We start from the raw sequence: 72,089 nt of genomic DNA on the forward strand, positions 1-72,089 counted from the left end.
TGTAGCAGTGTAAACTACCCCGGGCCGATAGATTGTGACAATGTGAAAGAACTAGCTTTTTTCTGTAAGTAAGGGTAACTATAGCAATGAGTCTGCATGTGGTACTCGTTTTTCACACTCCAGGCAAACGTTTTCAGTTTTCTGTTAGTGACGAAGTAAGTCTACCTCCATTGTGTAGAGTTACTTGGGAATGATTTCATGCGGCTGTTCCGGATCATGATATCTGGGAGTGAAGGACATGGAAGACCCACTCACACAATAGATCTACTTTATTAGTAGTTCTCTATCCGAGGCCCCCTTCAGTCATTTAAACACGGGCAGGCAAACTTTGCTTGCTCTTGCACCTTGCAGCTTTATTTTTTTTTAAGATGCCATGTGATTTGGTCCAGCTGTTGCCAAACTGGGTTTCTGTGGCAGTATTTGAAGGAATTTCTCCACACCCAGTATAATGAGCTAACTTTCCTGGTCTGTAGAGGTTTAAAGTGCCAGTTCGTTGAACTAAAGCCACATTCGTTTAATTTTAAGCATTACTCGTTCAGATGGTGTACAGACATACTACACAAAAAGTAGGGAGTGTATGTTTGTAATGTATGTACTGTTAAAATTTTCTTTTGATGCTGAAATGTTTGCACATTGAGACCATGATTTTTACACTGATTTTAATACGTTTGCCAGTGTTCGTCAGTCATTCTGTAGCGACGTGTGAGCTTGTGTGAATGCTTGTTTTCTGTTCATGCGGATATGAGATAAAATGCTTGCCCTGGTTACCAGCTTTGTTGGTTAGGTTGGTCACATGGTCACTCACTGATGTAAAGTCTTCTTATGTTTGTGGTAAACATTGCCTCTGTTATGCTGCAACTCGTTCCTCAAACAAACACACTTGCGAAATTACCAGACGAATGATGGTTGGTTTTTGTAAGTTCAGAGTTAGAAAAAAAATAAGGAGCTGAACGTCTAAATGCTGACTGGTGCCAAAGAAACTGACTTGGACCAACATGACAGGTATCCTGGCCTGGTTTGTTGAAAAGCAAATTGAGAATCTTCCAACTGGAATATAATGCCAGATTTTTGTTTTCACCACTAGGTGGCATCATTCAACTATTTGCCTGTACATACATTTACTTTGAAATATCTCTCCGGTTTCCCAATAGAGTCCCATTGCTGCAGAATGCATTGTTTATTTCTGAAAGTAATTACAGAAAGTTCTCCCTTAATTCGGACGGGCTGGATTCAGCGAAACCCGCCATTGCTGCCACTCAAGGATCATGAATGCACTTTGTTTTTGTTTGTGAGAGTGTGTTATTGTCTGAGTGTGTTTGTCTGTTTCATAGAGACTTCTTTTCTGTGTTCCGGTTGAGTGAGATTATTTGCAGCACACTTAATGCCTTGTGCCCGGTACAACTGATGACAGAAAAGTAAAAACCAAGACAAAAACAAAAGAAGATTAGAACTCTGAAATGAAAAGTGTTTTTTTTTGTTTTGTTTTTTTAGACAATATATGGTACAGAACTTATATCTTTTGTTTGTCCTCTTTGTCTATTGTATGAGAAAAGCCATGTTTATAATTCAGTTTGGTTTGTGACCAATAAGCCTGTTTATATCAAATCTGTATATCAGTGGTATGCATATTTTTTTTTAAATATATATATATATATATATATATATTTTTATTTCTCTCTCTTTTTTTTTTTTTTACTCAATTCTAAGCATGATTGGTATCATAAAGGCCCACCGGGTCTCTGTGGTCCTCTGATGGCAGTACTGATCGGCCTTTTTGCAGGATGACATCATGAGATTGTCTATGACGGCTGGCACTTTGTAAAGTGTTGCTAATGATGATGAAAATAAATAATAAAAGATATTTATTTCACATTTCATGATGTTATATTGATTGATTGATTTCAAGATTATGCTGCAGAACATTTATCAGCAATGACAAATTTTCATGAAAAGCCTAAAATGATCAGGGAAAAGGCTAGAAAGAGTCTTGGAAATGTAGTACATCAGTCATGTATCATATGTAAGTAGAGTTAGAAATAGCTCTATATATAATGTTGCCATAGCTTGCAAAAGTTTGTGGTTGATGAGGTTTTAAAACAGAGTCTCTGATACACAGGGTTTTATTTATTTGATTTAAAAAGTACAGTAAAAACTCTAATCTTGTAAAATATAATTACAACTTAAAATAACTTTTTACTTGAATGCATTTTAAAATTTAATTTATTCCTGCAAAGTTTTAACCATCATTTCTCCAGCCTTTAGTGTCACGAGATCTTTCAGAAATCATTATAATATACTAATTTAGTGATTTAGTGCATTTTTTTATGGTTATCAATGTTGAAAACCGTAGTGCTGTTTAATATTTTTGTGGGTACTGTGATACAAGTTATTCAGGGTTCGTTGATGAATAAAGTTTAAAGGAATGACATTTGTTTGAAATGTAAATATTTTGAATCTTTTAACATTATGATTCATGTGTGACAGTTTTACTCGCACTATTTTGTAGTATTTATTCATATACATACCCATGGCCATCTATTTCTCATGTATTTTACTATAATTATGTTTTTATTTTTATTTTATGTATTTTGGGGTTCAAAGCTGTCAGGTTTCTCGCAACTTGTTATAGGACAAAAAATTCAAGTAGAAATATATATACAGCAGCATATAGAAGTACCAGTACTATATATATATATATATATATATACATACATACATAAAAAGTTGCTTTGTTACAATCTGTATTGTAAAAAGCGTTCTATAAATAAAGGTGACGCACACACACACACACACATGTATATATATATATATATATATATATATATGTATATATATTAGAATGAACATCTTTTCAAGATCACAGGACTCAGAACTTAAATATATATATATATATATATATATATATATATATATATATATATATATGTGTGTGTGTGTGTGTGTGTGTGCGTCACCTTTATTTATAGAACGCTTTTAACAATACAGATTGTAACAAAGCAGTGTATGTATGTATGTATGTGTGTGTGTGTGTGTTTGTGTTTATATACACAGTGGTGGCCAAAATTATTACAACATTAGAATTTTTCACCAGCTAAAAATTGCTTTATGTCAATTATTTATTTTGCTGTAGTGTGTCAGTAGGAAATCTCAGTATAAATTTCCAAACATTCATTTTGCCATTAATTGTAATAATCCACTGAGATTTTTGTCTGACAACAGCCAGTACTTTACACCAGTCTGGAAAAACATGATTAAACAGAACATAGTGAGACAGACTCAATCCAGAAGAACTGTGGCAACGTCTCCAAGATGCTTCAAGAAACCCACCTGCAAAGCTATATATAAAGCTATATATATATATATATATATATATATATATATATACAGTACAGACCAAAAGTTTGGACACACCTTCTTATTCAAAGAGTTTTCTTTATTTTCATGACTATGAAAATTGTAGAGTCCCACTGAAGGCATCAAGGGCTATTTGACCAAGAAGGAGAGTGATGGGGTGCTGCGCCAGATGACCTGGCCTCCACAGTCACCGGACCTGAACCCAATCGAGATGGTTTAGGGGTGAGCTGGACCGCAGACAGAAGGCAAAAGGGCCAACAAGTGCTAAGCATCTCTCGGGGAACTCCTTCAAGACTGTTGGAAGACCATTTCAGGTGACTACCTCTTGAAGCTCATCAAGAGAATGCCAAGAGTGTGCAAAGCAGTAATCAAAGCAAAAGGTGGCTACTTTGAAGAACCTAGAATATGACATATTTTCAGTTGTTTCACACTTTTTTGTTATGTATATAATTCCATATATAATTCCACATGTGTTAATTCATAGTTTTGATGCCTTCTGTGTGAATCTATAATTTTCATAGTCATGAAAATAAAGAAAACTCTTTGAATGAGAAGGTGTGTCCAAACTTTTGGTCTGTACTGTATATATATATATATATATATATATATATATATATATATATATATATATATATATATATATATATATATATATATATATATATAAAATCAATTAAATTAGAATAACTACATTAAATCAACATTTGATGTTGCCATCCCTTACATTTAAAGCAGCTTTTGCCCTCTGTGAACTTGCGCATAGTTTTGTATAACTGTCTATGTACTTACAGTAAACATTATTCCATATCATATTTTTATTTTATTTTTAAGAGTGATGGAATTCATTCATTCATGTTTTAAGTGTTATGTGCATATGTTATCATTCAATCTGTACCTGGTATTGTATGGTGTATCCTGCTTATGTGGAGAAAATCAACATAAAGTGAGCGGGGCGCTCCTATGATTTTAGCGACTCGCGGTTAAGGCTCTGTTTGTGTGTATTTATTGTTTTATTTGTTGTGTCTTGTTTTAAATTTGCATGCACTTGGTGTGCAGTCTTTCCGTATATGATGTATGCCGTTTTTAAATTATGGATACTGCTATTGTGGACTTTGTGCGCTCAACCTTTTTGTGCATGGTGGCGCATTGAAAACACACGGTCAAGCTAGCCGCATTTTTTTGGCTTGCCCGTGTAATCATGCACTTACGGTACGGGTGCTGAGAGCAGTCAAAACGCACGTAAACAAGCTGTCATACACACGTTGTATTAATACTTATTTTAACTAATTTTAAATTTTTAGTTTTTAAATACTTTATTTTTGTACATTATTATAAATCAATTATTAATTTTTGTAAATGTTAATATTAATGATTTTCATTAATTGTTTTTTATTTCATGTTTGTGTATGTGTGTGTGTATATATATATATATATATATATATATATATATATATATATATATATATATATATATATATATATATATATATATATATATACATTTTGGTAACTGCAGTGTGGCTAAAACTATTGACTAAAAGTAATGACTAAAAGTTGACAAAATGCAATTACATTTCGTCGACTAAAACCAGACTAAACCTATGAAAGACTCAAATGAGACTCAAAATGAGACTAAGATTATTAAGCATTTTCATCTCAAGATAAAGACTAAGATTAAATAAAAAATGCCTGCCAAAATTAACACTGATGTGCACCTTTGCACTATTACATCACATCTCATTTTCAAACACTCATAAAATCTTTCCTTTATAGGTTTGCTCATTCTTTCTTTCCTGTTTACAGTGACCCTATTACTGTATTAATTTTCATAGCATTTTACTTTACAGTATCGAGAAAACGCAAACTCACTTAAAAAATGTTTTTATAGAGTGTATTGTTGCACTCATATCCCATTTTCCAACATAAGGTTTCAGTTTTTGTAGGAATTATTGTGCAAATGTACCACACCTATTACCATATGAAACTGACTCTTATTTCATAAATAGTATTGGTCAAAATTGCTAGGAAATACCCTCCTGACATCATACACTCAACCTCTTCTTACATTTGAATTATTAGTTTCACATTTAATTAAGTTAAAATCTTCATTTTAACCTTAGGAATTTATTATGTTAATCACCTCTTTGAGCAGTCCTTATTTGTGTCCATGGTTTATAATTTTTAGTTAAATTTCTTATGTCTTTGTTGTGGAAGAATGACACCAAGGAGTTCTGCAGAGGTATGAGGACTATAATTGGTTACAAGCATTCTGTATAATAAAACAGAAACAAATAAAAAATAAAGGAAAGGAAACCTCAACAATTTTTCCTATCAAAACATGAACATGACTGTTTTCTACAATTCACACTGAAACAATAATAGACTAATATTAATAATAGCAAATAATGTTTTTAATCTCAAAAGATAAGGTATATGTTTCAAATTAGGGCATTTAACAGGATGCAAGAGCCAAATTAGTTTAGCCAGGTCTTATTTTAAATGTCATCAAATAGAACTTTCCTGACTTCTTTTTTGTGCTCTTAATTACTTATTATTATTTGAATTAATACAGTAATAATAGTCAGCTTGACTGTGAACAGGAATCAATTGAAAGATAGAGCAAACCTATAAAGGAATGATTTTTATGAGTGTTTGAAAATAGGACATAGTGTAAAAGTGTTTTTCCACTTAGACACTTGGGAATTGTGAATTTGCCTTTATTTTGTCCAAAATTATACAGTAAAAATATTAGAATTTTTTTTTAATTGATAATCTGAGTCTGAATTTAAAGAATGAGCTAACCTATGAAGGACCCTTTTTATGAATGTTGGAAAATGGAAAAAAGTGCAACAATGGAGTTTGATGTTTTGGGTGATTTTGCTTTTAGTTTTTTCCAAAACGATACAGTACAATGCCTTGAAAATTAATACAATGATAGTCAGGGTCACTCTGAATACATATCCTTTGACAGAATGAGCTAACCTATAAAGGAACACTTTTTATGAGTGTTGGAAATTGGGGCACAGTGCAATTGTTAGGATGCATTTTGTTGTTTCGGGTGATTTTGCTTTTAGTTTTTCCCAAACCTATACAGCAAAATGCCTTGAAAATTAATACAGTGATAGTCAGGGTCACTCTGAAAACATGGTCATTGACAGAATGAGCTAACCTATAAAGAAACACTTTTTATAAGTGTAGGAAAATGGGACACAGTGCAATTGCTAGGATGCATTTTTTATTTGGGCTGATTTTGCTTTTAGTTTTCTCAAAAACTGTACAGTAAATTGACTTGTAAATGAATAAATTGATAGTCAGGGTCACTCTGAATACAAATGATTTGAAAGAATGAGCTAACATATAAAGGAACACTTCTTATGTGTGTAGGAAAATGGGACACAAAGTGCAATTGCTAGGATGCATTTTGTTGCCAAAATATCACATAGTTGCCAAAATCACATACGATTCAAACAAAGACCATTCAGGTTTGGAAAAATGACTCTGAGGAAACTCTGAGGGGGTGTTTTGAAGCAACTGACCAGGGAGATGTTTTTCTAAAGCAGCGAGGGGAATTTGGACTTAATTAATTACTTTGTTGGCTCATATATGTCTTTTTGTGCTGGTAATGTTATCCCGACTAAGGAGGTCAAACTTTATTCAAACAATAAGCAATGGTGTAGTAAAGAAATGAAACACTGTATCAATAAAAAAGGCATGTAAATGAACTGAGCAAGGAACTGAAGATTAAAACAAGGGTAGCTAAGCTCCGATATAAAGATAGAATGGAGGAGAGATTTGGCAAAATAAAGAAAAATAAAATTGAAATCAAATTGTTTTCTGCAATCTCCACCAGACTCTTCTGCTACATGTCCCCAAGTACCACTGTGGTCATTTTCATATCATTTTACTGTATCATTCTTTAATAATCACATGCCAAAATCAAAATGTAGTATAGCATGCAATTATTAAAGAATGATACAGTAAAATGATATTAGAATGACCACAGTGTTACATAAGGTAGGGACATGTAGAACAAGAGTCTGTTGGAGATAGCAGAAAACAATTTGATTTTAATTTTAATGTTTTTTTTTAAAATTTGTTTTCATTTTGCTCTTCATTTTGTCATGCAGTTATTACATAATGAAATAGTGAAATTAAAACAGTTTGGTTTTGTCCTTTTTAATAACCCCCCCCCCCACCTTACTTTATATTGATTTTCTCCACATAAGCAGGATACACCATACAATAGCAATTTGATGTGCCAACCGCTAATAAAACATAATTATAGTATAACAAACCGTTGAAAACATAAATAGAAGGCCGTGAATATGAATACGAATATGAATAAATATGTCAACCGAAGGAGTTCCTTGAACACGCTCGCACCTTAATGTACCACGCACCGCCGAGTAGACGCGCAGTAAACTTAAAGCGCAGATAACGTGACTGCTTTACTCTACTGCGTGCTCACCGATCTGTGCTGTGGCTCAAAACCCAGAGGACTGCACGATCCCGCCCAGAGTTTGACAAAACATCATCTAGAATGTGATCTCCAGACTCCAGAGTATCAGATATTCGTGCGACTGACGCCAAAGCATCATGTTGTCTTCTGCTCTAGTGAAAGTTGATCGTGTCGCAGTTCATGTTGGTAAAACATATGCACCATTTTATGAATTCATAGCGCGAACCCTGAAATCTCAAACAGGTGGTGTAGATTTTCACAAAATTATACAGTAAAAATATTAGAATTTTTTTTTAAATTGATAATCTGGGTCTGAATTTAAAGAATGAGCTAACCTATGAAGGACCCTTTTTATGAATGTTGGAAAATGGAAAAAAGTGCAACAATGGAGTTTGATGTTTTGGGTGATTTTGCTTTTAGTTTTTTCCAAAACAATACAGTACAATGCCTTGAAAATTAATACAATGATAGTCAGGGTCACTCTGAATACATATCCTTTGACAGAATGAGCTAACCTATAAAGGAACACTTTTTATGAGTGTTGGAAATTGGGGCACAGTGCAATTGTTAGGATGCATTTTGTTGTTTCGGGTGATTTTGCTTTTAGTTTTTCCCAAACCTATACAGCAAAATGCCTTGAAAATTAATACAGTGATAGTCAGGGTCACTCTGAAAACATGGTCATTGACAGAATGAGCTAACCTATAAAGAAACACTTTTTATAAGTGTAGGAAAATGGGACACAGTGCAATTGCTAGGATGCATTTTTTATTTGGGCTGATTTTGCTTTTAGTTTTCTCAAAAACTGTACAGTAAATTGACTTGTAAATGAATAAATTGATAGTCAGGGTCACTCTGAATACAAATGATTTGAAAGAATGAGCTAACATATAAAGGAACACTTCTTATGTGTGTAGGAAAATGGGACACAAAGTGCAATTGCTAGGATGCATTTTGTTGCCAAAATATCACATAGTTGCCAAAATCACATACGATTCAAACAAAGACCATTCAGGTTTGGAAAAATGACTCTGAGGAAACTCTGAGGGGGTGTTTTGAAGCAACTGACCAGGGAGATGTTTTTCTAGAGCAGCGAGGGGAATTTGGACTTAATTAATTACTTTGTTGGCTCATATATGTCTTTTTGTGCTGGTAATGTTATCCCGACTAAGGAGGTCAAACTTTATTCAAACAATAAGCAATGGTGTAGTAAAGAAATGAAACACTGTATCAATAAAAAAGGCATTTATTGAAGGTGACAAAAGGCATGTAAATGAACTGAGCAAGGAACTGAAGATTAAAACAAGGGTAGCTAAGCTCCGATATAAAGATAGAATGGAGGAGAGATTTGGCAAAATAAAGAAAAATAAAATTGAAATTAAATTGTTTTCTGCAATCTCCACCAGACTCTTCTGCTACATGTCCCCAAGTACCACTGTGGTCATTTTCATATCATTTTACTGTATCATTCTTTAATAATCACATGCCAAAATCAAAATGTAGTATAGCATGCAATTATTAAAGAATGATACAGTAAAATGATATTAGAATGACCACAGCGTTACATAAGGTAGGGACATGTAGAACAAGAGTCTGGTGGAGATAGCAGAAAACAATTTGATTTTAATTTTAATGTTTTTTTTAAAAATTTGTTTTCATTTTGCTCTTCATTTTGTCATGCAGTTATTACATAATAATATAGTGAAATAAAAACAGTTTGGTTTTGTCCTTTTTAATAACCCCAACCCCCCCCCCCCCCCACCTTACTTTATATTGATTTTCTCCACATAAGCAGGATACACCATACAATAGCAATTTGATGTGCCAACCGCTAATAAAACATAATTATAGTATAACAAACCGTTGAAAACATAAATAGAAGGCCGTGAATATGAATACGAATATGAATAAATATGTCAACCGAAGGAGTTCCTTGAACACGCTCGCACCTTAATGTACCACGCACCGCCGAGTAGACGCGCAGTAAACTTAAAGCGCAGATAACGTGACTGCTTTACTCTACTGCGTGCTCACCGATCTGTGCTGTGGCTCAAAACCCAGAGGACTGCACGATCCCGCCCAGAGTTTGACAAAACATCATCTAGAATGTGATCTCCAGACTCCAGAGTATCAGATATTCGTGCGACTGACACCAAAGCATCATGTTGTCTTCTGCTCTAGTGAAAGTTGATCGTGTCGCAGTTCATGTTGGTAAAACATATGCACCATTTTATGAATTCATAGCGCGAACCCTGAAGTCTCAAACAGGTGGTGTAGATTTTCACAGCGCTTCATCAATCACTGGAAAATACAAAACCATAGATGATCTACCGGGACCCAGTCTGGCCACAACTGTCTACTGGCTTTTCGTCAAAGGATACGCGGATAAAAGTCATGCAATGCAGGTAAAACTTATTATTATTATAGGCTAATTATTATTTATTTATTTTTTAAATGCTTTTTCAAGTGGTCTGTATGCTCATACTGCTGCGTAACATGAATAAATGTTTCTTTCGGAGTGTTTTAAGATGCAAACAATAATTAATACATCAAATCATAATGTTGTAATATAAATAGCATATATGAAACTATATAAATTGCTGAGACTTTGCTAACTACTCGTACAGGAGCGAATGATTTGTTAAGGAACATTGTTATGATTCTTCTAATCAACAAGCATAATATAGGCCTATGTAAAGACTCAGGAAATCCTGTCTGATGCCGGTATCTGATAACTGTGAAATGTGAACGCAATGGAAAGCCATTTTAATATGCATTCCTTAAATCTGACTAATATCGAAATACTAATCCAGTTATGACTTGTACTGTATCTTTTCCAGTTTCTCTAGCAACTAGCTTATCTGTCAGATGCAAGTATTTATTCCAACAGTCCTAGTACTTTAGAATTGTATGGCCTTCTGTGGTTTAGATATCAGCTAGGCCTATTAATTTAGACAGAAGTGCATTCCAGATGTTTCTGTAAACTTTTCTAGTTTTGCTAGTAAATAATTATTTGGTACTAGTATTTATTTCTTAGTTAATTGTAACTATTCCAATATTTACCATAATTTATTCACGACATACTAGAAATTAGATGTTAAATATTAATTACCTAATTTTGAGACATTTTCATTTACCCAAATGTTACTTATAGCATGACTGCATATATATATATATATATATATATATATATATATATACACTAAAATAGATTTATTACTATGGCTACTGTACAGTTTTTGCTAAAAACCTTACTAGTAATTTATAAAACGTTAATAAAATTTATGATGCAAACCGGTGTCTAATAAATTCATACTAATGTGTATTACTTCTAGGAAAGCAGGGATATATACTAAAAACTATAGTTAATGTCAGGTATAAAGGCATTACTTTGTAGGAAATAAAAAGGGTAGTAACTAGTAACATAAAATTGGTAGTTAGCTTTTGGTAATAAAGGTTAAAACGTCTTGCCATATTTATGTTTGTTTATGTAGATCTATGTAGGTCAGATGTCTGAGCACATTTACTAGAGGGGTGACATTTTTTCTCTCTCTGTGTCACTCTGTTAACAACAAAAGGAATTTGAATATGGCCCACACAATTTGGCCAGTCAGAAAACTTGGAGGCTGTTCTGTCATAATAGCACTTTTTTTTGTTTAAAGGACTTGACATGCCAAGTTCTGGTTTGACTAATGGTGTTATTTACGGCAGTTTGTCCACCCATAAGAAGATGGGGTGTGTTTGTGAAACTAATTTCCATTTGGTGCTGCTAATGATTTATAAATCACTTTTTTAAAGGGTTAATTCTCCCAGTAATTTTAATTCTGTAGTCATTTACTTAGCCTTATGTCGTTCCAAAGTCTTATAAGAGTTTAGGCAATCTTTGAAAGACAAACTGAGATTGATTTAATGAAAATTGAGAGGTTCATTCTAAATTAGGAGTTGATATTCAAACATTTAACACAATCACACAACTCATATTTAACTGTAGGTTACTCCAGGGAGGAGAGTCCCTTTATTTTCTTTATTGTAATTGGCAATACACACACAATGACTTTTTTTCATCTCATCTCTATTGTGCAGGTGGAGCATAAGCGCCTGTATGGTCCGATCTGGCGGTCCCGCTTTGGGCCGTTTGATGTGGTAAATGTGGCGACGGCTGAACTGATTGCACAGGTGATCCGACAGGAGGGCCGTTATCCAGTGCGGACTGATCTGCCTCACTGGAAAGAATACAGAGACATGAGAGGACAGGCGTATGGTCTTCATGTAGAGTAAGCACTTCCCTCCTTCACAAGGTCTGTCATGCCAAACCTGTATGACTTTTTTTTGTCAGTGTTACACAGAAAGAGACCAGAGCTTTCAATCTTCAAGAGTATGCAAAATAAATAAATCAATCAATAACAACATCATAAAAGTATGATAAAAGCAGCCTCAGTGAATCTTTACACCACATTAACAAAGCAATATAACAGCTCTGTGTGCCAAACAGTACAAACGTAAGATTATTCCCTGAAAATCTTTCTTTTTGAATGGTGGATCTCAAGGTTAACAGAATTTTAGTTTGATTGAATGATTGTCATTTTGTAGTATAATATACTGATATGTTTTTTTACCTTTAGTGTAACTGACTGGACTGGACTGGCATCTTACCTTACACCTGTTTCACACATACTCCGTCTGCAGTGCGTATGCAGTCCGTGTGCGTTACGTTTGTGGAGCAGAAGCAGCACAGACTCATTGTGCTTTCACACAGGACGCGTTTGCAGTCCGCTACTGATCCGCGGCTGTTTAGGCCAAAAACACACAATTTTGTTCATTATTTGGATTTCAAATCATGTGAAAATAAAAATAAAAATTAAGAATTGTGATACTATTTTATCACAGTACAGTAACACCCTTTCATAGACATTAGTTTAAACTCAAATATAAACAACGTATTATTTATGCATTTGACATCTAGGCTTGTATAATAAGTTGCCCAAGCAAGCGGCAAAACATTTAAATATAACATTTAGCCTACTTTTCTCATTAGGCTATCACAAACATTTAAACTTAAAACGCACCACTGACAGAAACACTTGACTCTTGTGCCTTTTGCTTTTAAGCAGTATTTTAAGTTGAATTCCCAATCCAAAATTGGGAATAAAGCACTGCTTCTGTCCCATGTGTTCAAAAGAAGAAAATCATCACTTTTCGGGAATAATAAAAGATAGAGTTTTGCAACCGTGCAAGGTCTTTTTTACTACGCATCACTGACAGAAACAGTCAACTTTTGTGCCTTTTGCTTTTAAATCATTATTACAAGCAATCCCGTGGGTCTTAAAGAACTTTATTTTCTGCCTCCGTAAAAGTGCATATATTATGTTGCCTTGTTTACCTAAAGGTGCTATTTTTCTTGTTTTAAACCTAGCTAAAAAGCCATGTGTAAGGGAAACAGGTCAATTTAGCTCAAAGGGAATCATTTAAGATTTTGAACAGAAAGGGAATTTGAACAGAATCACTGTTTCACGGCTGATCACTTAGACGCCCTGCGATTCAGTGAACGAGCCGTTTAACATCAAATCTGCGCTGGATATTAATATCCAAACTATAGTGAAAACACTATCAATTAGCACAGTAACAAGATCGGCAGTTTAAGACATTAACTTGTAAGCACAAAACACAAGATACTTTTCTTTTCAATATGAATAAGGCTTTATTAGATAAATCTAAGACATATAAACTAATCTAACACACAAACGCACGCACGCACACATTCACACAAGTTGCAGGAAGATCGAAAGTTAGGGAAAGATGAGTTTAAGAGAATGGAAATGTGGAATCCCAAGTTTACAGCAATACGTTAAATTGCATAAACATGAACAACCATCAATCACTTAATTAACCCTCGCATTGAGTTCCTCAATGAGGTTAAAATTATATTAGATACACCAGCACAAATGTCTGAAGGTACATTGCCTGTGTAAAGTTGTCGCTGATTGGCTGGAAGTTCAGTAGTCGTTGAAGTGATGTCTTGGGAAGCCCTTGGTTGGACGTTGGCTGAAGATGGAGTTGTGTGGCTGGTTGAAGTTGAATGGGCACCCGAGGTCAGGCGTTGTTACAAAACTTAACTCAGAATACGAAACTCTCAAACGGAAAAGAAAAGAAGTAAAGTTTGACGAGACTATAGGTGGTGTTTCTTCTCATCGTGGCTAAGTAGCAACAGGCGTGCAGGCTGAAGCACGCTGGAACCGCGCTCAAAGAACAGTGATGACAAACAGCATGGCTAAAAGCTAAAGCTAAGAAGCAAAGCTAAAAGCAGGCATGACTGATAGCAGAAGCTAAACGCTAGAGACTAAAAAAAACAGACATGACTAATAGCAGAAGCATAGCTAGAGACTAAAAGCAGACATGACTAATAGCAGAAGCATAGCTAGAGACTAAAAACAGACATGACTAATAGCAGAAGCATAGCTAGAGACTAAAAGCAAGATTTTATGGTGTCCTGAGTATTTAAACTGGCCTGTTGGCCACACCTCAAATGTTGTCTTGACCAATCAGATATTGTCTTGGCTCGGGGGTATCATAAATCATATGTTGTCTTACCAAGCATGTGGTCCGAATTTTCCCGCTCTTGCAGGGTCTAATTTTGGACATGATTCCTATAACCAGATTATGATATATTTGACAAATAATTGATTGTCTGGACTAATTCAAGCAAGCAGATTCGATTACGTAGATACTAGACATGACTATGTATCCTTAAGCTATCCCATAGTTATTAAAAGACATACACAATAAGTGATTATAACATGATAGTCAAATGTGTGGGTTACACATAAATGAATATGGAGTGAAGCGATGGACTGATTCATTTATAAGTCTTTTTGAGTTCATTCTGGTCCATATATATGTACAAAAGACAGTTTCTTTGCCATTCTCTTGACAAAGACTTCTGTGGAGACCAGTGGTTCAAAGCCCCCCCCCCCAGGAATTTCAGTCTGGTTCTGCTAGATGGGGGGGAAGTCAATGGAAGTGTTTAACTCTCATGGGTTTACATGTGATGTCCAGCGTTGCATTTCCATTACGAACAACAAATTTGACACCAAATTTCTTCTCCGAATTGAAATTGTCAATAATTGTTCTAGTGGTGTTAATGTTAAAAGCTGTTCCGTGAAAGCGTTGGTTGGTTGGTTGGTTATCTTGCTTGGGACTTGTGGCACAGAATGTTTTATGACTTCCTGTTGCCTTACTGAGGAATTCAGCTCGTGTTTCAGCCACAGCCCTGATCGACTCTTTAATTTGTCTGGTTCGAGTCATTTCTGCTACATATGTGTTGACTGTGAAACACAGTAGGTTTAATTGTATACATTTATTGTGAAATGACTGCATTTCCGTGTCGATCCATGTTAATTTTTACCGTGAACAATGCGCTGTCACTTTAATTCAGCACATGCAGCACAGCAAAAATAGACTCGGTACGTAAACGATCGCTGCACTGGAATGCAACTGCGTGCATTGTGAACGCTGGAATCCGTTAACATGGGTGCGCAAAAAAATACACAACGCATACACACTGCAGACGGAGTATGTGTGAAACAGGCGTTAGACCCACCCTGAGTGACTTTTATCAGTCCACCATTGTTTCACCACCTGAGCAGATGTAGACAAGAATGAATCTTAAGTGATTGAGGTGTTCTGTTGATGAAGTAATAATGAACATAGCAGTCGTCATTTACTCCCGACATCTAAACCACTGTAGACACAGTGGATTACGTTTGTTTTTGAAGGGAATGCGTCCCCAATCTACCTAAATGCATCTATATTCGCACAAGTTATTCGTGATCCAGCTTCCTCAACAGAAGAAAGTTTAAGGTTTTTTAATGAATCTTTCCAAACCGCCTTTCCTAATAATGTGCTAATTTGCAAGTTTCACGATAAATGTGGCTAAAGTAAACAGTCCCTCAGAGAGCAGCTCTGAAGAGAGGGGCAGAGTCAAAAGAGCTCATTTACATTTAAAGGAAAATGCTACAAAACGGCATGCTCTGAAAAGAGCTGTTTTTGACAGGGTAAAAAAGGTGTTTTTTACGCTACCATTGAGAGATTTTAACCAAACTATGTTACAGAATTTTCATTAAGACCCTAAAGAATCATATCAACTTGTGGAAAAATGGGAATCTGTTGACCCATTTAAAGTGTAACTAAATCCCTGGTCAGAGCCTGACTCCACCCACTGGAAATATTTGAAAAATGCTGAAAAGTGGGCAGAGCAAAGTGGAGATAGTGGGGATGAACCGAGGGCGGGGCTGAGCGGGTGGGACGTGAACCTGAGATCCGCAGTGAAGGATTAATTGACAGCTGCTGTCAGAGTCGATAAAATGGAGAGTGACTATAGTGACACAAGTAGCTTTGCAACAGAGCGTTTCATTTGAAGTAGAGGACTTTTCTTCCCCACCTTCACCTGAAGTGGAGGATGTCAGGATGTCTGTGGACACAGGGCCAGGGCCAGAGCCTTATTCGAGCCACTGGCTCAAACTGCGGTCTTCCCGCATCGAGATCGGCATCCAACGATGCTAGCAAAGCAGACGTGCAAGAGAGAATGGGGCCAGTCTCTAAGTAAGGCATTGAATCGCTTTTCAGCGCGAGTTGTGTTGAGAAGCCCATTTCCACCTCCATTGAGTTGGAGAAGCAATCCTGCGTAAAATGCAGTTTGCACTCACTAGCTCTAGGCGGGAACTCGCGGTCTTCCAGGCCAAGTGCATGCAACCACTGTTGCCTAATTTTCAAGTCTGCAGGAAAACCATGCAGTCCAGCAGTGCTGTTGCAACCAGCAACACTACACCTACATACCATCCTGACCACTGTACTAAATACAGATAAATCTACGCTAACTTGAAGCTATCCTAACTGATGCAATTCTATGCTACTAACTAACTATGCTAACAATACTAACGTTACACTAACAACTATGCTAATTAACTACATAGGCTACACAAAATAATCTAAATAACTATATGAATGCTATGCTAAATAGATGCTATAATAGTCTATCCTGGTCGTTTTCAATACTCGCAATTCCAACTCCTAACTCACTACAAAGTTGCTTTGTAACGATTTGTATTGTAAAAAGCGCTATACAAATAAACTTGAATACAGTGATTTTGACGGAACCAGGTGGTTTTCAACTGCAGTAGCCACCGTTCAACCTGAAGAGGGCAGCACTCAGACGTTTTTACACCATATATTGTAGAATTAAAACACTTTGGGCCCTATTTTAACGATCTGAAACGCAAGTGTCAAAGCGCAAAGCGCAAGTAACTTTGTGGGCGGGTCTCGGCGCTGTTGCTATTTTCCCGGTGGGATAAACGGCTCTTGCGCCAGGCGCAAATCTAAAATGGGTTGGTCTGAAGTAGCTTCATTATTCATAGGTGTGGTTTGGGCGTTACGTGAAATAAACCAATCAGAGCATCATCTCACATTCCCTTTAAGAGCAGGCGCGCTTGTTCTAAAGCGGATTCCTATTATAACGGCGGATTTGCCAGACGCCCGCCAGGAGCGGTTCACAGCCAAGGAGAGCAACGCCCTCGTCAGGGACGTTGGGGATGGAGAAACCCACCCAAAATAACTTCGGTTAAAAAGGCGTATTATAATTTGGGTAAATGTGTAAGCTAGATGTATGCTTTTATAATAAATTGTCTATCTATCTATCTATCTATCTATCTATCTATCTATCTATCTATCTATCGTAATAATGTATGATTTGCAAAAATGATAACTGCTGCTTCTGTGTAGATGAGAGAATCGTGCGCGTTGTGCACACGCTACATTGATTATGGCCAAGCATGCGCCCTTAAAATAGAATATGAATAACATGCGCAACGCGCCACTGACTTTAAACTATTTTTTCTTGGTTAGTGGCGCAATTGTTTTCTAAACCTGCAAAATAGCATGAAGGAACGTTTGCACCGGAACACGCCTCCTTTCTTGCGCTGAACCGCCCAGGGAGCGCAAGTTCATTCCCTAGTTTAGCGACGTGCTTCTGTGAAGGGAAAAGCGCGCTTTGCCCGGGTGCAAAATAGGAATGACACATGCGTCGGTGTACAAAGTCAATTGCGCTGGGTGCAAGATAGGGCCCTTTATATTAAAATGTCAAAAAAGTTACTTGAATCAATGAACAGCACTAATAAAGACCCATTCTTACAGATCATTAACTAAAAAAAGTTGGTTTAGGGTTTAGTTACCCTTTGAGGTTCCATTAGTTGATGTATTAACTGTTGTCTCTCAGCTCATCGAAAACTCAAGCATACTGAAGCACTCAGAAAGAGTCTAAAGAACATTCTTTAGTACAGTGAAGCAAATTATACTAATAATAATATTAATATTTCAGATAAAAATAACATTTCCTCCACACGTTCAGGTAAATACAGCCTTGGTGAGAGTAAGAGACTTCATTTGAAAACTTAAAAAAATCATACCGACACCAAACATTTGGATGCTAATGCCTATTTTTGATAAAATCACCAATTTAGTCTCTTTTTTTCTGCGGTTTTCAGTACAGGCCCTGAGTGGTATCGCATCCGCAGTGCTCTGAACCCTAAAATGCTTAAACTGAAGGAAGCAGCAGCATATGCACCTATCATTCACGAAGTTGTGTCTGATCTCCTGCAGCGTGTGGAACGCCTGCGTCTGCGCAGTCAAGACCAGGCCACCGTCAATGACCTCACCTCTGAGCTCTACAAATTTGGCTTTGAGGGTGTGTATGGATGCAGAATGGTTACAATATCTTGGAGCTATTCACAGTGATGTTTGAACAGATACATACTCTTTTGTAGATTGTCTGGTAGATTTATTTTGACTGTGGTTTTGCTTTCCCACTGTTCAGGAATCTCCTCGATCCTGTTTGAAACAAGGTTAGGCTGTTTACAGGAGGAAATTACCACAGACACCCTGCGGTTCATATCTGCCGTTAATGATATGTTAGCGCTGTCAGAGACGGTTCTTTTTTTTCCACGCTGGACTCGTCACATCTTCCCGTTCTGGAAACGGTTTGTCCAGGCGTGGGATGACTTGTATGACGTAGGTATGCCAAAGTTCAGTGTTTTCTTTAAGGGCGCACAATATATCATTACCATATTGGATATTAGTGATTTTTTGATTGTTTGTCGTTATCGTATTTATATTGGCCAATATTTAATTGTGCACACTCATTTAATTATTTTTGAATAATTACTATTATGCTTCCTAAAGCAACATTTATTTGATAAACAAGTAAAACAGTAAAATTTTGAAATATTATTGCAATTGAAAAACATTTTCTATTTTAATATATTTTAAAATGCTATTTATTCCTGTGATGGCAAAGCTGACTTTTCAGGTGCCTGAAACTTTATAGAGTTGCTGGCTATAAATCTGGTTGTGAAACATCATCAGTATAACTGATTGTCCTTTCTATCTGTGTCTTGTACTTTTGTCCAGCCCGGCATCTGATTGATAGGAAGGTGAAGCAGATACATGATCAGGCTGAGCGTGGAGAGCAGGTGGAGGGCATGTACCTCACCTACCTGTTGTCCTGCAATAAACTCAGTTTAGGAGAGGTGTACATCAGCCTGACTGAACTTCTGCTGGGAGGTGTGGATACGGTAAGAACTTGTTTGCTTTCACCTGAAACAGTCAAAGAGGAAGTAGGTCAAGCTATATGATTTGCTGTTAGTCAGAAATTAAACATATTCCATGAACAATATCCTGCACGACTGGTTCAGTTGTTTTGACAAGTGGGTGTTTTCTAAATGTACCTGCAGAAAACGAGAGAAATTCAGTTTCTGTGAAAGGAAGTAACATGAGAGAAAATGCGCAAATTAATTTTTTTAAACAATTTTTTAATGATACAAACAGATATGGACCAAGTCCCGTGGTTCGGAATGCATGTGATTCGTAGATTCACTGGAAAATGTAACACTCATAAAGTGAAAATTTATAATTTGCATTGGTTTTGTCTTGCCAGTTTACACATTCAATCAATTTGAAACCATTGAACCCTTAGAACCACTAACCTTGCTCAAACATATTTCAGTTTTTAATTTGACGCACCTTTATAAAAATGGAATGATGACGACCAAAATTTCTCTCTGCTAAAATTCTAATGTCCAAAAGCTTGTCTTCATGTGTACAGATGTGAACAGATATTTTACTAATAAATAGACTACATATATACACAATGACCCCAAAAATGATTTGGTCACTTTTGGCCACTGGAGTCATAACTAAAAATGGATGCGATTGTATTGCATTATAAAATGCTATTGCAACAAGTGGCATCTGCAAACACAACCTTTCATTTTCTGACCCATCAATATTGTTTCACAGACAGAACGTGCTGATCCATCCCTAACTGAAGCTATAATAACCTTTAACATGCTGTACTATGTTCCTAATCTCTGTGTAAAAGTCTGTCAAGGTCTCTTAGGGTCGGTCAATGCGTCCCACATTTAGCAACACACAAGGTCGATGACCTGCCATTCAGCATTTTTGCTAATATCTTAACCTGTTTCCTATTTAACCTGTTAATTTTGCCAATCAAGTGTCTGTATGATGACATTAGCTGAGATCTGTAAATGCATTTTCAAATAAGACATCTGACAGTCTTTCTATTTTCTTTGTCCTTGAAAGACGTCCAACACATTATCGTGGACCTTGTACCACCTTGCACGTGATGCAGAAGTCCAGAACCGCCTCTATAATGAGATCACATCTGTGTGTCCCAATAAAGAGCTGCCGACCACAGAACACCTGACAAGGATGCCCTACATGAAGGCTGTCATCAAAGAAACTCTCAGGTGAAGGAAATCAGGGAAAACAGTGCTATTGTATCTTGAAAAGGGTTTCCCACATCATGCAGGAGTAGCCAAACTTCACTACTTTTAGGTTGTGCAGAACAACACTTGCTCATTCCTTATTTAAACAGTCCAGCGCACATCAATGATGAGCTCTACAGAGATTAAACATGCGGATTTCTTCTGGATAAACAATGAACATGCAGTGAACTTCTGTTCTGTTTTGGATTTGCTGTGGTTTGTAGCTGAAATCGCAAAAGATAGTACTTTAACAGTCTTAATGTCTTATTAAAAATTCCCAATTCTGACAAAGAAGATAAAGAGAAAACCTTATCAGCCAACGTCAATAATAAACCGTTTCACATCTCCGGGGTTTTCGTAGAAGTGGAAGTCAAAGTTGGGTAAACGTCTGTAGTGGTGAATGGAATAAACAAGTGGTTATTTTTGTCGTCTTCCCATTTGAACCAATAGCAAAATTAAAAAAACGGTTCTTCTTTCTGAGCAGTTCAATCTGTGACAGTTAACATCCTAACCATTATTTTGAAACACATATTTAAAAAATTACTTATAAAAAGGATCCACTGCGTATTGAGACTCAGGGTTAACATATTTCGAGATCTTTTTCTTTGGTACCTTTGACTGCACTTTAGAAGTTCATGATAAACTGAAATAAACTTTGTAATCATAGGATGTATCCTGTTGTTTCTGGTAACGGACGCCTGACTGTGGATTCGGAAATAATTGTGGATAATTATTGGTTCCCTAAGAAGGTAACCACAAAGACACATCTAATAAAGTAATTAAACATCTATTAGCCTAACTTCCAGTTTTCACTCTCTCTTCATAGACACAGTTCCATCTCTGTCACTACGCTGTTAGTCACGATGAGAGGAATTTCCCTGAACCTGAGCATTTTGTTCCAGACCGCTGGTTGAGAGACAGCCCGTCTCGCTCTCAGCATCACCCCTACAGTTCTATCCCGTTTGGGGTTGGTGTTCGGGCCTGTGTGGGGAAGAGGGTCGCAGAGCTGGAGATGTACTTTGCCTTAAGTAGAGTAAGTGTGACGCTTCCACACTATCTGCAAGTTCAGTTTCACACCCAGTAAAAATATTCTGTTAGACCAAGAACGAAATCAAGGAAAAAAAAAAAAATCATTCTCACATTATTTTCCTGGGTGACAATATTGATTAGTCATTTTTAATCAATTGACATTTTGATCCCCAGATTTCAAAATCGATCTTTCAGTCTATGTGTGAACAGTACTTCACTAAACATTATTTGTAGCGCACCTACCATCCAATAATCACAATAAGCTTATAAGAAAAAGTCAATTTATTCAATTAATCCTCTTTAGTACTAGTTTTAGTAGTAAATAAACATGAATGAGATCCAGAAGGTACAGTATGCTGAAAGATACAGTACAACTCACTAAAATGTATCATGTTTCACATAATTGCTCAATCAGTGTTTCAACAGTGGAAAGACGTCAATCTAAGCAATACCATGTAACATGACATTTATCTCAGGAAAACCATTCAACGTCCTAAGCTCAATATTTACCTAGACTCTAACTCTAATAATTACTATTACTACGTTGTAATAATTACTCTAAAGAGCAGAATCTTGTTAAATATATGCACTTTATTACATAGTGCGTAGTAATGCGTAGTACTGTCTTATTTATTGCATATTTGAATAAATTTTACATCAAAACTAGTTTTTATAACAGCCACCATTAATTTTCTTATTTTTTTTTTTTTTTTTATGAATTAGAGTAGAAACACATAATTAAATATCTGCCTAGTCCTAGTCAAAAGTATGGACACTCCTACTCATTCTTTATTATTAATATTTCACACATTTACACAGAATAAAAGTCATCAAAAAATATAAAATATCACAAAATGAAAGTATGGGAGTTATGTACTAGTGAATAAATTTACACAAATGAAATGTAATATTTAAAACTATGACAATTTAGATTTGATAAAGAAATTCATTTTGGCAAAATGTTGATTTGTCTCTAATACTAGATTTCTTTAACTTTAAAGAAACCAAAAAGTTTTATGGATTTTTGTTGTCGTTGTTGAAGATTTTAGTCTGTTTTATCAGAAATACATTTAGTCACGTGTTTCCAAACTTCACGCTTAATATCTTATTTGAAGCTGATGTTTAAACTTCTGTTACCTCACTATCCTTATTTCTCTTGCTATCATTTATTTAACCCTTCACTTTCTACCCCACAGCTGATGCAGCATTATGAGGTCAGAACGGAGGAAGGAGCCCCATCTATACAGCCCAAAACCAGAACCCTGCTCATTCCCTCCAAACCCATTGACCTGCAGTTTATCCCTCGGGCTTGAAACCAGCCAACAGTACTATTAATTCAAATCATTTTGCCTTAAACATCCTAGTGGCCCCTACCTGTTTCTGTGAAATGCTGCTTGTGTTAATTTAGGGTAGGAGGTAAAAGTGGGCCAGCTTTTAAAATAAATCACAATTGAGCTTAAATATTATTAGAGGGATTTACAGCTGAAGTGTGCAAATCACCTGGGTTGCATTATTAAAGAATTGCTCTTTAACAGTCTGGAGGGAAAGCAGATTGGAAGAGACAGAAGAAAACCTTCTGTTCATGTGCTGGTGGCAGTTACAGCTTACAAAACCTGCTATTTGCTATGGCCATGTGTCTGATCAAGCAGAAAGTATGTTCTTTCAAAATGTTTTCTGACTGTGTTTTTATCTATCTATCTATCTATCTATCTATCTATCTATCTATCTATCTATCTATCTATATAATATTTTATATTTTATATATAATTTTATATTGATGTTATGGCATTTGTTCAAACTTTAACCAAAGGACATCCTTTGGAAATCTGCACTTTCCTAGCTATTTGTTTCGAGCCAGGCTAAAAGCAACTAATTAACTAAATGTCTAAATAGAAACAGAATGAACTAGAAATGGTAGTTTATGTAAAAAAGAAAAAAAGAGACAAAAGCTTATTGCATTTCAGTTAGTTGCTAAGGCAGCTTTTCTCTTTTCTTATTTCTCTTTTTTATTTTTGTATACCTTGATGTACTGAAATAACTCAAATTGAAATGGAAACAGAAAATATAGTAATTTAAATTAATTTAAAATAAGAACTGTAATTGTATCCAGATAATATAACACTGTAGCTGTTCTTATCAATAAAGATCAATTTCAGTGGTTCAGTTGCAGTGCAATAATAGTACACAGTTGGGCTGCCAATTACTATTAAAATAAATAATAATATTGTTAGTATATGTAAAAATGTCTAAGTCATAACCTAATAACATCTTTTCATATACATAATTAAATAACAAAAATAAATATTAAACTGTAACTAAGTAATAAACCACCAATTTATATTTTTGCTGCATATGCTACAGAACAACAAATTCAAACATGCATAAATGGCTGTCAAGCTGTTCCCTCCTGACTGCTTACTCCACTGACTGTCTTCCCGCTGCCGAGCTCTGCCTGGATCTGGTTTTCCCGTTTTGCTGAGTGGTGCCAGCTCGTTATTTTCTGTTCATTGCCAGTTCATTCTAGGGCTGTGCGATAAATCGAAATCGTCATAAAATCACGATTTGAGCGTGCGCGATTTCTAAATGGCTTTATAGTACGATTTTCCACAGCCATGACCTCCCCCAGTATGCTATCAGATCCAATCAGTATGCAGCAGGCCTAGCGCGAGAATAGAACAGACTGGGCATATGCCTACGTAACTCAAGGTTCACACACTGTCTGTGATGCGCCTTTTTTCGGATCAGAGCGTTCACACTGCACGCGATAAAAGGCTAGAAATAAAAACGTGCGAAAATAATTAATATCTAGCACATGAGCATAGAGAGAGTTGAGTGCACAGGACGCAGTTTAAGTGAGAGGATACACGTTTTAAGTGCGCACACTCTCTCCGGGCGAGAGCAGCGTGTATCTGAGCAAGCATGTTTGGTTTTGTGACAGAGCAAAGGAAATTGCTTGTGAGCGGAGAGATTCGTGCTCACGCATTATTTTAATGTACTTTCGCGTTACATTAATGCGCTCTCGCTACTGCTTCTGCACCGCACATACTGTATACACGCTGCATGCGGAGTATGTGTGAACCTGTGTAATGTAGAAGAAATCTATTTCAACACCTGAGGCACCGCTACAATTAATGAACTTTATGAACAATGCATGGCAAAAAAGAAAAAAGTCCCTGGACACTGGATGTATTTATTTACCGGTAAATATATTTTTTGTCATAAGTCTATTTTGTTACACCATTACTATAGCGATTATTTTGACTTATGTCTGTTCTAGAGACCTCACAACTTTTTAATAAAGCTCTAATTGGTTTTCTTTTGGAAATATGTTTCAAAATAATCCTGAATGCATTTATGACTGTAAAGCATATCTGTGTGTGTGTCAAAATTGTGATTAAAATCGAAATCTCTAAATTGATCAAAGAAATCGCAATCGTTTTTTTTTTTTTTTTTGTCCATATCGCACAGCCCTAGTTCATTCAATAAATACAGTTAACAATCTAGCTTCTGAGTGCTAAGTTATTAACCCAACAATAGCGGGGTCAGTTAATTTTTTTGCAGTGGGCTGCGCAAACATATGTGTTTGGTTTTGTGGGCCGCGAGTTGAAAAAGGTTGGGAACCACTGGTCTAAATGTTATCAAAACCAAAAATGTAACCCTCAGATTTACAGAGAGTTACATAAATGTATATTTGCAGGCCTGAATTGTAGCAGGCTATTATTGTGGTTCAAGCTGTATGTAGGTAGGTAGCAATCTTACCTGGTTTGGATCTACCATCGCATTTCAGCAGTTGCACTGCTCAACATGAAAGTCATCTCGGACTCATACTGACACCTAGTGGTTTGGATACAGCATCACACTAAAACAAAGGATTTCAGTTATTATTCCATAGTAGACATTGATGCTTTGTTCTTACTTAAGCATTAAATTTATACCTCAGCGAAAGTGTCCAATAACAGCAGGGTTAGTATCTCACTAACCCTGCTGTTATTGCACACTTTCGCTGAGATAGTTAATGGATGATGATAGATGCAAAGATGTTCAAATTATACAGAACGCATATTTTCCAAGATGAAAAATTGTCAGCTTTATTATGAACAACATTCCAGAGTTTAACAAGTGAAATACCTGCTAGAATTATTTTATTATTTTTGTATGTTTATTTACACATATATCTGAGATCTGAACGCTGACAGCAGAGACTACTCTTCAGAAATCAACAACATCCATTTTTAATCGACTGAGTTCTGATATGATTCAGATGATAACTTATTACATACTAAATCTGATGATGTTGAATGTAAAATGAATATCCTATTTAGGTTTTGGAGGCAGTGCAGACTACCAGGGTTAGTAAGTTTTTTTTTTTCTTGAGCCTGACAAGAAAAGAGGGAAGATTTTCCTCTGCTGTGTATCTATTATGGCAAAAATAGTATATACATATTTAAAATGATACAGAATAATACATTTAAATCTTTAGTTACAAGTACAGTTATGAGCATTGTGACGGTTGTGATATTGCACAACTATTTGTTGGAAAAGTGCAGAATACTTTGTACAGAACACTGAACTGGTTGACAAAACTTAAAGAAAAATAATTAATGTGCAACGACTAATATATGCAAAAAACAATTGAGACACTTAGGGAAAAAAAAAGAAAAAAAAAAACCTTTCCAAAAATAAAATCTCAGTAAAAGAAAATATACACAGTGTGCAAATGACTTGGCATAGACAGACAGGGAAAAAGGGAGAGCCCCATTTAAAAACAGTCCGTTGCGCGTAATGGAGCATGTTGATGAGAAAGGACTACGTTAACATCCATACACATCCACACGTAATTCACTGACAAGTTCACCTTAGTTTCCTCTCTATACAACACAATCTTTTTTTCATTATTAGCAATATAATATATTTTCTTGAGCTTCCTTTTATTACATTTATTTTTTGACCATATTGACTATGGGAGGTGATATCGCACCATTTTTTTTTGCAGCGTGCATCTTTAATCCTCAACTATATGGTGGCAGGGGAAAGGGCTGTGACTTCCTGTTCTGACTGACCAACAGTAGCTTAACAGGAGGTTGAGTGGCATGTCTTGGCATGCTTTCCGAGAGTAGGCTGGTAAATGTGAGTAGTGGTTTATTCCGAGGCGTTGAGGGGGCATGGCTTTACCGAGTTGAAGAAAGCACGTGACCCGGAACCCAGCCCTCTGCAGCAGGCGATTGGCTGTTTGCAGGTCGGTAAACCAGGCACATGTTCTGCTGATTGGACGCCAGGATCTGTACCTTCTCACCAACCACCACACAGATCTCGTCCTCCTTCACAGCGTTGTAATGCTGCGTCACTAGCACCAATGACAGGCCGTTACACTCCCCCTCATCCAACTCCTGGAAACACAAAAACCATGAGACCAAACATTCTGATAAAGAATATACATGGGTTGAAAAGATCACTTTTAATCCATTTTCTTTTAAAATGAACCAATACTTGTTCTTAAATCCCCAAAATAAATATTTTATCTGTGCTGTTTTCAGCTGATGCACGAATAAAACTTAACTAAACATTATTTGTAGCCCACCTCTCATCCAATATAATAATACACAAAAGGATTTGTACTCTTACTTTTGATATGAGACAAAGTCTCAGCTTTCAAATTCTGTCAATTTTATAATGAAATCCAAACAATACAGTTTTGGCGCACTTTAATGTGGTGAAAGATTGTTGTAAAATGTACAGATACCGTACAATTTACAGAAATGTAATCTCTTAATCAGGTTTAACTGAAATAGATGTCAATTAAACAGTATGTAAACAATGTCACATACTTTACATTTACCTCAGAAATGCCAGTGTCCATATCTAGCTCTAGAAAGAGAATTTTGCTGAACATGCATATTACATATTCATTTTAGTTCTAATTAACCTGTTCTTCAATATTTAATCTATGTTTAAAATAAATATTACATAATAGATAATAAAATATTACATCTAGCCTGTTCATATTACAAAAACCTTAAATGTTTATATTACTAAAAATTAATTGGAGTAGAGACATCTGTCTATATTCAAATCAGTTGTTAATTTGAATTATTCTTACAGATTATAGTAATTTAGAGATTTTTTTCATACGGTCGAATACTTCTTACAAATCAGGACAAAGCTTCACACGGTTCCTCACTGTTAACCTTGAGCTGGCATGATAAATAAATAGCTGGGTGAAAAGCTTGGACATTGAAAAATAAAAAGTAACAAGCAGCTCCTTCAGTCTGATATTCAGTGACGGTGTGATTAGGGACACAGAAAAAAAGCAGGGTGTGCCAAGGCCAAGATACAAGCTCATCAGAGAGAGAGAGAGAGAGAGACTGCGGCGACTAAAAAGAGAACAAGAAAGACAGAAAGCCAGAACAGAAGTAAGAGACCCTGCAGAGAGAAGAAACAGGTACGAGACACGGGGGCAGAGCTGGAAAACTAGGCCATTCCCCCCACTAAGAATAACTAGCAGCACCTCTCCTCCCCTCAAACACAATTAGACTGGAACTTCACAGCACTGCAGCAGACACATCCAGTTCAGCAAGGAGATGCATGCACAGACTGCAGCGACTAGTGTAGTGTGAACCAATTACGTTTAATTACATATATATGCCCTTGATGAGATGCTAAATTAAAATGTTCTGGGTAACTAATTGATTTAGTTGGATTACACAATGCTGTTTAAGCACAGAATGCTATTGATATAATTAGTCTCCTGTCTAGTGAGAATAGTTAGATGCAGGGCTTTTAAACTCTTTTTCAGCTGTCACAACTGTTTTCAACACTGAAGACTAGAGCAATGGCTGCTGATAATTTAGCTTTGCATCACAGGAATGAATTGCATTTTGAACTGTATTAAAATGTAAAACAGTTATTTTAAATTGTAATAACATTTCACAGCATTACTGTTTTTACTGTTGATCAAATAAATGCTGTCCTAGTGAGCATAATAATTTTTTTTTCTTTGATTCCTACCATCATATTGGAATTTACCTACAATCAGAGCAATCCAAGCTTGAAGTACTGTTTTAAGTTTTATCAATCATAATCATAACAACTGTAAATCATAACATCTAAAGCCACATCTATCTATTCAATGTTTTCGTCAATGTCTCATCTTCACTTGCAGCCTTTACTTCAGCAATTATTGATATGTGAGAAATTTGATTAATTGTTATAGCCTATATAATGTTTTTTTTCCTCCAGAAAATGTATAAAATATTGTTACCTGATTGACATTCCTAGTTAATAATTGATGTGACATTTATGTAACATTTGGATCATGCTCACCTCCTCTACATGCTTATTGGGCTTGTGTGTGGGGCTTCCATTGGGGGCGGTGTTGGGTTTGAGGGGGGTGGAGGGATGAGAGGATGAGGAACGGCTGCTATTGGACAGCTGCCTCGTCAAAGAACCTCCACTTTCTTTTTTTTGGCTTTTCTGAGGGTTCTGGAGAGCTGATGAAAAACAGACGAGGAGCAGGTTATGAATGAACCAGCAGCTGAAGATACCAACTGCCACATTCCTTAACTCTTTCATAATGCGCTCACCCGTGAGGAAGTTGATCTGCATGTCCAGCAGTTCTCGGATGCTTTGGACCCACTCTTTCTTGATGTCGATGTTAGCGGCCTGTAGTGTCAGTCGTTCAGATGAGCCATGACATGACAGCACAAACTTACAGGGGTCGCTGTCCACATGTTCCTCCATGCTCAGGTAGCTCACCTGCACAGGTCAACACACAAATAAGACTTTATTTTTCATGTTGGGTATTTCGTTTTTTACCAGACTTGAATCAACTTGTGCTGAATGTACCTTAATGCTCTTTTTAAACTGGTAACCTGGTGTTGACGAGCCCTTCCGAAGCAGCTCACTGAAGATGACGATCTGTTCGAAGAGGAACACTCTGCGCTCTTTACTGCGGGACAGAACGCCAGAGTCCTGCTCTGTCACAAAGAACGTGTCCTGCTGCAATAACTTTCCCTGAGCTGTCAACTTCCCCTGTGCAAACAAACATAAGCAATCCTAAGTAATCATCAAAGCACTGATAAATACATCTGCTCCTTTTCATCACCTGATATTTCAAGAAAGTCAAGGTCATGTACTTCTATTAAATGTGATTTTCCAGCACTGCATGTCAGACTAACTGCCTGAATATTTGAAAGCAGATTTGGTTGTAGAATGGTGTGTGTACGTGTGTATTTTTCAGGACTTTCCCTCTTGACACACAAAATACCTGCATTTTTCAGTGTCAACTATTTTGAATTTAATTAGTTTGTTAGTCCATTATGTCAAACTTGCATCTAATTGGTCCATTGTTAGTGAACATTCCAGTTAAGACAAATTTAAGCTAAACTTTTACACTTTCAGTATAAACCTAATGTGTTAGCATAATGATATAACTCTTATTAAACTAATAGATGTGTCATGTTGCTTTGAGAAATTATCTGTCAGTATAATTTTAAATTGGCACTTACTGCTTCTGGCAGTCAACTAAATGTAACTTACTTTTGTGACTACATTTGTAATTGTAATAGTTATATGTGACGAGTGGGGCGGGGCCAAGAGCCGTGGGAACAGGAGTGAGGCCAGTGGAGTGATTGGAAATGAGCGACACCTGCTCGACCCACCGGTCTCGAGTCCCACGGAGGAGATGGAGGGATATAAAACCAGAGTGACGACACTGACGGACGAGAGAGGCCCAGGCCTGGATTTTAGTTTGTGTTTTGGTTTTGATTTGTGCGCGTCAGTCTTCCGTGAGGGGCTGATGTGCTGTTTTGTCTTTATTTTGATTATTAAAACCTTATTTGATTGTCCGCCGGTTCCCGTGATCATGGAGTTTTAATCTTTACATTATAGTTACATTAAATAAAAATTTATTTTAATGTATGTTCCTCAAAGAGCTGAGTTTACCTCGTAGCCCTGCAGTCGTCCAAGATTCATCATGTCATTACATTGTTTGGGCACCAGGGACATCAGCTCAACTGCTTTCTGCAGGACAGAAATTAAAGACCAGCAATGTCAAAACATGACAGGACACTGAAGATAGAAGTGTATGTGGTGTATAGAATTTATATTTATTAATATATACTGAACAAAATTATAAATGCAACACCTTTGTTTTTGCTCCCATTTTTCATGAGTGAAGAAAAATCTGTATAAATCTGCGTTAGTGAGCACTTCTCTTTTGCCGAGATAATCCATCCATCTCACATATCCACCTGGCATATCAAGATGCTGATTAGACAGCATGATTATTGCACAGGTGTGCCCTAGGCTGGCCACAATGAAAGGCCACTCTAAATGCAGTTTTACTGTATTGGGGGGTCCGAAAACCAGTCAGTATCTGGTGTGACCACCATTTGCCTCACGCAGTGCATGCATCTCGTTCACATTGAATTGATCAGGTTGATGATTGTTGCCTGTGGAATGCTGATCCACTCCTCTTCAATGGCTGCGCGAAGTTGCTGGATATTGGTAGCAACGGGAAGATTCTGTCATATACGCTGATCCAGAGCATCCCAAACATGCTCAATGGGTTACATGTCCAGTAAGTATGCTTGCCATGCAAGAACTTGGATGGTTTCAGCTCCCAGGAATTCTATACAGATTCTTGCAACATGGGGCTGTGCATTATCATGCTGCAACATGAGGGGATGGTCGTGGATGAATGTCACAACAATGGGCCTAAGGATCTCATCATGGTATTTCTATGCATTCAAAATGCCATCAATAAAATGCACCTGTTCGTTGTCCATAACATACACCTGCCCATACCATAACCCCACCGCCACCACGGGCCACTCGATCCACAACGTTGACATCAGCAAACCGCTCTTTCACAAGACGCCATACACGCTGTCTGCAATCTGCCCTGTACAGTGAAAACTGTGATTCATCCGTGAAGAGAACACCTGTCCAAAGTGCCAGACGCCATCAAATGTGAGCATTTGCCCACTCACGTCAGTAACGATGACAAAATGCAGTCAGGTCGAGACCCCGATGAGGATGACAAGCATGCAGATGAGCATGGGGGGGGGGGGGGGGGGATCTTGTGCAGCGCCCCTGGTTGCAGCAGCTGTCTGGGTGGCTGGTCTCAATTGCAAGCTCCCTCAAAACTTGCAACATCTGTGGCAATGTGCTGTGTGATAAAACACGTTTTAGAGCCTTTTATTGTGGCCAGCCTAAGGCACACCTATGGAATAATCATGCTGTCTAATCAGCATCTTGATATGCCACACCTATGAGGTGGATGGCTTAACTCGGCAAAGGAGAAGTGCTCACTAACACAGATTTAGACAGATTTGTGAACAATATTTGAGAGAAATAGGCCTTTTGCGTACATAGAAAAGTCTTAGATCTTTGAGTTCAGCTCATGAAAAATGGGGGCAAAAACAAAGGTGTTGCGTTTATAATTCTGTCCAGTGTAGAATTGCTTTAGTGACCTACCTCTATCTCTTTACAGTCCAGACCTGCTTTAGTGCTGTACTTCAAAAAGTCCTTCAAATAACAAATAAACAAAGAAACTTAAAATAGGAGAATAACCTGAACATAAAGCATCACTCTCTCTCTCTCTCTCTCTCTCTCTCTCTCTCTCTCTCTCTCTCTCTCTCTAGATTTGGTTAAGGTTTAGCTTTCAGACGAATCCAATCAGAGTTATTAAAAAATATAATCCAAGCTTTATAATGGCAGTGAAAATGTGTTTTTTCCAATAGTCCAAAAGAAGTCCAATAAAGCATATCCATCCATCATAAAAAGTGTCAAAAGGGGTAAATAAAGGCCTCCTGTAGCGAATCGATGCGTTTTTTTGTAAGAATAATAAAACAAAAAAACTAATCTCTAGCTTCCGCTAACTGTTCCATGCACGTAGGATGTAGGCGTAGCGTAAGGAGGCTTTTATTTCACCCCTCAGAGCTGCGTGGGACACTTTTTATAATGGATTGGATACTCTTTATTGGACTTCTTTTGGACTATTAAAAAATAAATATAAACACTCACTGCCATTATAAAGCTTGGAAGAGACAGGATATTTTTTTATATAACTCAGACGACTGGATTCATCTGAAAGAAGAAAGTGATATACACCTAGGATGGCTTGACGGTAAGTAAATCATGGGATAATTTTCATTTTTGGGTGACCTATCCCTTTAATGCTTTCATTCAGCAAGGACTGAGTAAAGACTTTAACATTGTTAAAAAAATTTATTTTTCAGATAAACGCTGTCTTTGTATACATTAAAAAAATGCATCACAGTCTCCACAAAAACATTAAGCGGCACAACTGTTTTTGACACTGATAATAATAAGAAATGTTTCTTGAACAAATCAGCATTCTAGAATGATTTCTGAATGCTGAAACTTCAGCTTTGCCATCACAGGAATAAATTACAATTTTTAAATATATTAAAATAGAAATTAGTTTAAATTACACTGGTATTTCACAGTATTCCAGTTTGTAATATTACATCGTAATGGTATAATCATTGTGTAAATCAGCAGCCAATACCTTGAGCAGGAGCTGGTATTTGGTGATCCTCTGGATGGGTTTAATCAGGTAATCACTGATGGACAGTCTGGAGTTTACCTCCTGCTGCACCTCCTGAAAGAAATACCAACAACATCATCAGACAGAGCACTTTACTTTAGAGAAGATGTAACTGAGCTGCTCAAATAACACTCACCTCGAAGAATGCATCATATTCAGCCACGACAAACTCTGAGCAGGGCTTGTTCTGACAGTAGACGACATACATGTGTAACCTTCTCTCCTGGATAACAGAGAAATACAACAGAATTAATTTACTACAACACACACACACACACACACACACACACACACACACACACACACACACACACACACACACACACAGTTAATTTTGTTGAACTCACATGCTTGATAAAGAGCTCAGCCAGTCTGTCTTGGTCCTGCAGACATTTGTCTAGTTCACAGAGGAAGAACCTTTAAAAATAAGAACAGAAAACATTTTGTTTAACTGAACCAAATTGGATTCCAATCTGAAATTCAGTCCATTTCCTTCTTTAGTGTGCTGTTGCTTATGTCAACCAGGAAATTGTGTGTACATGTTTTGCATGCTGATTATTTTGATGGTATCAAAAATGACAAACTGTTGCATGAAAAGTGGGTGAAAGACTGCATGGCATTGTGAAGTCAATATACACTAAACCACCATTCCAAAGTCTGGGATCTGTAATTTGTTTTAATGTTGTTGAAAAAACAGTAAAACAGTAATAATGTGAAATATTTATGAAAACAATTGAATATAAATATGTTCTATTCTATTTAAAATGTAAAACCTTATTATTATCAATGTTGAAAACTGTTGTGCGTATTCATATTTTTGTGGAAAGCTTTTTACATATTTTTCAGGGTTCTTTGAGGTTTGACCCCAAACTTTTTAACGGTAGCATACGTAAATCTGTTTTTGCTGTGCGAATGTCACACTCAGCAAAAATGATTCATTTGGAATTTTTATGAGAATGTTAATTTTTTTTTTCTGTTAGTTCCTATTAAGTAACACGACTTTACTAATCATTCAAAGGCACTGAGTGCCCTTATTAAATTAAGTTCTTAGTGTTTGACCAGCTGTGAAAATAATTCCAAGTCAAACATTAAGTTTACTTTAAGAATATTTGAATTCCAACAGCTTTTTCTGACAGCATGAAAAAGAGATGTGGTTTACTCTTTATGCCAGTCGTAGATTTGATGAATGTTCCCGAATACGATCTTATCTTTCCCCGTCATGTCCTCCGGAACACCTTTTTCCCCAATCCTTTTCATAAAGCCCTAGGAAAAAATAGGAAAACAGACATTTGGAAACCCTACTTCATAATAAAGGCTCCTTAATGGTTCTTTGTGGCACCTGAGGTCAGGAAAATCTTATAATTAACCATTTTGCACTGTATATAATTCTCTGGAGTACAGAAAAAAGTTTGATGTCACATTATACTCTACGTTCTTCAGATCACTGTTTAATTTCTGTCCAATAACTTTTATAAATCTGTAATGTGATACAGAAAACATATACCTATAACATACCTCCACAATGACACCCAGATCCTTCACATAGTCCCTCTCTGTCTGCACCATTTCATTTAACACAAACCTGTGGACAGGGGATATACAAGAGATATTGAAACACACTAGCATACTAAGATTTGAAGATTTATTTGTTGTTGAATTCAAGCTACATCTAAATATTGTAGAAACTTAATTTTCTGTAAAGTTGCTTTGCAATGATTTGTATCGTAAAAAGCTCTATACAAATAAACTTAAATTGAATTCAGCAGTTTCTCTTCTCGTCATACACTCAGATGGGTGCTTACATTCGCCCTCTCATGGCCTTGTTCTTCTGCTCTGTTTCTGGGTCTCTGGGCGTCTGATCAGATGGTGTGATGCTACCCAAGACTGGGAAAGAGCCGGGCTCTGGAGTCTGAAAGTGAGATAGAGATAGAGCAATAAGATTCAAAACTGAAAGGGAAACAATAGGTAAAAGGTGTTTAAGCAATAGCTAAAAATGTTGTCATCATTTACTCATCTTCATGTCATTTCAAACCTGACTTACTGAACAGAACATTCTAACTGGTTTGGCAAACTGAATCAAATGATTTACTTAAAAGATCTGAAAAAACGTCATTGGTTGTCTGAAGAATGTGAAGGAAGTGTGAATTGATGGATGATAAGCTAATAATTAATAAAATAATAAAAATGTAACGTTAAAATAAATACTTTTTAGAACTAAACACATTCAAAATAAAACGCTTACTAACAAGATGACATATTTTATTCGTTTACCTTCATCTCATGTGGCCATTAACGAATATCAGAGAACTGTGAATGTGCAAATTTACTGTTGAATTATTGAAATATTAACTTAAAATTTCAGGTGGTACTTAATAATTTAGGTCAAATGGGTTTGACTGATAAAACAGTCAGAGAATGCTTGGTTTAGAACAATATGAAGGTGAGTAAATGATGACAACATTTTCATCATTTTTTTTCATGAACTTAAATAGGGTCATCAGATGCCCATTTTCCACAAGTTGATATGATTCTTTAGGGTCTTAATGAAAAGTAAAAATTTCTCAATGGTAGTGTAAAAACACCCTTTTTACCCTGTTAAAAACAGCTCTTTTCATAGCAAGCCGTTTTGTAGCATTTTCCTTTAAATGTTACGAACTCTGCTGACCCCGCCCCTCTCTTCAGAGCTGCTCTCTGAGGGACTGTTTACTTTAGCCACATTGATTGTGAAACTTGCAAATTAGCACATTATTAGGAAAGGCAATTTGCAAAGATTCATTAAAAAAACTTAGGGTGCTTTCACACCTGGCTGCTGTTTCGGAAACTGGTTCATTTCCCCACTTAGCTTAGTTCCGCGCCAAAACAATCAGTCCGAGATCGTCTGAACAAGGTGGGCTCGGCTCGATTGAAAACGAACTCTGGAGCGGTTCGGTTGTAGTGAGAAAGAAATCCGATCCAACGGACCAACGACCCAGGCTATATCACAGTGTATAATGGGTAATTACGCAAGTTTCGTGAAAAACAGTATACGATGTCTGTGGAGACGATGTCATTCTCTTCAGAAAAAAACGTAATCCACTGCGTCTTTAGCAGCTCAGATCTCTGGAGTAAACGACAACTGCTATGTTTATTATTACATCCAAACAACAGAACATCTCAATCGCTTAAGAGTCATTCTTGTCTACATCTGCTCCGGCGGTGAAACAATGGTGGACTGATGACAGTCACTCAGGGCGGGTCTAAGGTAAGACACCAGTCCAGTCTGTGCTGAAACACTACTGTCAATCAAACTATTGTGGGAGGGGCCTGTCTGTGTGACATCACAAAAACAGGCATATGAGATCGGCTCAAATTGAGAAAGGGGAAATGATTTAAAAAGATAAAAAAAAAATATCATTAAAGGGTGGTTGTGTACACACTGTCAACAAACATTTCAGTTCAAACTACTTGTAAAAGTGCATGTAGCATCTGATGACCACTTTAACAAACAGGATGAGGGATGCAGAGTCAAAAAAGGAAAAGGAAAAGGGCAAAACAAAAATACAAATGAAAGAAAGTCTGTGTTTCACCTCCTCCTGAGCAGAGGGGTCCTTGATGATCTCCATGGGGGGAGGCAGGGGTGTGTGTGGTTCGTCCTCAGCCTCCTCCTCTCCTCCGCTGTTCACTCCTCGTCTTCCTCTCTTTGGAGAAACAGAAAAAACGTCACACCCATTTCAATGGATTCATTAAAACCCACCACTGAAGTTCTGGAAGGAATCTATCATTCATAACCTCCAACAGTAAGCACACTTCTCATCAAACATGCATTTGTACAGGAAGCTCTTTTACATTTAAATGCTTGAGCAGACTGAAATAAGTGATTTTGGGTGTAGTCCCAGATTAAAAGGAGCATGCATTTCTACACATTGTTTATTATCAAATTGAGTTATTATCACAATGCTGGAATGCTGAAATGTTGCCATCTAATGCAAGCATGTTTCCTACATAGTTAATGGTTAATTGTTGTACCTCTTCGGTGCTGTCTTGGTGTGCCTGTCCCAATTCGACACTCTTCCGGCCGTCTCGTTTACGTTGTTTGTTGTTGGGTTTTTTGGAATTAGTGTTGTCACCCTTGCCGTGGCTGAGACGTCGTACGGGGCTGGTGAGCCATTTTTTTAAGGTGTTTCCTGTAGTTCCAGTGCGTTTAGGTCCCGGAGAACTGGTTGGCAATGATGTCACCGATGTCTGCGACTGCAACGATGCAGCAGACTCAGATTTGACCTCTGAACTTATCACAGGATAGTTTTCTGTTGAACAAAAAAGACAGAGAAATTACTTAAAGATAAAGAAATCTTACAATGGTAGTAACAGTGATTCATTTGTATTTATTTAGACTGTTATTTTCAGTTTAGTCAAGATAAAAAAAAGTGAAATGTTGGGAACTAGCTGAAATACAACATTTTATTTTCAAGTAATTTTTTGTTTATTTTATAAAATAACAAAAAGGTTTTCAAGGTTTTAGTTTTAAGACTTTTACATTTTTATAAATAATATTTTTTCTATTTAATTCTCTTTGAGGTTATTTAAAAAAATTAAATAAGCAAAGAACCTTGAAAAATGTAATATGGTTTTAAAAAAAAAATAGTGGTATTCATTATAAAGAAATCCTACATTGGAAAGATCAGACAACCAATTAAAGCAAACAATTAAATTCCAACATAACATAGAATTTAGAACTGGTATGTAATACACAATCTCAAAACATTTATATGACAACATAACCTCAGAAAATGTTCATATAACACAGAACTTTAAATTGTCCTTTTCCAAGCTCAGACCTTTGAAGAAAAAATCACTTCAGTTGAAACACCAAAACCCACAGAAACCAATCCAACAGCAAAAAGCCAAGAAACCCGAGCACAATGTGTTGGACATCAGCCTCTCTGGTGAGGTGGAAGGAAAAGCAGCTGTCTGGTCTATAGGTTATACGCAATTGTAGAGTGAAAAAACCAGCTTGACCTGATCTCAGCATAAAGGCTTTCTGAAACTCCACATAGCAGGACATCCCAACAAAGGGAAAGTACACAAACAAGGTACTGTGGAGTTCACAGCATGTGGAATTTACCAAAGCAAAAACATTTAAATTTTCCCTCAGATTGTAAAATCAAATATCTAGATATTTAACTTTTTAACTATCATACTCAAGTACATAACACTTCAACATAACGTGTGTTAGCATGAGACTGGTGTAATAGAGTTGCTTATAAGACTTGTCTGTGTTTAGATTTCTACTCATGGTTCGACTAGCTAAATAAGCAAACCCAGATACTTTCACTTGGTATCCAAGATATCAAAAATACATAACTATAGGCAAACTATAGGTGAGCTATGGCTCCTTGAATACAAAAAAAAAAAGTAGTTGACCTAGTTCTGCATCTTGTAATGTGGATCTTATTTAACGATCTGTAAATATAAATATTACATGTGTAAATTAATGGTATGGTATCCCTTTTCTAGAGTAATCATGGTAATTAAACAACAAAAATAATGCAAATTTCACAGTGATTTTGACAAACGTAACATTTTAAAAACCCAACGAATAGGCTATATGTTGCCTGTAAATAATTTTGGTGTCAGTCATTTTTTTTTTAAATATTAGAAATTAATACTTCTGATTTAGCAAGGATGCGTTAAATTGATAAGCACTGACAGAGAAGAATTCTAACACTAAAGATTACAAAGGATTTCTATTTCAAGTAAATGCTGTCCTTTTAAAACTTTTATTAATCTTTCTATCCAGTTATTCATTAAAAAACAAACCAAAACAAAAGAACTGAAAACATTTCTGAAGGACACTGAAAATTAGAGTAATGACGGAAAATTCAGCTGCGCCATCATAGTAATACATTTTAAAACATCTAATACCTATTTATGTTTAAAAAAAATCTATTTCTTCCTCAAAAAGACAACTGAGACAACTTTACAAACCAGGACACCAGTTCTCTGAAAGGAATTTGTGTAAGTGTTAAAAAGTAACTAAATTATGAGTGTTATGTTATCTGCTTTTGAACCCAGCAGTACCAACAGCTGCTAGTACTGTATGTGTATTACTGTAACTGTGTCTTATATTTGTTAAGAGCAAAGGGCTGAGTCAAAATCCGCGCTAATTAACATTGTCTATAGACATTGCTGCAAGTAACAAATAACCAAGAATATGGTTAGAGTCTGAGCCCAGATGAACACGCTGAAGTGTAATCATTAACTCACTGCTGGTTCAGACCATAGACTGTATGGTTCAGACACTGCAATACTGAGTTACCGCAGACATTGCGTAAATAACTTCCTATGGGGTGAGAATGCGACAAAGGTCACTTCCTTGTTATGCGCTCCTTGAAAGAGCCATTTACTCCCATGCACCCCTGAAACTGCCCCGCCGACACCCCTCTAAGGTATTCACCAATTGGATCTCGCTCTGCTTGTCCTGACAGCCTCAGGAAGGATCCTCGCTGACCACGTGCCGGGATAAAGCGCCTTTGTTAGAGTTATGCTTTATTTCCTCAAGTTCCACTGCTGTCATTAAAACAGGCACCTCATTGTCAAGCATTCCAGACATCTTCATACTGCTACTTTATTTAAATTTCTCTCTACAATATCAGAGGAGATACCAATCTGAAAAAAAACAGTCAGCCATTCTCATGTACACAATTTACTAAAGTAACATTCTATCCAGAACAAAAACAAGACAGGACTAGAAGTCCTGTAGAAAATGCAGGAAACATATTCTCTTTAGGGTCAGCAGCAGTACGTTGTGCCTGTTAACATTCATTAATGAGCTGTGAATGAGCATGAACTAACAACGAACGTCTGTATTTTCATTAACTAACATTAACAAAGATTAATAAATAACTGTACACGTCAGTCAATAAGTGTACTATAGAAGGTACTATAGCCTGTGAAATTGATCTGTCTACCAAGAGGTCCTTATCCTGAAAAAGACTGAAGACCCCTGACACTAATTCACACACTGAGTCACCAAAATGTGCCAAATCTTCAAAGAGCATGTTATTCTTCAAGAAAAAATGGGTAAGGGATGATCAAACAGAGCAGGGAACTTGATTTGAGCTTCAAAGCAGAGGGAACAGCAGACACATTGGTTTGTTGATGGAGAAATTAGGTTACAGGAAAACAGAGAAGCTTGAGGAAGCAGTATATTGCTCACACACACACACACACACACACACACATACACACACACACACACACACACACACACACAATACATATTCACAGACAGATACAGCATATTGATATTATCCTTTCAAAAGTAAAAAAAAAAAACAGTTGACATGAAAGATAGTAAAAAGGGTAACAGCTAAATTAATAGATTTATTCATTTCAAAAATATTATTTTTTATTATAACACTGCAACCTGACCACATGAGGTTGAACCAGAGAAAGCCAATTTTAAGGGTCAGATGGTAAAAAAAAAAGCTCCTTAAGGTGTTTCTGTAGTGCTACACATGGAACATGGCGCTAGCAACACCGAGGACATGGGTTCAATTCTTAGGTAACACATGGACTGATAAAATATATCCTCTAAATTCACTCTTATTTACTTTGAATGAAAGCATGCAACAACTGCACATTTTCACTTTTTAAAATGTAAATGCTTGTCAACCTCCAAAAGAACTCACTAAAGTGACAACACTGCTAAAATGATCAATGATCTTGCATTTAACAGCAAACCCTGTTGTCTGTAATAACCATCAGCTGAGTCACACAAAACACCCTTGGGCACATCTGAGATCTCCAGGATTCCGATCAGTGAACCGTTACATTAAATACCAGAGTTCAGATGAAAAGATGCACATGAAATTCCACCACCACACAAAACTCAATCATAATCATTAACCCGAACAGTTGGCAACACGAACAGACCCACATGCGAATGCATCTGCGTACATTCCAGCGTGTTGAGTTACGCACCTGTCCCACCACAACAGCGAATCTTTCCCAAAATCCAACTGAGACAAACTCCACAAGAGAAACACGACCTCCCGCTCCGCATGCTGCTCGCTCACTGTCTCATATGTGCGTCAGGTGACAGACAGAGGAGGAGAAACGGAGGACGGAATGGGAAGTGAAGGACTCCGCTTCAATACTGAAGCTCTGCTGGAAGTTCAGCGCTTCTCTTCACAATATAGGGGAGGGGCCAGGGGACACACACACACAAACACACACACTCAAAGGGATACAGGAAGGTTCACTGAATTCACACTGAGATCTGCTAAACCAGTATGCAAAAAAAGAAATCTCTCTCCACACAAGACTGGAGAAACAGGAGTCCCTGCTTTGAAATGGTTACAGAGAAAGACAAAGTACTATGGTGAGTGTATTTCACGTGGGTGTTTGTGTATATGTGTGTGTGTGAATCCTGAAATCAGCTATGTCTGCATGCTGCAGTGGCCCATTTTTAGAGGGTGTGTCTATATCACAAGATCTTCATCCCCACTTCAGTGGTTTCAAGAACACACACACACACACACACACACATCTAAGATATGCACACTAAAAGGCTCATTCTTGTGAGTAAAGACAGTCACGATAAGAACCAGAGATAAGGGTTAAGGGTCAACCTGACATTTCCTACAATAATGTTAAATGTTTATACTTGAAAAGATATATTCTGGCTCTATTCAATAGGCAGGACTGCTTTAGGTTTTTCACATGACACCTGAAGTAATGTGAGAATACAGAGCGGAACATGTCCCTGGAAAAACTTGTTATTTATTTGTTTACGGTTGCAGATCAGTGTTGCAACATGCCATAGCTCTCACTCTTTAACCAACAAATTTACATGACTTTTCCACTCATAAAGATTAAGAATTTTATCTGATGAAATATTTGATACACTGGATATAGGCATAACTAGAAAATGTATATTAATTACAAAATAGGATTTTATATATTTTATTAATTTAACCTTTCCAGGTCTAGAAAAGGTGTTGCATGTTGCACAGATTTTAATATCTGGACAGCCCATAGTATGAATCATTTTGTTTCAGGTTCTATCTGGCCTACTTGGAATTCTATTTCTACAATGTACAGGTTAACTATGTGACACCCAGCAGCGGAACATTTTAAAATTTAAGTTTCAAAAACATCAACATGACTGTCTAATAATAGGAGGACCGAAGATCCAATAACAGTACTTGGAAAAAAAAGCCCTGTTCCATGTTACTATACATCACTTTCTGTTTATTATCACTCTGTTGCATCAGATACAGAGCAGCACACACACCACTATCACCTACTCAAAATATAAAGACAAAAGTGTGAAGAGGCATAAAAAGAGAGGGGGAACAGATGGCAGACTCTTTAAGTGATATCACTGGAGAAATATTCCAGGTTAAAGCTCTATGAATGTGACAGTGCAGCTCAGCACAGTTCAGAAGTCATCTTGACCCGTCATCTTCTATTTATGTATTTTTCTTGAAACCTACCTGGAAAAGGTAGGCCAGCTCCCCCTTTCCTCTGTCTATTCTTGGATCCAGGCCTGAACAGTTAGGAGGTTGGGGTGTTGTGGTAGGGATGTTTAGAAATGTGTTCCTCTAAATACAGGAAGCGCAGTGCAAGGAGATAACAGGAAGTAAAGGGACTACAATACAGAGTGTTCCGTTTCAGACAGTATGGGGCCTTAAATGCATACACTGACACCACCCTGACCCCCCCAAAAAAGCAAAGCTACACCCTTATGGACATCACTTTGTCCCCTGAAAGCTCCTACCACAATAAAAGACCCTGTTATAGAAAGGTGAATTGAAAACTAAAATGTTTCCTTACGGATTCAGTGTGGATATATATTGTGTGAAACATTTCATGAGCCTGTGAGAGTCCCAGGATTGAAGCCCCACCAAACACATACACCAATCCCCCAAGCTGGATCAAAGCAGGACGCAAGCCTTTCATAGCATCACTAGCACCCTGTTAATTAACGATCAAACCCTATTTGTACCTCACCCAGCGAGAGCAGAACTGGCTCCCTGGAAGAAGCCAGAACACATGCTGTTCCGAGAGAGCCGTCGACACGTGTACAGTACAACAGCTTTAAGGTATAAGTCATTCAAAAGAAAATTTCTTGTCTCTATATACTAAATTATGATTTATTTGAAACCTGCTATTGAACAGAATGTGAAAGATGCTCTTTATTTAGCATGCAATATACATAGTGAGTAACTGGGGCTGTCGAAAATACTACAAATCAGTGGTTCTCAATCTTTTTGACGAAATATTTCTTTATCAATTATTAATGACTAATTATTAATTATCAAGAATAGCAATTATCAGAATTTAGATGACAGAATTTTATGTTTGATGACCTACTATTTCTGACAAAATGATTATTTTTGCAAGCAACAAACAGAAAACATTTCATTATTTTATGATACCGGTAATTGTTTTGCAACTGACTTAATTCTCAGGATAAAAGTATTAGCTTAAACAGCACAGCATGGTTCTAAAAGTCATGGATTCAAATCCCAGGGGATGGAATGTACACCTTGAATGCAATGTAAGTTGCTTTGGATAAATGCATCAGTCAAAACAGGGATGAGCACAAATAAATGAAAAACATCTTGATGCAAATGACAAAGAATGTACTGTATCAAAAAATTTATATGAAAGTGAAACGTGATCTGTGTTTGTGATCAGCGAACATTTGTGTGGGTGTGACTAACCTTTCCCGGGTGGGAAAAAGCAGTCCATGTCGACACTACTGCGAGAGTGAGACACAGACAGGGTACTGCTGGGAACCAGACCCTCCTGAGGGGGCGAGTGTTCGGTGGTCCGCACCAGACACCAGCCGGGCCGCTCTCCAGACCTCTCCAACAGCTCGACGGTCTGACCCGACTGAATGCTCAACTCACCCACTGATCCTGCAACAAAGTCCTGCAGAACCACAGTCTGCTCACAGCCACCCGACAGCTACGGAGAAAAAAAGAGAAACTGGTTTATCTATATATATCTATATCTATCTATCTATATATCTATCTATCTATCTATCTATATATCTATATATATATATATATATATATATATATATATATATACAGTATATATATATATATTTTTTTAAACATTCAAATCCTGGTGGATATAAAATTCCAACCTATATTATTTCCTACAGAATATTCTGTTCAACCCGGAAATACATCACAGTGCATGTGAATGCATAATTTATATTTTATGATTTGGATGAAGATCTGAACACATTTGTGCTAAAAATGTCATGCAGAAAAGGTTTACTAGAACAGTACAAAACTGGATACAAAAATGAAAGGAAGAACAGGGCAGGCTGAGAGAAATAAAGGATGGTCAGGCTGCAGAGAGAAACCAGCTCACTGAACAAATACACACATCACCACCAGAGACAAACTCACCCTACACTGACAGAAAATCAATTCAACACCTCACACACACATTTACAGACACACAGAAACATGTTCTAATCTTCATCAAAAACACCCACTGAAACAGAAAACTGAGCTAAAGACAGGATGAGTAAGTGAGGAAAAGGCAGGTCTGAACAGCTGTTCTCCAATGGAGGTCTCTCCATCTCTGACCTCCTTCCTGAATACATCAAACCTTCAGACTCTACTGTTGAGTGTCTGCACCCAGCATCCCAGACAGTTCCCTGAATGTAGTCATGTCTGAGCTGCCCATGTTCTGAGGGTCAAAACACACATTCAGCTGGAAAATAAAACAGAACTCGCCTTCTTCCCGTATTAAACACTGAAGCTGTGTTCATAAACAAAGTACAACTTTTAAAAAGTACCAAAAGAGTACCAAAACACTTCTTGGAGATAATGCCATGACAACACCATGGACATTTACTGTGGTAGTACCACAGTACTCTCCAGACATAACAATATTATATTGTCTACTCCCCGCAAAAAAAGAAAATAAAAGAAAAAAAAATATATGTGTATATATATATTTAATAAATTACAATTATACAATCATCAAAAAAATCGAATTAACTTGAGGTGCTTATTGCAACTAAGTAAAAAAACAATTTTTTGCTTTAAAAAAAAGTCTTCAAATGAAGAAAATTTATAACAAGGCAGATGAGTAAATCATTTAATAGCCATACAAAGTGGCTTTAGAAGTCAATATTTGTAATTTTTGTTTTTACCATACTGAACTGACCTATTTATTGCACATACAAAAACACCCAAATAGTTGGGTTAGATCATCTTCATTTAAAAACTACTGAATCATGTGGGAGGTGCCACAAATGTCTATGTGCTTCCTTTACTGTCTAAATGTGTGTATGTTTATGTACGCAAATGTTTCTCTTTTCTGTGTTAAAGGTCTCATTCTTCGTGATCCCATGTTTTAAACTTTAGTTTAGTGTATAATGTTGTTGTTAGAGTATAAATAATATCTGTAAAATTCTAAAGCTCAAAGTTCAATGCCACGCGAGATATTTTATTTAACAGAATTCGCCTACAATGAACAACCCGTTTGGACTACATCCCTATAGTTCCTGCAGTAATGACGTCACTAAAACAGTTTTTGACTAACCTCCGCCCACATGAATACTAAAACAGGGGGGGGGGGAGTGGTCTTGTTGCGCTCCGACGGAGAAGAGGAAGAGCTGCGTTTGTGTTTGTCGCCATGTCGTCGAAATGCTGTTATTTTCATCTCGGAGTCCAATCACCTTTGTTTGGGCTTCCCGGGGACGCTGTACTTGGAGATTAATGGTTACAATTTATGTTTAACTCGGTTCCCGAAAATTATAATCCACATGTAAAACTATGTGCAGCACATTTTGCTGAGGACAGCTTCCTCAATCTCAATCAGTTTAATGCCGGATTCGCACAAAGATTATTCCTGAAAGATGGAGCAGTTCCCTCTTTGTCTGGAGAAGGCGTTGTTTATGGACCACAACTGGTAAGTGTATTTTATTATTTAAGTTGGTGCGTTTAACAGTTTCTGTAACTTATTACACAAAGGGCAACGCTGTTTAGCTTTGTTAACTAGATGTTAGGGCTGTGCAAAAAATCAAATGCGATTTTCATGCGCATCTCGTCAGTAAAAACACTCCTGTGATTATAAGTACATCTCCAGCACATGCTCCTGCCCACTTGCTTCTCAAAACTACTCCAAAACTAGCCCAATCGCGTTTCCAGGAGGGCAGCGTGTGCTAAGCTGGTGTCGAATCACAACACAGGAACCACTGGCACAATCAGAGCTCGTTACGTATTTCTGAAGGAGGGACTTCATAGAACAAGGAAGTCATCAGCCCGTTTTTATGACCGTGAAAACAGCGGTATACAGATGAACAGGTCAATTGTGTGAAAAATACTGTGTTTTTTTACACGCGAAACATGAACACATGTTATATTGCACACTGTAAACACAATCAAAGCTTCAAAAAAGCACGAAAAATGGGACCTTTAATTGTCTTTGCAGCATTTGTGAGAGTTTGTGTACGTGTTTGTAATTATGTGTGTAATTAATTCTACTCTCAAAGCTACAATGTTAATACAAAAGGCTATAATACTAGGTTTACAACTCTAGGGTCCCTGGAGAGCGAAGCAGAGGAGGAGGAGATTGAATGACTGGTTGGAGGAGGGTGGTACGCCCTCCTCGAGGGAACGCGGGGTGTTTTCCCTCCCTGATTCTTTACAACTGGACAGGAATTTTCGCCATATGGAACAGACTATTCCAAACTTACAGAACTCCCAGCCATGAGGAAAGTATTATCACCAATAGAGAATGAGCCAGGATTATATATGTGCCATATGAGAACATTTAGCTGACGCTTTTCCTTTCTTCACAACAGACGTCATGCAGACTGGAGTCAAGATGTACTGGTAACTTATAAACATACATGTGCAGTAGTAGAAGACATGCATATATGCTGTATTTTGCACCAAGTCCCTAATAATAAAAATAATACTAATAGGTAACAATTTAATATCTTTGACTATCATAAAATTATTTACAATCATGAATACATTATATGATTAGTAAATCAGTAGTTAATATAGTAGTAAATAGAAGTTAATATCCATTCAAATATTTAGAAATGTTAATTTATATATTTATTTGTATTATATATATATATATATATATATATATATATATATATATATATATATATATATATATATATATATATATATATATATATATATATTTGTAATATATAATACTTTCTATTGTATCATATTTTTGAATATATATATTTAAACATATTTCAATAATTAAATACTTTCAATATATTTAAAATGATTAATACATTTACAAAAAAATTTGAAAAATATTATTAAATTATTTTCTTCCTAATACTGTTTGGCTTTGAATACAGTTACATATATATTTTTTTATTTTTTTATTTATTTTACAGGTTTTAGCTTTACAAATCTGACTAGCCAAACAAACATATGAAGTAGAATATGAACAGCCACTCCCTTCTGAGCAACCCAAAAAACACAGTCCAAATGTGAGCTCATGCTTATGGGGACAGAAAACACTCACACACACAAACACACAAGTACACTCCTACATTTAAAGTGCAAATGTCAGCAGAGACACTTGAAATCATTTGAGAATGACCACGGGGAAATCACAGAGTACTTATTTAGATGGTGATGGTACTGGTTGGGCTGATTAAATAACCACTACTGTCTAAAAAGCATTATTAAAACACTTTTCAATAGTATAACAGTGTAACTAATGAAGCATTTTTATTTTTAAAAGAGGCAATTCAAATAGGTGTTGTACTAACACTCTGTACTACTAACACATATGAGAGACAATGTACAAACATATTGCTTGAACATAAATAAACCATACAATTATGATTTATCCCAAACAATAATGAAAATAGACAACAAAGCCACACTCTCCCTTAAAAACTACCACTAATACATAATTCATTTATAAAAAAGTACAAGCCAATCCAATCATATCCAAAACTCCATCAGAAGCATTTGTACTCACAAGTCTGGTTCTCTTGGGTAGTTTGAGACTCCTCCACCTGGACATGATTCTATCTGTACCACCAATCTAACCAACCAGAAGTCAGTCTGCCATCCAGATCCGCCTTCTGATTGGCTGAAAATCTGGTAGAAAACAGTCTAACCAAAGTGCTCACTCCCAGAGTCTCACACAGGGCTAGTGACTGAACTCATGCTCCACGTTCTTTATAAAGTATGGAGAATAATTATTGTGTTGTCATATAGATCTTCACAGCTGAGGTGTGTTGAGAGGGTTCGGCTCATACGGGAGAGAGAGGGAGAGACTGAGAGAAAGAGGAGGAAAACAAACACAGACTCCAACAGAACTAAGAAAAGTGAGCGAGGAGGGAAAATGAAATGAACAGAACACCTCAAACTGGGCAAGCAAAGATTGATGTGAAAGATGTGTGTGTGTGTGTGTGCATGCACATGTGCTTGTGAGATAAAGACACACACAGTCATAGGGTCATAGATTTCATACATTTTTGAAAACAAGAAACATTACTCACTATAACTGAGGTGTCAACTCTAAATCAAACATAATATATCTATACAGACAGACAGACACACACACACACACACACACACACACACACAAAACCACCTGCAGACATCTACAGTTTTTATATAAAAATAATGCACATTTTTAAAGACTAACTAAACAAAACTAAACCTTAAGGCTATTTAGAAATTATTTATTTATTTATTTGCATTTTTTGGAATAAAAACATACAAACATTATTTGGTTTGCTTATGAATTCTTCATATATATATATATATATATATATATATATATATATATATATATATATATGTATAATTTTAAGATGACGTTAAAATGGAGTTTTTGTCAAATTAAGCTAACTTCTGGAACAAATGCTGACAGCAGCGAGCAAACCGCACTACCCAGAGACATGTCTAGTCTGTAAAAATAGGAAATATGAGAATCCTATATATAGTTTTATATTTGAATGCCCACTGACACAGCCATACATAGGTTACACACCAACTCACAAACCTCAAACCACAATGACATAAGAAGGGCCTAGCAGTACAATAACTCCAAAGAGACAGACCACTAACAGAGAAGAGAGAGAGAGAGAGAGAAAGAAAGAAAAAGACATGAAAAATATGTGTGTAATTATGTGACTAATGGCTTGGTTTGCATAAGTTGCTTTGTTAGGTGATTTAGGCTAAATACACTGTAAATGTTAAATTTTTTTGACTAGCATAAAGTCTGGTTCAATGGCTCACTTAGACAGGAGGACTGATGTATAAAGTGGCCAATCCCAGCTGTCAGACTTACTTCTCATTTCTTATTATAATTGCTGATGTCTAAGTAAGGCGTTTCTTTTAAAAGGTTGATGCCATTCATGTTACTATAAAACTATTGCAAATAAACCCATCCCTAAGTAGCCAGTCAGATTGGAGCTAGCAGTTTCCACCAACATTTGCCATCTTGTGTGTAACATTCAGTGTCTTAAACCACATAAACACCGCAAAACAACTGATCTGGCAAGAGACTGTGTTAGAAAATGTGTTTCTAGTTAACATGAGCTGCTCTTGACTCTTGAAAGCTTTTTTTGTCTGTAATTAGATGGTTGAATGAAAAAAAGAGCGGAGAGACTGGCCTGAGGTTAAGAGCAGGCACAAATAATCATAAAATTACAGAGAAATGACAGACGGAGAGATTAGGAGCAATGATACAGTTTGTGGCACATTGACATACTGGATGGGAATAACAGTGAATCAGCGAGTGGGAAAGTTATATAGTAAAAACAACGGAGCAAGAAAGTTGGTGAAAGAAAGAAAGCAAAATAACTCATCCTGCACACACACAAAAAATTTGGCCAAGACATTTAAGTGTCAGTAATGAACTTATACACACTCAAATGAAAGGATCTTCAGGGGAGACCATCATCAAAACAACACATAAGGGAATATCTTTATCTTATCTTAAATAAATTATTATATATTCAGCAAAGACGATTAAACAAATCAAAAGTCACATTAAAAACATGTATACTGTTTCTATAAAAAAAAAAAAAAATGCAGTACTTTCTATTCAACAAATAATCCTGAAAAAATATATCATGGTTTCCACAAAATATTTAACAGCACATCGGTTTTCAATTCTGATAATCAATAATGTTTCTTCACCAAATCAGCATATTAGAATGAATTCTGAAGGATCATGTGACACTGACGACTGGAGTAATGATGCTAAATATTCAGCTTTGTCATCACAGGAATAGATTGCATGCATAATATATATATATATATATATATATATATATATAGATAGATATATATATATATATATATATATATATAAATAATATTTTTGATAAATGCAGCCTTGGTTAAAACACCAAAATATATAAAAACATATCCATGTACAAACTCTAGAGTCAACACACACACACACACACACACACACACACACACACACACACACACACACACACACACACACACACACACACCACAGAAGAGCTGGTGTTGTCTAAACAGACGTATGTGTGTATGAGACAATCATATTTTCCATAGGTGGAGTAGCTCCCATTTGACAGAAATTATTTTTAAAAGACACACTCACACATTTTAAACCCAACCCTCACCCAAACATGGTGACATGCTTTCGACATATTTCTCTATGTTTGACTCTCTTCTTGAACTTCTTGAACTTCATTTTGATACCAGTGCACTTAACCTTAGGCTTCTGGGGTTTCTTTATGTTTGAGGAAAATTTTAATAATTCTCGCAGTCAAACCTGTATGTCCACTGGTGTCACAATTGTCACTACAAGATGCTGAACAAGCCAAATGGCAATACAGTGTCATAGTGGATGATTTGTGTAGTGTAGCTGTACCTTGTCACTGTCTACAGTGTTCTGGGAGGTGCGGGAAGCGATGGAGATTGTGTCCGGCTGGCTGCTGGCATCACCCTGACTGTCTGCGTCCTCAGTAGTTTCCCTGAAAGATAAATATTAAATAAATATAACATAACTTCCACTGCAACACACGTACACACTCTATTATAAAACCCTAGCAGCAAGAGCTTTGTGAGTACAGATGTACTGATTCTCTCAATGCAGACAAGAGAAGAAACTGAGCAGAGAAAAAAAATCTATGTTTTAGGTGGATGTAGACAGCAGGTGGATGAGGTGAAATACCTCTTGCTTATGCTACGCTGTCTGGCTGGGGTTTTGGGAGGGTGTATGGGCTCCTTTAGCGCCCCCTTCAGGTGGATTGTTCTCTCCTGAATCACTTCCCTGATGTTCCGGATCCACTCTTGTTTCACTTCTATACTGGAGGCCTTTGGGTGGATGAGAGGATGTGTATAAGTGAAAAAAGATGACAAAGCATGATTTCACAGGCCAGATTTGAACTTGTATCACGCAAATGAGTATAATGGCACAACGCATGTGCACCAGGGTTGGAAATTAACCAATTAAATTACCAATAAATATGAGAAACATGCAACAAATATTTAGAATGTTGGGGCAAAAAAAAATCCCTTGTAGAGAATCTTTTCAGGTTTTAATTAGTGCTGTCAAACGATTAATCGCGATTAATCACATCCAAAATAATTTTTTTTGTCTACATGATATATGCATGTGTACTGTGTATATTTATGTATATATAAATACACAAACATACACTATATATTTTGAAAATATTTACATGCATTTACAATACATTTATTTTCTTATATTTTATATTATATATACATACATTTAATATATAAACAACATATTTTTCTTAAATATATTCATGCATGTGTTTGTATTTATATATACATACTAAATACACACAGTATGCAAACATATACTATGTAAACAAAAACTTTTATTTTGGATGCGATTAATCGCGATTAATCGTTTCACAGCACTAGTTTTATTATGTAATTTCTAGAACATTTGATATATTTCAAACAGGGCTGCAATTGTCATTAATTTTAACTATTATAATTTTATTATAACAAACGAATAGGCCTTTGTGCAAATCCTGAAGAACTAAATAAATCAGTTGTTTTTATATTAATATTTTATGAAATGTGGTAGTAGTGTTAAAAAATAATCATTTTAACCCTGACGTATGACGTATGACAGTTTACTGAACCTTTAGATAAAAAAATAAAAATAATAATATTGTGTTCTAGGTGTCATATTCATATACCTCATGAAGGTAAAAATATGAATGTCTTACTAGTACTAGCTACGATGATTCTGCTCTGCCATATCTGTGGGTTTATCTGACACTGATACACACAGACGTACACATATACACATCTTACCTTGAGCACAGTTTTGTTGTCAGATGTAGGTGTCCGGCCAGCCCACAGAGCAAACTTACACGGATCACCTTCGATGTGTTCGGTGACTCCTAACTCTGATGTCTGTCAAAACACATTTGAATTCACACTACCAGTAATGACTTACTGATAAAGTGGGAAATTCTGCATTTTGCAGAAGATGTATACACTTCCTGACAACGTGTCATCCTGGAGCTCCTTACCAGCAGCTTGTTCTTGTAAACATATTTGGTGCGTCCTGATGAGTCTTTCATCTCTTTACTGAAAACGAGGGAGATCTCAAAGAGGAAGAGATGTCGGTCCCGGCCCTTGCGGATCAGAGATTTGGGGTCCCACACCTGGAAGGTGTCCTGTAGGATCAGCTCCCCCTGTACGGCCAGGTTCTCATCAAAACCTAATACCCAAACCACAATTACACAGATAAACAAATGCATAAATACAAAAGTATCAACAGCGCATCGTCGATCTGAAATTACGATTCTGGATTCATGAAGCAAAATAAATAAATATTTAATAACAAATAAAATGTCATAATAAAATGTAACTATTTTTTAAATGTAATAAAACTGAATAAAAGCAAACAAAAAAATTTATTTCATTTTTTAATTGCATTTTAAAATCTTTGTATAACGGCTTAAAAACATTCAACTTCCAATTCGTTTTAAAAATGTGTAATTTTATGTTTAGGATTATGTGAACATTTAAAACAACAACTAAGCCATCTGTGAACAAGTAAATAGAATCTGTTTTCAAGACAGTCATCAGTCTGAAGAAAATACTTGAAAAGTTATTCTTCTGCACACAGTCGCTTACCCTCGAGCATGCTGACGTGCATGGCGTCATTAGCACGTTTAGGCACACTGAGCATCACCTCCAAACCCTCCTTTATTTCTCCTTTCCCTTCCTCACAACACGTCAGCAGCTCCTGTTCACGAACACATGTGCACCAACACACAAACACAACCATTTAGTGCTGCAAACTGATTCACATCAGAGGTAAAGTCTGAACAAAAACACTTCATCTCCACCTTCAGCAAGAGCTGGTATTTGGTGATTCTCTGAACGGGTTTGATCAGGTACGATGAGATTGAATTGACCAGTCCATGTCTCCGTTGTATCTCCTGTGAGAGACGGCATTCAATATCCATGAGTTTTATTGCATAAAAGTTGACAAATATAACATCAACTGAATGTATTAATTTGGAACAGAGCAGTAAGGGTGGATGAGAGCAGATTTGTGGTGCCCCCTCTCTGCCCTTTGAGTCATTCCTATCATCTCACCCACACACCAGAAAAACCTCCAAAATCAACTGAAAGAAAATCAAAATCAACTCACATCAAAGAACCTTCCAGCCTGGCCCTGGATGAGCTGACTGGAGTCAGGTTTGTTTTTGCAGTAGGTGACGTATATATGGAATTTATCAGCCTTCAGAACATGGAAAAAATAAATACATTTACTATTTATGTTCCAAGCATCCTCACTGGAGTTGGAAAGTACCAAAGTTCCAGAAGCTACTGCTTAAACATTAATACTTCAGAGCTGAGTTGACATTTTGGACCTTTCCAGCTTTAAATAATGATTGAATTACAGCGTGGGCAAATTTCCAACTTTTGCAGCCTCTCAGCACACACTGGCTTTTAAATATTCATGCAGAGTAAAAATGATGATGAGTAGGCCATACTGAGATCACAATATGTTCTCCAAACAAAGAAAAATTGAAGGGAAAAGACAATGATTCATCTGTGTCTCACCCATGTGACAAAACAATGGCCCACATCTTCTGGAAGCTGCTCATAGTTCTCAAGCTCTTTCAGAAAAACGCTGCAAAAACAAATAATGGAAAAACATAACTCGATTTATCTTCTGAAGAAAATATCAGGCTGTTTTTTTGCTAATGACTGACACTTGGCTGTTTTGAGTATATCAGTATCATCATTCTGCCTTGATCATGTGAGATCAGTGTTATTTATATACTATTATAGTATTAATTGATATTTTGAGTCCGCTTTTAATTAAATTTTTCAGGTTTTATTTAAATGTTACGATTTAGTAATGTTGATGTCATTTTTATAAATTGTTTCAATATTTCTACATAGCATTCATTGTTTTTCAGTAAAGTTTTGGTAATTTTTGCACTTCAAATGATTTTAGTTGCCAAGGTAACCCTTCAATTTTTTTTTTTAAATTTTACATTTTTTCAATAGATCTTCAATATTTATATTTTATTTCAGCTTTGTTTGAATAAAAAAAAATATTTTAAATAATTTTACTTTTATAACAACACTGCTTGAGATAAAAACTTCTTATATGACAGAAATGCGTCAGCTAAGCAACTGCCATTGAGAGGTATTAAAGATCTCCTTGGCAAGCATCACTAATGACTCACAGACTTCCACAGGCCATCAAAATGACAGCTTTACCGTTAAGCTATATGCATAAGGAAATCAACACTACATAAACTTGGATATAAAGCCTGTTTGGAAACATACTTGTTGTGGAATTCATAAATCTCTTGGATATTCCCAAAGATCACATGTTCTTTGTTAGCAATTCCAGATGGGATCTCCGCTCCGCTTGTCATTTCCCAGAGAAAAGTCTGCACATAAATGCACAAGGAAGATTAGTTCATCCTAAGTTCACAATTCATTTTACTCAGACAGCATTTCATGCAAAGTACAGTATGTAACTATGCAACCTTGGATGATTCTTGCAATCAAAAGCCATGACTGTCTGAGATCAGAAAGAAAACCTCTAAAGCTTCACTTTGGCAGACACTCTCACCTCCAAACACTCCTGTAGGTCTCGTACATAAGCTCTTTCTGTCTGCAGCAGCTCCGCCATAATATACCTACACAGAGACCAAAACGCCCCACTGAAAGCCCAGCAAATTACAGACATTTAAATGCAAAGAACACCAGAGATAGCACTTCATAACACAAAGCTAATTCCTCAGGAAATTATACAGAATAAAAAGGATTTGGTGTGAAGACGAAGCTACTGATGCCGTGATTTAGTTTGGGATTATCAGTTTAACCTGCGCACAGCATAAGGATTCTGAGTCATACTCATGAAGTTATTTCAACACTCACTCTTTCTTTGTGGCAGATTTCTTCTTTTCCTCATTAACTTCATGGTCAGGATCATTGAGGTTGACCTCTGGGTCAGTGTGGGTCAAGCTGGGTGGTATAATATCCAGCTCCAGATCTTTATTGTCCTGTTAGAGTGGTCAGAGGAAATACCGGAAATCACAGTGTGTTTTTATGGTCAACTTTTGAAACCCCGTGATATAACCCTTTAAAAAGAGTATAAATAATTGAACAAGAATTTAAAAACTATTGATGAAAATTAAGATTTATAAATATATAAAATAATGCATGAAATGAAAAATAAATGCAGGATATTAAAAATAAAATTTTAATAATAAAATTTGAACTGGCTTTGCCCGACCCCTCACCTCAGAACACACCCCTAGAGCTCGGTCCAAGCTGCAGCGGTACTGACCCATCCGCATGGAGAAGTCTCGATATCGCCTGTCAACCGTAGACACCCATCTCTTGAGTTCAGTCACATGGAGATGCCCTTTCTCAACCAGACTACCAGCCAGCTGGATCAACAGCTTCACCTTCTCCTGCGTTTGCTGGATAAGAACAATCAGCATAATGTATGTATGTATGTTTATACATATACACACATATATACAGTACAGACCAAAAGTTTGGAAATATTACTATTTTTAATGTTTTTGAAAGAAGTTTCTTCTGCTCATCAAGCCTGCATTTATTTGATCAAAAATACAGAAAAATTTTTAATATTGTGATATATTATTACAATTTAAAATAATTGTTTTTAAATTTATTATACTTTAAATTATCATTTATTTCTGTGATGCAAAGCTGAATTTTTAGGATCATTATCACATGATCCTTTAGAAATCATTCTAATATGATGATTCATTATCAAAGTTGGAAACAGTTCTGCTGCTTAATATTTTTTCAGAACATGTGATACTTTTTTAGGATACTTTGATGAATAAAAAGTAAAAAAAAAAAAAAAAGAGAAGCTATGTTTTTAAAATATAAATATTTTGTAATAACAATATACACTACTGGTCAGTAATTTGGGGTCAGTAATTTTTTTTTCTTTCTTCTTTTTAAATAAAATCAATACTTCTATTCAGCAAGGATGTGTTAAAATGATAAAAGGTGATAGTAAAGTAAATATATTATTAGATTATATATTATTAGATTTTTTTTTATTTTGAATAAATGCAGTTCTTTTTAACCTTTTCTTCATCAAATATATTAGACAGCAGAACTGTTTCCAACACTCATAATAAATCAGAATATTAGAATGGTTTCTAAATGATCATGTGATAGACTGGATGTTACATGTGACACTGAAGGCTGGAGTAATGATACTGAAAATTCAGCTTTGCATCACAGGAATAAATTATTTTCTTAAAGTATATTCAAATAGAAAACTATCATTTTAAGTTGTAATAATATTTCACAATATTACTGTTTCTTCTGTATTTTTGATCAAATAAATTGCATTAATATTATATAGAAGAATGGCCAGAATATTCTTCATAATAAATCTCCTTGTGTGTTCCACAAAAGCATGAAGGGCTGGAATGATATGACAATGAGTATATGATGACAGAATTTTTTAATAACTGCCCTTAATGATGGAGGTTTTTACCTTTGCAGACACACGGAAATCTTCGTACTCTTTTAGTAGTTCCTGAGTTTTATCGCTGGTATCACCAGGCAATGTGTGTGTGGATAGAAAATATTCTCCTGTCTCCTGTAACCAGTCTATAGCCTGCGTACAGAGAACAATTTGAATAAGGTAAACACCATTTCATGTGTTTACAATCTCTCCTCTTATTGGATATTTTTAGCATATTTCTTTTTTTATCACTTTGTAAAGTCAAATTATACATATTACATTAATGTACATTTTAAATTATTATTTAAAGAAGTGCATTTCATTTTTTTTGTTGGCTAACATTCTTATGCACATGATTATAATTGTATTCAATTTAAAAAAGGGTTTAATAGATTGCAACTTCCTTATTACAAATGTGTAATTACAATTTACATATTTACAATATTTCAATAAATGACAAAGGTTTCAATATAATTGATAATATTTTAGTTTACTGTAAATTAAGTAAACTTTAACCATATTTCAAATACAATAGATTTATGAAAATACATATAAGGATGTAATTTAGTCCCACTCAAGTGGGTCAAAAACATATAACAAACAAATAATAAATTTTCATTTAATTGCAATTAACATGCAATTAAGTGTCTAAAAAACATGACATCCAGTATAAACTTAAGAATGTTCTTTTATTTCTGTAATAAATTCTCTTTTTAAATGTATTCTAAAGTGATGTTCTTTTTCACATAGGGAAGACAAAACCAAAACCACCATCATTATTGAATCCTTCAAAAACTGTGCTTGGATACAGTTCTCTCACTCACCTGTTTAGCATGTCGTTCAAACAGAACATACTGTTGGCATTGATCTAAACGTCTTTTTTTCATAGTCCAGAAATGAAGGACACGGTTTTCCCTCTGTAGCAGCTCACTCAGAATGGCTAAATATAAGAAGACACAATACAAAATCGATAAACAATCACAAACATTCAGACATAATCACATACAGACAGACTGTATATTTTGCTGGTATAAAGTCTTTAAGTAGACCTGAACTGACCTTTTACTTGGGACTCAGTGGCTCGATTGTGGGTGGCGACCCCAGGCATGCTCACATTGTTTCGATGGATGTACTTAAGAAAGACCTCTGCATTACGACGTGCTAAAGTACATGCCTAAAACCAGAGAAACAAAACATTTGGTAGAACCAGTGCATCTAAACAACTGTCCAGTGACATCATCATTGACCATATTGATATCAGCTGGAGTTTGATGTAAGATAGACAGCGACATTGCTAATGAAACTAAACAATTTTGTTCAAGGTTTCTTTACTTCAAAATGAAATCCTTTTTTGACCCATTTAAACGGACACATATGAGGTCACATATGGGAATTTATTTTTGTTCTGCTGCAGATGCAGTTTTTAAAAATATGAAAAAGCTTCTGTTGCAGGTGTTTGAGTCTTCATGTGTGTTGGTATATGTGTGTGTGACAGAGAGGTGTACCTTGAGAAAGGCTTCTTTCTGCTCCAGGTGTTTGTTGATGAGAGGGCTGACGTGGTCAGTCTCTGCTGTTGAGCCCAATTTATCATGACCCCCGCACCAGTCCTCCTCTCTCCTGTACTCCAGTTCCAGACTCTCCAACACATTACATACCTAAGACGGACATATAGTACATTACACACACAGTTGCATTACAAACCTTAACTTAAGTCTCTGTACGGTTCACAGTGGTCAGTTGTAGATTAGGGTAGCCAATCACAGATATAATCGAAATATAAATAATTGAATACAATGTAATGACGGCAAAGGGACAAATATAAAATAATAATTGGAATATATTTTTTCCAGAATATCCTCAATAGAAAGCATATTTTGGGTAGATTCTGGAACTGACACTAGAGGGAGCTAAGATTTCTGTTAAGCCAGTGGTTCTTAATTTCAGTCCTGGCAACCCAATGCTCTGCACATTTTGCATGTCTATCATATTTAATACTCCTGATTCAGATAACCAGCGTGTTAGAAGACAGCTCCATGCATGAGCTGTGTTCCGATTGACAGGCTCCCTACACAGTGTTCACTACTCTATGAGCATGTGAAATCCCTTTAAGTTTACTTCATTTTGGACCATTCATTCATGGTTTTGCGCTATGCCACTGCCTTCAGCATCTTCACACACAGATGAAACTTACTACAGAGTCAAGTGTGACATAATATATCTCTGTAAATAAATGCAATTTAAATACACGTCTCGCACACTTTAATGCCCTTTGAATGCAACATATACACTCCCTTCGAACTGGAATTATGGCAGAATATCCTGTGATGTCCAAATAGCAGGGCACTTACGGTTGAATAGAAAAAATGTCTAAAGATCCCTTTAAATGCTAGGCATGGGATTTTTCCCTTGGGAAGTATACAGTACAGACATCTGATCTCACTCTTTGAAGTGTTTCACGTGTTGAAAGAACTGCCTGCATCCTCGAATGTTTCTTCTTCATATTGGTTGTAATCATTTATATGTTGGCGCTTGATTTCACTCTGACAAGTATTTCTCGAGTTTGAAGAACTACCTGCATTCTCAAATGTGCCTTTTAAATCGCCTGTGATCTACAGCTTAGAGAGGAGTTAAACCGAAGACCTGTTAATGCTAATGTTAGCAATCCTGCATCTGTTAATCCTAATGTTGATGATGTTTTTCAGTCTGCTGCACCAAGTAATGCTCCTGTCCCTGAACATTTGTTATATACCCCGCGAGAAAGAAAATGTCCCAGGTTTTCTGGTAAGAGGTCTCATGAAGAAGTGTCAGTGAAATAATGGATAGATGAGGTACGCAGATCTTTAGCAGTGCGACCTGTCCCTAAGACTGAGCAGGCTTTATCTGTATATGATCTATTCGTTTGTGAGGCCAAGACGGAAGTTAAGTTTCGCCCTTCTAGCAATAGATGTGATTCTGAGAAGATTTTTTCTATTTTGCTTGATGTGTACGGTGGCTTTAATGGAGGTAATGTCAGTTAAGAACCTTCAGGGTATTTGCAATCTAGATCAGACCTTGCGTGATCTGTGTATTGAGCACATTATGTTCATTACGTAGGGAATTAAAATGACTGAAGTTATTTTAAAGTTCGACTGAATGCTGATATGTCTTTCCTTGATGCATGCACCAAGGCTATTCAATGGTCAGAGGAAGGGGAAACAGTTAGTGCATGGCCTTGTGTTCTTTCTTGTGTTGCGGATGTTCAGGTAATGCAGTGCTGACAATTGTGCTGACTGTGTTGGGAGTCTGGCACCAGGAGGGGGTCCTTCAGGCTCAAGTGCATTACGAGATGGAACGCCACCTCAACTTAAAGGACAATGCCCAGTAGTACAAGTCATGTTTGAAGGTGTTCTAACTTCCAGAGGCCTGTTCTTTCTTACGTTGCTAACTCAGTTAGCTGGATTTGATTATTGACAGTTTGGCATGATCTTGGATTGGTTGGTTCTTCGAAGCTCCTCCCGGAGTTGCCGTCATAGCAATAGGTCCATAAGCTTAAACCTGCTCGGAAGCAGGATTATTTTATGTAAACAGAATTAGATTGCATCTTTTTGAGCAGAATTGACACATAAAATCTGTTCCAGCCACCGTTACTTTGTTACAAGAGTACTGATCCAGGAACAATCATTTAAAAATAATAATAATTTATCAATTAATTTAAAGATAGTATAGGCTAATAATATTGTGTAGCCTATAATAATTTAAACACAGACAGTTTTACTCACTGGTTTATTCATCATAAAATAATTACCTCATAATTGTTTTCGAGTCTTACACACATGCTATAAAGATAATGAAAAGCCGTGCATTAATTTGAGTGATGACAGCTATTATGGGAGTGGCTTGATGGCGCGCAGGAGATGCAGATAACATGATCTTGACCCTTGAAACTTTCATTAACCCTGTCACGTAACAAACCTGTTTTAAAGATCAGATTTAATTAATTGCTAATTGTTACACTGAAATAAAAACGTAAAAAACCTGTACAAATATAAGAAATCATGAATACGAATATTTGGGAATCATGTAAAAAAAAAAAAAAAGTGCACATTTCATTTATCTATTATAACATTTATGTAGTTTTGTTCGCTTGGATGATTCCTTATAAAAATCTAGAAATTTGTCAAGTCTTTCGTCAGGTGTCTTTTTTAATGATATGATGTCATTATGTTGCTGTCTTGTTGCCAGCCTATTGCTGCATCGCTGATTGTGGTTTAAGTATTGATATATAGCCCCTTTTAAACGAACCCATGAATGCGCAATTATCTCAGATAATTCAATCCAGCCATACTAATCATCAACAGATGCGTTCAAAGAACCGAATTGGCCAGATCCTGATTAACGCGATGATATCATCTTGGATGTGTCATTTGATCTTGGACATAATAAGCGATGTAAGAAGGATGGACCCCAGATTTATTGTGACAATGATCACTGAGAGTTTTTTTAAGCTATGTTTCCCACCCCACTTCTTGTTTGCTGGACACCAGATCTATGGTGTCAATGATTACTGATAGCTTTTTTGAGCTATGTTTCCCGCCCCACTTTAAAGAACAACTGCAACCTTGTAGCTTGTTAGGTCTGAGGGCTACCAGTGGTTTGGAAATCCCCTATAATGGATACCTGGAACTAGATGTTGAGGTCTTGGGCAAAGTCCTACCTAAAATGGGTATTCTGATTATGAAAAACAATATAGGAGGAATTTGTTTTCTTTTCTTTGGTTTTTGTGTTTTACAGTGCAACAAGTTGTGAAGGAGTAGAAGCAAACTTTTGTGAATTGTCAGAGTTCAAGCTTTATTGCTGAAACTGGCCTTGTGGGCAAAGCAGTCAAACAATCAGATCCAGCTAACAGAGTTCATGCTGCATCCCTTAAATGGGTCCCTACCAACTGCTGTCAATGTATGAATCGTGCCATTTCTTGGAACCTCCAGCCTGGGGAAAGGGTGCACTACCTGTAAACATTCTCATTTCAATATGTCTCTTCTCAGCAGAGCAGGGTATGGTCTACATTCCTGTAATAAATTTAAGGGAGAAGGATCAGTAGCTTAGGCCAAAAACCTTTCTTAGGCATCTGTATATGGTTAATTCATTGTAGTGTTAATTTCGTCACCTATTTTTAATTTAGTCTTAGTCTTGTGCCAAATGTCCTTGTTAGTTTTAGTCATATTTAGTCATTCACATATCTTTTTTTGTTAGTCAAGTTTTAGTCGACTAAAAGTCTTGTCATTTTAGTCTAGTTTTAGTCAAAAGAAAACTCAAGGTATCTTAGTCAAGTTTTAGTCGACTAAAAGTCTCTTAATTTTAGTCAAAAAATGTTAGTCTTTTTTTAAAATACACATTATTACTGAGATTATTACTGATAAACAGTGTTTGGAATAACGGCGTTTAAAAGAACGGCGTTAGGTAACGACGTTATTTTTTCAGTAACGGGGTAATCTAACTAATTACTTTTCCCATCGTTACAACGCCGTTAACGTTACTGAACGTTAAATGCGGCGCGTTACTATGCATTGATTTAATATGCAATCCGAACGCACCCCTGGCTCACACAGCGAGTGAGCAGGTGGGTTAATAACGAGATAAGCGATTATGATTGGCTAAGGCAGAGTCATGTGTTTCATGGTAGCCAATCAGAGCCAGTGTTTTTACACACACGCGCCAGCGGCGCCAAACACACACAGTCACACACACGCAACAGCTACACAGAGATTCGCAGCAGCAGGAGAAATGGCGAGTCAGGAGCAATCCGATGAAAAGTTGGCATTTTCAAGGTGGAGATATAAGCACTACTTCAAATTCATTGTAGTCAAAGGCAAGAATGTGCATGTAATGTGTGACACACGCATCTACAAAGCTAGTGGCCAAAAACACTTTTCTTACAAAGAGTGCAGGATAAAACTCTTGCTGTCTGTTGACGTCCAATAAATCTCGAAAGTTATGTACGAACACCTGTCTGTTCTACTTATTTCAACTGACTTGTGAAAACTGCTAAAAAAAAAAAATTCTTTGACATATAGCAATTTTTTTTTTTTTTTTAGCTACTTTCCCTGGTAACGAGTTACTTTTATTATAGAGTAATTCAGTTACTAACTCAGTTACTTTTTGGAACAAGTAGTGAGTAACTATAACTAATTACTTTTTTAAAGTAACGTTCCCAACACTGCTGATAAACATTTCAGTAAAAAAAGTGTTTCACATATCTCAAACATTGGTTAAATGTCATAATTACCTGAGAAAATACACTTGTTGAATGATTTTTGTTGAATGCAAATGTTAAAAGTGTCTGGTTTAGCATGTCGCTGTCGCTCGTCACCAGGGCCGCTGCTAGCCAAATGGGTGCCCTAAGCAGAATTGTATTGTTGTGCCCCCTCCCCAAATTATTATGGAAGTTACTAAAAAAGTAAAAATAACATCACCTACTATAGGGGTCAGAATATAACTTTAATAAAACATAAAAGTAAATAACTAAATTGTAATTAAATTTTATTTTTTAATAATTACAATTGTAGATAATGCCTATGGCTATGAATTATTACTAATACAGTTGTCTTATTGATTTTATAGTGTCAAGCATTCAGAAATGACACAAAAAACAATTTAACTTAAAACTTTGTAAGGGTTGTGATGTCCATGTTTTTGTTGAGGAAATTATAGAGGCTAGCTTTTCTATCACAAAAAGGTGGCCACACATTAAAAATAAAGTGGATATTTGAATTAATTGTTTGGTCAATATTAAACAAGGATTTGATCATCCTATAAGTGTTAAAAACCGTAATTATCAGACCTTTTAGCGCCCTTTTTAGGCGTTTGTAATAATAGCCTATTTGATGTACATAAATGGTTTATTTTATATTACATTATGTATTTTAACAGTGTTATTCAATTATTATTAATTAACCAATCATTACTGCCTACTGCTTGTCACTTGTGTTCGCTTCGGGTGTTGTGTGATCAGCAATTTTGTGTTGCAGCCACAGGCTGGAAGCAACAGGAGTATGAGACCTGTAACTTGAGAAACATTGCGAGGCCGCGAACTCCTTCTGATTATTTTAAAGGCGCAACAGCTGATGAAAAAGCAGAGACGATTGTAGACGAAAATGAAGAGATATTTTATCTTAGTTTTTATTTTATACAAAACATGTTCATCTCGCCATTTTACGTCAACAATAATGCATGTTAATTTAATCTTAGTCAGCGTTTTTGGACAGTGGTGCAGTCTTGTCATCGTCTCGTCTTACTCATGAAAAAAAAGGTTGTTGACGAACATATTTCATCTCGTCTCATCTGACGAAATTAACACTAATTCATTGTCCACTTTAGATTCTGCTGAACCTGTTGAAAAGAGTGACCCGAAATAGTAAAATCTGTAGGTCTCCACCAGCCCATACAGGCATCAGGTGGTCCCTTAACTGATTTTACAGAATTGTCCTGGCCTTTGCTGGCTATTTTACAATTTCAACAGGCACAGAATCTTTTAATTCAGTATAGTTCTGTGTTTAGCAAAGATGATGAAGACTTGGGGTGCACTCAATTAGTCCCAACATGCGATTCCTGTTTTAGACAATGCCCATCTTTCATCAATATTATTGTTGATTGCCCCTATTCCAGTATGAGAAAGTAAAAGGACATATTAATGAGATGCTTGAACAAGGGTTAGTCCAAGTTGCAGTCCCAACTCTTCACCCATTGTTTTTCTGCAGGAGAAGGATGGAGGAACTTAGCTTTTTGTGGATTATCGGCAATTTAACGTTAAGACGCAAAAAGATGTATATCCATTACGACAAATTGAAGAATCCCTAGATGTGTTAACAGGTCCTAAGTGGTTCACTACCCTCAAAATTACCTTTTGGGCATTTTGAGTATAATCTTTTGCCTTTTGGGCTATGCAATGCTCCTAGCACCTTTCAGCGACTAATGGAGAGGATTTTCTGTGATCAGCATTTCCAGTCTCTCCTTTTGTACTTGGAAAATATTGTCATATATTCTTGTTCTTGTAAACAACATATTCAACATTTAGAGATGGTTCTCCATAGTCTTCAACAACATAATTTAAAGTTAAAACACAAGAAATTTAATTTATTTAAACAGGAAATGTGTTATTTCCTGGGTTTTGCTTCCTACAATCATAGGTTTGTGGAAGCCAATTACAAAAATGTTTTTTAAATGTGCAGCCCATTACATAAGCTAGTAGGTGAGCTCCATGGGAAGGGGAAGAAATGTGGCCCTGGCACAAATGTCCCCCTGGAAAGTAACTGGATGGAGGATTCAGAAAGACCATTTTAGACTCTAAAGCAGAAGATTGTTGAGGCCCCTGTGTTGGGCTACGCTGACTTTCTCTTAACCATTCATGCTGGAAATCAATGCAAGTCATGTCGGGCTGGGGGCAGCGGAGACCCTTCACTTATGGGTTTCAAAATAAATACAATTAAAATATCTAGTAGCTGCTAACCGTATTGCTGATGCACTTTCCTTGTTGACAAGATCCCCAGATACAAAAATGTTCAAGCTGTGACCTCTAGCATTATTTTGCCTTCAACAACTGCTTCGACCTCTGGTCCAAATTTTGTTACCAATGCATCTGTTTCTGAGATAGCTGTAGTGCCAGTTTGTGTGGATATTCAATCTCTTCAAGCAGTGAATCCTCATTTGGCTGCCTTGCTGCAGTATTGGTGAAGACAAGTTCCTACAAGAGATGAGAGGATAATGGAACCTAAAGAAGTGTTGGAATTTATCCAGCAGTGGAGACGGATTAGAGAGAAACATTAGATTTTTTTATTGAGAAGTGTTTCTGCCACCAGGCAAGAGTAGAGTGCTTCAAGTGCTGTTCCCTATGGCCCTGAAGCAGAAGGTCTTGGAGAGTCTTCATGACCATCATGGACACCAGGGGACAGAGATTACTTTGAAGCTGGTAAGAGAAAGGTGCTTTTCGCTTAACCTATGCCATGATGTTGAACGTGCTAGGTGTTAGCACTGCACAATTGCCAAAGCTGTTTGCTTTAAAGTTTGTACAACAATAGGCCATTTGTTGACCTCAAAGCCACTGGAGATTATTGCAGTTGATTTCTCCCTTCTTGAGCTGGCAAGTGATGGCAGAGAAAATTTACCTGTGGTCACTGATGTGTTTTCAAAGTTCACCCTGACATGTCCAACCAAAGATCACAGAGCCACAACAGTGGCCCGTACTCTAACCAAGAGATGGTTCAATGTGTACAGTGTATCTAAATGTATCCATTACGATCAAGAACGAAACTTTGAAGGAGAGCTATTTAAGCATTTGTGCCACCTCTATGGGATACAGAAGAGTCAGACTATGCCATATCATGATCAGTGTGAGTGCTTTAATCGTACAATGAACAATTGTTTCGCACATTGCCAAATGATAAAAAGAGAAAGTGGCCACAGTTCTTACCTTAGTTGATTTTTACATACAACACCACTGTCCACCAGTCTACAGGTTGCTCTCCCTATGAATTAATGTTCAGTCAGATGCCCAAGCTCCCTGTTGATGCTCTTCTGGGAATAGAGGAAGAAAGTGAGGCACTAAATACAGTTCATGATTGGGTGAAAAATCACCAGGATCATTTGGTGTCAGTTAATGCTGGTGATAGAGACCAACTGGAGGGCTGCTGCATCCTACAGAGCAAGTCAGTATTCTGAATTAACACCCATTCTGCCCACTGGATCACTGGGCAGAAGCCGGCATAAAAATTTCAAGATACTTGGAACTGTAAGGTATATCATGTAGTTGGGTATTTGGATTAAGTGGCCACAGTATGCTGTGGGGATTGAAAAAATTTACACCATTCAGAGTTGCGAGTGGTCCCTGAGAAGTATAAATCCAGGGGACCAGCTGAGGTCACTAGTCTTCAATTGACTACAGAGCCCTCAAAGAATTACCATCAAGAACAGTTTGAGGACTATGAAATGTCCAAAGATGATGTAGGCATTTTGCGAGTAGTTCAAAAAAAGGACAAAGACTTGTTCGAGACATTGAGGTAACCAGCAGAATCAGAGCCAAGTCAATCCATGAGCAGAGAGAATCAAGGAGAAACAGTGAATAATCAGTCCCCAGTTAGAGAAAATCCAACAGAGCAAGTTATGTACCAGTCTCGTGAAGAATATACAGTGACTTGTGAAAATGAACAAGTGACTTGCTCCCTTGATACTTCAGGCTCTGAACATGCAAGAAATGCTTGCAGTAACCACTCTGAACAAGAAGAGAGTATGCCAAGATGTTCAAGTAGAACAAGGGCTGGACTGCACTGCAATTCATTTAACATCCCAAGGCCAGTTTGGACCCCAAAGGGCAGACAACACAGTAGTCACAATAAACTCACTATTAACTCCATTTAGAAAAGAGGTGGGGGTCCATATGACACCGGGACGATGACTTCTGAAGTTCGGATGGATGTGGCTAGAATGATGTAGTGGTCCCTTTAAGGTCTGGGCAAGGGATTTTTCAATTTCTCGTGATATTGTATAAACTAGTGTTTGATCCCACTCTTTGAAATGCGTTTCACTCAAATGCTTCTTCTTCAAATCGTTTGTGATCACATTTAAGCTGGCGTTTGAATTTGCTCTGAAAAGTGTTTCACGAGTTGGAAGAACTACCTACATTCTCAAATCTCATTTTAATTCGCCTGTGATTCTTACGTATCATCATGACTCAGGTAATTATTGCGTTTTGGTAGGAGTAATTGGCTGCGTGTATTGCCGACAGTGTTTGGAATAACGGCGTTTAAAAGAACGGCGTTAGGTAACAACGTTATTTTTTCAGTAACGGGGTAATCTAACTAATTACTTTTCCCGTCGTTACAACGCCGTTAACGTTACTGAACGTTAAATGTGGTGCGTTACTATGCATTGATTTAATATGCAATCCGAACGCACCCCTGGCTCACACAGCGAGTGAGCAGGTGGGTTAATAACGAGATAAGCGATTATGATTGGCTAAGGCAGAGTCATGTGTTTCATGGTAGCCAGTCAGAGCCAGTGTTTTTACACACACGCGCTAGCGGCGCCAAACACACACAGTCACACACACCCAACAGCTACACAGAGATTCGCAGCAGCAGGAGAAATGGCGAGTCAGGAGCAATCCGATGAAAAGTTGGCATTTTCAAGGTGGAGATATAAGCACTACTTTAAATTCATTGTAGTCAAAGGCAAGAATGTGCATGTAATGTGTGACACACGCATCTACAAAGCTAGTGGCCAAAAACACCTTTCTTACAAAGAGTGCAGGATAAAACTCTTGCTGTCTGTTGACGTGCAATAAATCTCGAAAGTTATGTACGAACACCTGTCTGTTCTATTTATTTCCACTGACTTGTGAAAACTGCTAAAAAAAAAAAAATTCTTTGACATATAGCAACTTTTTTTTTTTTTTTTACAGTAACGTAAATAGTTACTTTCCCTGGTAACGAGTTACTTTTATTATAGAGTAATTCAGTTACTAACTCAGTTACTTTTTGGAACAAGTAGTGAGTAACTATAACTAATTACTTTTTAAAGTAACGTTCCCAACAGTGATTGCCGACCAGTATTTTTGTAACTGGTATTATACAGGAGTCTTTTAGAACTAATAGTAAATTGTTGGTTACAGTTGGCATTTTGTTCCATTTCTGTCTAACTACCTGTCCCATTCTTTTGTTGGATGGAGCAACAAATCTATATAATTCTCCTCTTGATGTTCTCCTTCCTTTCCTGTAATGGTGTTATGAGTAAGGTGTTCACTTTCAAGGAAAAAATAAAATAAAATAAATAAATAACAAATTTATATATATATATATATATATATATATATATATATATATATATATATATATATATATATATATATATATATATACATACATTTTTTTATGTTTTAAAGATGTTTGAGCATCAAGATTTCTTTTTCAAATTCATAGGGATTGAACTAGCTGCTGTATTGGGCTACCACTGTTTCTTCTGTAGAGTTTGTCGTTTTCTTTTTGAATCTGATATCTTTGTATTTGTGATTTGATTTTGTAACAAGTGTTGTGATTTTCTATTGTTTTCCCTTTTTTGTAGTTTTGTTTGAATACTTTATATTTGAGTATACAGTATGTGAAAGAATTAAGAATCTATTTAATATCTATTTTACACTTTACAATTCTGGTGTTTTCTTTCTTTTCTTTTCTTTTCTTTATCTTTTTTTTGTGTGAGTGTGAGTATATTTGTCACAAAGTTTTAATTTGTGTGGTCTTTTATCACTTTAAAAAGTTTCATTATTTATATCAGTGGTTTTTTTTAAACTTTGTACTCCGGCTTCCAGTATTTATTTAAACTATTGTGCAGGGATAAACTTATTGTTCTCCTACTCATACAGTAGTGGGAGTGGTGTAGTCATAAACTTAAAACATTTCATATTAGCCCTTGGTTAAACATAAAAAAAATGTGGGCTGCAATGACTGTATTAAAGGACGTTGTAATTAACTGTTAAGGGACAATAATGCATTAAATTGATCAAAATGGACAGTAGAGATTTTCAGATTGTTGCAAAAAAATTATATTTCAAATAAGTGCTGTTCTTTTGAACTCTCTATTAATCAGAATGGAGGGGGACCTGTGATGTATGTAGATAGAAATGTCTTATTCTAAGGTAATTAAGACATTACAGTGGATTTTGTAAGGTATTTATACACCACTGAAAACATAGTTTTGTAAGTTACATTGCATTTTTGTAAACAGATTCTGAAAAATATTACACATTGCACCTTTAAAACAGAGCATCTAAAAATGAAGTGCTCATGACGTAAGGCACTGAAAAACATGAACTCCAAATGCATATGTACATATACCAGGAATTAAAGTGGAAATAAAAGTAATTTTTGAAGATCAAAAAAGCTTTAGAACAACTGTTTTAATTCAGATTTATAGCTTTATGATTAGTTCTATAACATTCTCAACCACAATCACAGTCACTAGCAGTTGTGGGCATTGACATTAACCATCACATACTCGCTTACAACCCACCTGTTCAGATGTCTTGTAGAAGGCCACAGAGGCATTAACCAGCTTTAATCTGTCCTCCATCTTCAGCATGAGGGTCTGCCAGTGCAGGGCCACAGTCTCGGCACAGGCCCGGACAGCGTCTGGGTCATAGTGACCCGCCTGTAACATCAGCTCTGCCCTCTGCTGGAGCTGTAGGGCGCTCTGATGTGTGCGCTGGAGAGAGTCAGCGTGGAGAAGAGACTGTGGGAAGCAGAGAGAAGTGGCCCCTTTTAAATTTTGAGGTGTACTTAAATTAAGTTTGTTAACTGCCAGTACACAAGGACCACATGAGAGGCGGGTAAGGTCACGGAGGGGCTTCTTAGAGGAGCAATTAAGACAAGATCAGTTAGACGTCCTGCCGTTCAAGGCCAAAACAATCAGCGGTAAAGCACAGCCTGGTGCTTTCACAAGAGCATATGCTAGGTGAATAAAAATAGTGGCCTGATTCACACATTTGTTTTGGCGTCACAAATATGAGAAAGTATTTAGATGGTCAGATTTGATGAAAAGTGGTACTTGGCCTGAAAAGTTGGAGAACCGCTGCTGTAGACGATTAAAACATATATTTGGCAGAAGTGAGATTTTGGCCGATACTCAGCGTTCACCTCCTTTGATTTAGAGAGGCTGTCGTTAGTCGAGAATTATACGCCACAATTTGCTAAATTAAAACTCAGTCCTCATTTCGGGCTTTTGTGCTTCTTACTGCTTATAAATTTGCTGAGTATTATTATTATTATTTTTTAAACTCAGCTGTTTTGTATTCCATCTCTTTGATGAATATAATAAAGGGGCTTTATAACCTATAGACAAATTTAAATTAAATTAAAAAATTAAAATTATGCATTTAGCAGACGCTTTTATCCAAAGCGACTTACAGTGCATTCAGGCTATCAATTTTTACCTATCATGTGTTCCCAGGGAATCAAACCACCAACCTTGCGCTTGATAGCGCAATACTCTATCAACTGAGCTACAGGAGCACTATAGAATTACTAGAATATACCTTCTGTAACACACATGGTTAAATAAATGATCTGTTTGATAAAAGCAAAAAATGATTTCCTAATTGCAGTTAATAGTAGTAAACAATGTTTCCTATTTAATATCTTAATCTTCGTATTACAGCATACTGCAGCTTCATGACGCTGCCTCCTGCAGAACCTATTAAAGAAAATGTGTGTGTACCTCAATGGCAAGCTGAAACTGTTCATGCTCTCTCTGAAGTTGTTCCGCCTCAGATAGGGAACCTGCATTCGTTGTGTTCGCCGTGAGCATGGATTCACCATTACGGATCCAACCCAGCACCTGCGCAGACCATCACATGCGAAAACACACACACACACAAAGCGGCATGTGATAAAACAGGCTACAGAGGAAACGATGAAAGTCAATGAATTATTTTGGATTAATCTGTTATCATATTTAGAGCCATATATATATCAACATTGTTAACATTAAGAAATATTTCTTGAGCACCCAATCGGCATATTAGAATCATTTCTGAATCGCTTCTGATAATTCAGCTTTGCTATCACAGAAATAAATTACATTTTTTAAGTATATATTAAAATAGCTTAAATAATAGTTCACAATATTACTGTTTTTTTTTTGTATTTTGGTCAAATAAATGGAGCCTTGGTGAGCATAAGAGACTGTATTGGAAAAGAAGAAAAGAAAGAAAACACCAGAATTGTAAAGTGTAAAATAGATATAAAATAGATTCTTAATTCTTTCACATACTGTATACTCAAATATAAAGTATTCAAACACACTACAAAAAAGGGAAAACAATAGAAAA

The 72,089-nt window shown here is 36.5% G+C and overlaps 2 protein-coding genes across 2 annotated transcripts; one reads left to right on the top strand and one right to left on the bottom strand.

Moving 5' to 3' along the window:
• The first annotated feature begins 9,870 nt into the window (after positions 1-9,870).
• On the top strand, positions 9,871-23,371 carry LOC132152115 (sterol 26-hydroxylase, mitochondrial-like). The gene is made up of 9 exons (XM_059560825.1): positions 9,871-10,218; positions 11,897-12,087; positions 18,349-18,548; positions 18,678-18,875; positions 19,271-19,434; positions 20,462-20,628; positions 21,314-21,395; positions 21,473-21,679; positions 22,872-23,371. Exons 1-9 carry the CDS (start codon positions 9,976-9,978, stop codon positions 22,986-22,988), a joined length of 1,569 nt encoding a protein of 522 aa, XP_059416808.1. The 5' UTR covers positions 9,871-9,975; the 3' UTR covers positions 22,989-23,371.
• Positions 23,372-25,737: 2,366 nt separating this feature from the next.
• On the bottom strand, positions 25,738-41,365 carry LOC132152117 (kalirin-like). The gene is made up of 15 exons (XM_059560827.1): positions 41,210-41,365; positions 37,253-37,530; positions 36,814-36,924; positions 35,050-35,156; positions 34,763-34,829; positions 34,407-34,510; positions 33,595-33,664; positions 33,384-33,470; positions 33,209-33,301; positions 32,152-32,202; positions 30,616-30,693; positions 29,518-29,703; positions 29,256-29,427; positions 28,996-29,162; positions 25,738-27,062 (listed from the first exon to the last, which is right to left on the bottom strand). The coding sequence occupies exons 1-15, from the start codon at positions 41,289-41,291 to the stop codon at positions 26,844-26,846; spliced, it is 1,872 nt and encodes a 623-aa protein (XP_059416810.1). The 5' UTR covers positions 41,292-41,365; the 3' UTR covers positions 25,738-26,843.
• Positions 41,366-72,089: the final 30,724 nt, after the last annotated feature.

This window comes from Carassius carassius, chromosome 10 (assembly GCF_963082965.1).
Source record: "Carassius carassius chromosome 10, fCarCar2.1, whole genome shotgun sequence".
NCBI lineage: Eukaryota > Metazoa > Chordata > Actinopteri > Cypriniformes > Cyprinidae > Carassius > Carassius carassius.

Excerpts from the sequence above, each read along its gene's own strand:
- LOC132152115 (XM_059560825.1), top strand. The coding sequence starts at position 9,976 with ATGTTGTCTTCTGCTCTAGTGAAAGTTGATCGTGTCGCAGTTCATGTT. Across the intron at positions 20,629-21,313 it reads GTCATCAAAGAAACTCTCAG|GATGTATCCTGTTGTTTCTG; the intron begins GTGAAGGAAATC and ends TTGTAATCATAG. Across the intron at positions 21,396-21,472 it reads ATTATTGGTTCCCTAAGAAG|ACACAGTTCCATCTCTGTCA; the intron begins GTAACCACAAAG and ends CTCTCTTCATAG.
- LOC132152117 (XM_059560827.1), bottom strand. The coding sequence starts at position 41,291 with ATGCGGAGCGGGAGGTCGTGTTTCTCTTGTGGAGTTTGTCTCAGTTGG. Across the intron at positions 33,665-34,406 it reads ATCTACGACTGGCATAAAGA|GTTCTTCCTCTGTGAACTAG; the intron begins GTAAACCACATC and ends TTATTTTTAAAG. Across the intron at positions 29,704-30,615 it reads GACGACTGCAGGGCTACGAG|GGGAAGTTGACAGCTCAGGG; the intron begins GTAAACTCAGCT and ends TTGTTTGCACAG.